The 72,089-nt window shown below is 44.5% G+C and overlaps 3 protein-coding genes across 4 annotated transcripts in view; 2 read left to right on the top strand and 1 right to left on the bottom strand.

Moving 5' to 3' along the window:
- LOC119437057 (chromosome transmission fidelity protein 18 homolog) overlaps positions 1–1,032 on the bottom strand; it is a 134,765-nt gene extending 133,733 nt beyond the window's left edge. For both annotated transcript variants that reach the window (XR_007464835.1, XM_037704129.2), the window contains exon 1: positions 744–1,032. Coding sequence is in view for 1 of the 2 variants with exons in the window: in XM_037704129.2 (XP_037560057.1) it covers positions 744–819 (76 nt within the window). In the remaining variant the exon portion in view is untranslated. The remainder of the gene's footprint in view (positions 1–743) is intronic.
- Positions 1,033–1,315: 283 nt separating this feature from the next.
- Positions 1,316–17,216, top strand: LOC119437056 (polyisoprenoid diphosphate/phosphate phosphohydrolase PLPP6). Its single transcript, XM_037704128.2, has 3 exons — positions 1,316–1,387; positions 5,429–5,681; positions 15,104–17,216. Exons 2-3 carry the CDS (start codon positions 5,447–5,449, stop codon positions 15,514–15,516), a joined length of 648 nt encoding a protein of 215 aa, XP_037560056.1. The 5' UTR covers positions 1,316–1,387; positions 5,429–5,446; the 3' UTR covers positions 15,517–17,216.
- A 19,822-nt stretch (positions 17,217–37,038) lies between these two features.
- Positions 37,039–53,448, top strand: LOC119437055 (uncharacterized). The gene is made up of 4 exons (XM_037704126.2): positions 37,039–37,594; positions 39,020–39,064; positions 39,134–39,305; positions 46,732–53,448. The coding sequence occupies exons 1-4, from the start codon at positions 37,319–37,321 to the stop codon at positions 47,907–47,909; spliced, it is 1,671 nt and encodes a 556-aa protein (XP_037560054.1). The 5' UTR covers positions 37,039–37,318; the 3' UTR covers positions 47,910–53,448.
- The last annotated feature ends 18,641 nt before the right edge of the window (positions 53,449–72,089 follow it).

Below are 72,089 nucleotides of genomic sequence, written 5' to 3'. Positions count from 1 at the left end.
GAATTTTATACACCTTGTGTCACTATAGCACATATCCATTTTGGAGGATTGGCCAAGAATTGGCACATGCCCAGTGGCACATACTCAAGGGTTCAAGAATGGGGTAGCCCAAATATAAGAAATTTAAGATAATTAAGGAAGCCATTGAATATCAAGTGCTGTTCCAGTAAGAGGTCTGTGTGGTTTAGAGATGTCTATTAGTCGACATTATGTGTACAGGTCTTATGTCGCGATTTTTTTTTTAATTAACAGAGGTACACTCACTGGTACAATTAGTGGGCAAAATTTTGTGCTACATATTAAGCCAGAGCATCCGCTGGCGCTCGGTTGGCTAAGTTTGGGCCGCACAAATACAAGAAATTTAAGAAAATCAGAGAAGTCGTTGAATATCATGAGCTATTCGATTAAAAGCTCTATGTCCTTTAGAGATACCGGTGAGCTTTACTGCTTTATATATTGCTCAGAACAGATGTGCGCTCACTGGTACTACTTTGTAGGTCAACATTCAGTGTTATATAAGCCGATTTGCTGGAGTTTGCATCAGGTGCGCAAATATCGTGTATCTATATATCTGCACATATATACGGCGAGGTACCGATTGACCCAGCAGCAGCCCGGCCAAACAAGCCCCTGAGGTCTAGGCAAAGATTTGCTTTATAATAAATAAAAGAACGAATGATGGTCATATGCGTTGAAGGCAATAACTTATGACCCATCAATCGATCAGCCAAAGTGGAACTCACTGCTGTGGAGCTCATCCGCGAGCTCCAATTCATCCGCGTAGAGGTCGTCGTACTCGTCGTAGTCACCGTAGTCCATTTCGTCTCGCTCGTCGACACGGCCGAATGAGGCTCCTTCTAAGTGCCTGTAACGTTTAGACCGTTTATGGCCATCAAATGGCAAATACTGGAGTTGAGCGTGTTGCAGAACAAAACTTCCTGTGTTCTGCTTTCTACAGCAGCTAGAGACGACTACAGAGTTTTCAACTTTCACAAAAAAGCGCGCCCTCCGCGCGCCGCTGCTACCACTACGGCTACTAAGCGCCAAACTGCTGGCTACTTCGCGCCGGAAACCATGGAAACATAATGTCAGAGATGTCAGATAAAGTTGCTGTATTTATAAACATACCATATATCACTTGGGCGGAAAAAATTATGCTTTGAGTATCATTAAAATAACTACTGCTTGTACAGAATATTAGGGTAACTAGAATGTTTATATTCTGTAAAAATTTTGTTTATCTTATGTTCAAATAATTTCTACTTAGGACAAAATTGAAAGTCGTCTAGCCACCAGGTTACCGGCTTGTTTTGTTTTTGGATGTTGCTTTATGCGCTGTTTGTTCTCCGTGTGATCTCTGTGCTGAAGGTTGTGGGAAGTATTTAAGGTAATGCTTCACCTCATGTTTTCCATACTTATTGGCATGTTTTGTAGTGTCATGTATACACCTTGTTTTCTAATATGACGCAGTTTCGTTTAGCGGCTCTGCGTCGTTTCGCCGGATTCTTTTCACCTGTTCAGGTTTCACTTGCGTGGTTATGCTAATGTGAAGGTGTTTTAACAGAAAAGCGTGCATGGTGGGCTTTGCGAAATAGTGCGGTCCGCAATGCGAGTAGGCCGAGTTGACGGCATGTTTTCATTCGTCAAGCTGTTTACCAGATAAGCGAAATTATCCGTGCAATATAACAACAAGCGAAGTCAAGGTGAAGCGTCTGCACACACGGATTCACACGGATTTTTAGTAGTTACTTGTTGCCGTGAGTTTTTTTCGTTGTGCGTAATTCACAGGTAAGAAATCCGCTATGCTTCACTGAGCATAGTGAAATAAAAAGGATCATAGGAGAAGGAACATACTTGCAAAAATAAAAGAAAATATAGGGAACGAGCGCGAACGGTGCTCAAGCTGTCATAAACGAGTTTTCGCTGTGCTCCGGTCGCGGGTTAAGTAAATTGCAATAATTCATCGTGCACATTGACTCTTAAAGAATGCATATTCCTTGGAAAAATAATGTAGGAAACTAGCATAAAGGGTGCTCTTATTTATGAGCAGTTCACAAGCTTGGTTTTGTGCGTATGACTTGCAGAGTGGCGTAATCAGAGGAGGCAAATGTAATTGAAAGCACGGAAGTTGCAGTGATGAAGTGATGTTCACCGTAAAACATTAACTTTCGTGCACAGGATAATTTGCAGCCATTCGTGCTGAGTACTGTTACCGCTTAAACTTAATTGTGATCCTATCCGTAGGCCATGTCATTGACTATTAAAAACAAATATTGAAAGTCGCCAAATAATACCCATTGCATAACTTGGTTTCAAAGCAACATCAACAGCCTAGCTTCAAGCCTGCTTTTTATAGATGCTAGTCACATTTAGGAGAGTAGCCTCAACCCTTAAACACATATACCGACCTTTTTTTAACGACCCTATTTAAAAGAACTCCACAACAAGAGCAAATGAAAGTAAGACCTTCATTTTGGTAAAAATATGCAAGGTCGTTTATACCATTACTATATGATACAGCTTGTAAAACACTTGTGTAGACCATATCAACAGTAGCGTTTCATCATGTTATGCAACCATATGCTTGGTCTATGAGAATCAAATAAATTTTTCTCTAAATGGAAGTTAACGAAGGCTGGAGCACATGTGCAGATAAATGCATGACTTGCAACTGAAGTCAAAGATGTAAAGCAAGAATCTTTTCAGACTTACTAGATTTCTGGTTAGATTGTTGTTTTTCAGGATGGTTCGCTGGCAAGTCCCTGTGGGAAATTTCATGGAGCTTCTGTTAACATGCCATCACCTATAGTCAGCGACAACCTAAGAATGCAGTGGCTTATGTACCACTGACCAACTCAAAGAGAATTTGTATAGATACACCAGCCAATTACGTTTGCTCATTTCATAAAGCCGAGTGCTTTCTGTTTTCCTGCGTGTGTAAGATGGCTAATTATCCATACAGATTTATCTTTGTGTCACTGTTCGATTAAACCTGTATGTCTCAGCAAGCTTTATGGCCGATCGTGGTATCAGCGCTCAGTCAAACGTAATATTTTATCTAGAAACAACAAGCTTTTATTTTTTAGTTAGCCTAGCGTTTACATTAGCAGAGCAATAGCACTTAAGCTATGAGCAGATTCTAGCTGGCACGGCTCTGCAGAGCAGAGTCAAAGTTGGGGGCAAGCGCTGGCTTCACCACGCTTGGGCATTATGTTTCAGAGAGTGGAAGCATGGAGGGCAGGTGCCCTGCGGTTTTGTGGGCAGAGCATGTACTGAATTTATAGGTTGTCACCAAGTATACTTGCATATCAACATCTTGATTGAAGCAGAATATCGATATCCCTTTATATTTCTTTAGAGCACACCAGTGCTTGGCTCAAGCTTTCCCTCTAACACAACAGCCTTTGCTGCCAGCTTATGTTCCACATATGAGAGTTCTTTCGATTATTATGCATGAACTGTTTCAGCAGGCTGAAGAACCACATGCTATGCAAAATTAATTTCACGCAATGTTCTGACAGCTAACTGCCCCTTCCTCTCTCTTTTTTTCATGTCTACAATGACCAAGTTGAGGACAATGCTTAGGTTCAAAGCAAATAAAATAATTTTGCAATGTCCAAGCAAGAAATGCATTCCTATCATAGAGAAACTCAAAAGTCAGCAGTTCAAAGAAAACTTATGGTTGTCTAGAGAAATTGTTGCTCGCCATAACCACAGTCCTTTATAATCATTCACATGTGCTGCACTAGACATGTAGTCTGTGCCATTGCTTGAGCTGCTACTATCAACATACCATAACCAAATGTTCTCATTTCACCAAACTGAGACTGCATTCCGTCAACAATGTCGCCATGACATTGGTAGACGGGGCTCAAATGCAATTTCTTTTACAGCATCATGTGTTAAGGTTTCATTCCAGGGTGTTATGTCTTTTTGGTGTGCTGCATGACAAGTTCAAGGTGGAGCGAGATGCCCTGTGTTTAAACAATTACTAACAATAGAATGAAACAGAGAAATTTGAGGAAAAGCAGACGGGTCAGCCTGAGCTGAAAGTCCTCTAGCCTGCTACTCTTCTCAATATATCAGGATGAAAATTGCTGTAGTTTGAGAAAAATATTTGTAGCTACTGGGGTAGATTTCGTAAGAGTTCCCTGGTTAAAATTGAAACATCATGTGGAATTCTTAAGACTCAGAAATTGTAAGAGTGCCATTTGGGGGAGCTCCAGGGGGCTTCTAAAATTTTTAATCAATCACTGTGAAAAAAAAAAAAAAACATATATATATTGCAGCTTGAAACTTTGCACAATGATGGGGTAGTCCCTCTAAACAGTCCTGGGGGTTGCAAGACCTCTGACAGACGATTAGAAAATATTTGGCAGGGTTTGAGTAGGCCGAGGCAGTGCATTGGGAGTTCGTAGTGGCAGAAGAGTGTAGATTGAGTCTGAGATGCAATTTAGGAGATAGAGCAAAGCGGACGTCATGCTTGCACCTGAGGGTGCTTCTATAGTGGCATGACGCACAATGTCATGCTCGGATGTAAAATGAAGCATGCTCTTTATGGGCTTTGATTGTCATGTATTCAATGCAGAAGCCTACACCCAAAGAGCAAAAGGCCAAAGTTCGGTGTGTGTGCGTGCGTGTGTGTGTGTGTGTGTGCATGTGTGTGTGCAGTGTCTGGAACAGCAAACACTATTAAGCATAAAATTGCTGGGATAGCCAGTTCATACTTGTTGGCTTAAACAGGTGCACACTTTGCACAAGGATGAAAAATACCATATCTGTCTCCCTTTTGTCCTTGTGCAAAGTGTGTGCTTTTTCAAACCTGTATGCTGTTAAGCAGAACCCTTGCATGTTTGCTAAAGGTAGCTATTGTTTGCCGTTGATTGTTTGTGGCTCGATAGATTGGAGGAGACTGTGGTAGGTTCTGTGCCACATAATGCATGACACTGTCTTTAGTATATGAGGTTGCATAAATCCGTTGGGGCGCTTCACCACACCCCCTCCCTCAGTCTCCTCTGCCCTTCAAAGAAGGAGCCATGTAAATTCAAGAAAATATGGTACCGAGTGCTGTGCTCTGTGTGCAGCCAAGTGATTTAACTTTAGTCTGATATTTTTTAGGTTATGTACAGCCTTTGTTGGAAGAAACACAGCCACTGAGTGCATGACCATAGCTATCCCGTTGCACCTAGTTGACCTCCTGTAACAGCTGCACTGCTAGAAAGTTCTGAAGAGTGAAAAAAACTGTTGTCCTTGCTCTATAGAGCTTCTAGCACCAGAGGTTTCACTGGTGCAATACAAAACAGCCAGGTTTCTCGCTCATGCTCCTAGTGTCTACATCTCCTTTAATAAAGGCAGTGTATGTGGTTTTAGATCCTGGTTAAGTGGTTACTGTCATGTAAGTTCGCACCTGATCTTTTGTGTCATGCAGGATAGTGGCAGCTGGGCCATGTCTGGTTGGAAACAGCACCCTCTGCTACTGCAGCTGAAGGCTGCTGATGAGCACCTCTCGAGTGGCCTGTTCCTGGCCTCAAACAATGGTTCACCTTTGGCCCACTACCGGCCCACGATGCAGATGCTTGAGTACTCAGCACATGGCATCCCCTGGCTCTTCGTGTCATGCCTACTCATTTGGTTCGTCACTGACCGAGATTTGGAGGCATTTTATGTCAACTTGCTGATAGGTGCGTGCTACAGTGCTGTTTTTAAACTGCATGTGTGGAATATTTGCTATTCCAAGTGTAACTTGAGTCAAGATTGAATTTGAAAACTTTTTTATGATGAGATTATCTAGTTGGGGACCAGTTCACTGTCATTCACAGTGACTGTGCCTAGTTCATGGCAGTTTTTGCTTTTAATAATCAAATAACTGTTAGTAGGTGTGTGTGGTTTGTTCAACTATATAGACCAATATATGCAGTGTAAAATTTTAGAGAAAATTAAGCAGTGGTAAGTGCAACATGTTTTAAGTTTGTTAGAATAACAGGTCACTGTAGAAAAACTGTACCTCATTAATGGCTTCAACTTTTTTGCTTTTGGCAGTGCTGAAAAAATTGTTGCAGTTCTTGGTGGGCATTATAGTTGGCTGCTACAAGACCTGTGCTGCGCAGTGAAGCATCTGCTCTGTGGATGTGAGGAATGACTGTGCATTGCCTATTGCACTGAATATATGTTCGTTCTAGCTCCACTTTGTTCTCAAAGCACAGGTTCCACTTCCTGTTTTCGTGCATTTTAATGCAATTAGTGTAGTGAATATCGGGGTGGAAAACATTTGTAGTGTTCCTCATAACTGAAGATCCACTCAATCAGCAGCTCTCTGAAAGCAAATTGATCCAGCTGGGGAATAGTGAAGGGACACTAAAGAGAAACACTACATCAGCTTAGACTGATCAAGAATTCTTTCAAAACTCAGTTTCCGTTAATTTGGCACCAAGAAGTTCATTACTAGAAGAGAAAACAAAGTTAAAACTTTCATTTATTGAATTTTGCAACAAAGCACCAGAGCCGCTATGCAAATGTGATGACATGGATTTCAACATATTTTCTCGTATTTGAGCCATTGTGGCACAGTAAAAGTTCACCCATGATTGCAATGCACAGTAATTGACGACACAGAAAGAGTATGACAGGACAAGCAGCTGTCCGACAACTGTCAAACAGCGCTGGTCCCGTCCTCTTTTTGTGTTGACATCTACTGTGTGCTAACTCGCTTGGTTCGCCATCCTTGTGCAGTAAAGGTTCTCAAAATGCTATGTTTATTGCAAATCATTTGATTTGCAGGATTCTGTGTCCCTGCACTTCGAGTTGTCAATTAATTCGGTCTCGCGCTGCGATCTGCCGGCTTCCTGGTTAGTTAGGTGGTAGAGCAACCACCCTGGAAAGGCGTTGGTCTCGGATTCGATAGCCGAACCAGGACAAATTTTTCTTTGACTGTGAAGTTTTTATTTTGAGAAATTTGCATGGATTTCCTTTGTAGCTTTGGCTACTGTTGGTTGGATGAAAAGGTTTCCCTTTCATAATTACTGTGCTCAGACTGTGGCTTCTTTCAAGTACAGTGTAGTCCACCTTTACCTGCTGGACTACCCGCTGCCATTCGCGTTCCTTTAAACTGCAGTGCGTCTCTAGTGAGCTCTCCCTGCTACTATCACGTCGTTTCCAACTGATGCAACCTTTGTGCGTACATTTTACCATGAAGTGACTGCACACTTCTGGAGCCACACACCATAATAACTGCTCCCCCATCCCTACACCAGCCCTTTCCTTTTCCTCCATTTCTCTCCCACCCTTTCCGTTTTGAAGGCACTGTGGGCCCCCTCAGCATGGGCATAACACCCTTCTGTAGCTGCTCCTGATCCAAATAACTACTACTACTACTACTACTACTACTACTACTACTACTACTACTACTACTACTACTACTACTACTACTACTACTACATCAAGATGGCAAGTTGGGCCAGTTGGTTAGGATTCATTGTAAGGTTTGTAACAGAGCAACACAAGACACAGACAATAGGAAGGAAAAACGACAACACGGCGCTGACTCTCAACTGATATTTTCTTGAAGAATCGTCTAACATATATAGGTGCCAAGTTCAAAGAACCATGACATGCGCGAGGCACAGAGATACATCAAGGCAGCTGTGATGAATGTACGCATAATCAAGATTGACAAAAATATCTTGTCACGAAGAGCGATAGACGGCTCGCTGATACATGCCTTGTCTTTAATCTTTATATTGTAAGCCTCAGTGATTTCTCTTGTCAATTGGCTCCCGTGTTTAAAGATGACAGTAGTTTTTTTTTAAAAAGGGGTGACAACCGCACGACTTGCAATGCTCTAGTGCTCCAATGCTCCAAATGACAGAGGTGGAAAAACTAAATCAGAGGAAAAAAGATAACGTGCAGTAGTACTGTATGTACACAAGTTGGCACATGGGCTAAAGAACGTTCCAGATACGGCATCTATGTTTGTTTTTCTGCGAAACATAAGATAGGTTGCATATGTCCGATAATTGACAATATGCTGAAGGATAAGTAAGTAAAGGGAAAGTGCACTGTCAATCATTCGAACGGGCACATCACATGTGTTAAGCAGGTTGTGTATGCCATTCCGTTATCTTGTGGTAGAGAGTATGTGGGACAAACGAAATGCTGTGTGAATGTTCGACTTGGGGAGCACTAGCTATTTCTTCAAGGGGTTGTGCCACTTCATCTTCTGGAGCATTGCAAGTCGTGGCGTCACCTCTTTTTAAAAAAAAACTGCTGTCATCTTTAAACACGCGAGCCAATGAACAAGAGAAATTGCTGAGGCTTACAATATAAAGGTTAGGGACAAGGCATGTATCAGCGAACCGTCTATCGCTCCTCATGACAAGGAATTTTGTTACTTTTGTCAATCTTGATTATGCGTACGTTCATCATAGCTGCCTTGATGTATCTCTGTGCCTCGCGCATGTCATGGTTCTTTGAACTTGGCACCTATATATGTTAGACGATTCTTCAATAAAATATCCGTTGAGAGTCAGTGCCGTGTTGTTGTTATTTATTCTTATTGTCCGTGTCTTGTGTTGCGCTGTTACGAACCTTACGATGAATACTACTACTACTACTAATAATAATAAGTAGGCCTGATTAGATTCCATCAAAATCCATGATGTCATGGCGAACTGGTGCAGAAACTTCAAAGCAGCGTTGCCACCCATCTGTTGTTTTTGCATGTTTTCTAGCTTATCAACCTTCCTTTGGCAGTACGAGTGGCATTTTTAGTATTAAAGAAGCACAATTCGCTAATAGAGTGTAACTTGTTTTTCTTATTGGTGTCCCTTTAAGCTAGCTCCGGAACTTTTAGCTGCTGTAGATTTTAGCAGTCAAGTATTAAATCTCTTCGCAAGATACTGCAGAGAGCCAGGCTAAGGTCGACACCATACTGCAGTTGTGGAAATATTGTGCCAGTTATGCCAATCAGCGCCATTTCATAAAGCTTCTAGAAGCTGCCATCAAAAGGGTCTTTAGCAGATATTATTTGAATGCTGCATCAAAATTAATGAACTTAAAAAACCAGGGGCAGGGGTGCAGCCAAACCTTGGAGGTGCAAGTTACCATCGTAGACTTGGACAGCATGTAGTGTGCATCTTTTGCACACGAAGAGGTTTTGAGAGTACCATAAAAATTCAACCATTATGAATCTTATTGGCACTGACAGCACTCGTATCTGGTCAATGTCAGCACCTCATGATCAGGTGTGCATGTATATAGACAAGTCATGTGGCACCATTGCAACTAATGCTGGACGGACCAGTTGCCACACAGTGCACTATCGTATAGACTCATGTAAGGGCCGCACTCCCAACTTGGCAGCCCAAAATTTGAAAAAAAAAATCTATCGGAGAAGCAATCGCATTCAGTGGCTCGGTGCCACGCTTGCGCATCGATGGCAAGATGGTGAGAGCTGCGCGTGTGCGTAGACCTCTAATGCAGTGGTACATCCGGGGATCCATGGTGTGCAGTAGTCGCCGACTGTGCCGGCACCATTTTGACTGAAAGGTTTTGTTCCGTCTAAGGGCCACACCTCGTCAAAATTGTGAAAGAAAAGTGCGGCCCTTACATAATAAGTCTATACGGTATTTTGACTTGAACAGGCACCATAGATACTGGGGTAGGTATTCTGTGCCTAATAATGGCACAGTTGGTTACCATTGGCACCACACCTGAGCATGGTTTTCATAATAATTTTCTGTCCACCCTCAAAAACTCAGCTCAGCCAGGAGTGGAATGCCTCAGCATGTGGCATAGGGAGTAAAACAATAAAGCTTCACCTTAATATAAGGCAATGACATCTTCCCAAAATAGCAACTGGTACAATCACTTCGAGCTGTGCAGGTGTGTAATGGGTAGGTGAAGCAAAGGCAAAGGCAGTTGTGCTGTGATGACACCACAAGACCGTGATCAAAGGCAAAGAGAGAACGGAACAGAACTAGAGTTCTACTGTAGCTGAAGGTACTACAAAACAGCAATAAAACTGCAGGGCTTGCGACAGTCTACTTGAAAGGGAAAGTTGCAAAATCTTTCTTGTTTGCTATCAACTTCGTTCACATGTTTTGTACGCAAAAGGCCATTTACATCTTCAGAAGCAGGCTTGAGGTAAAGCATGAACTTCCCAAATGGTAAGAATAAAGCAAGAACAGGTGAGGAGGTAAAGCAGTGAGATCATGTTTTAAGATGAAGCATATAGTCAAGGAGCATTAGGTGCAGCAGGTGTGTCCCCTCCGGTCCCAGCAATATCATTTGATGAAGCAAAAAATGAGCAGCCCACGAAAAAAAAATGGAGCTTGGCCATGCTGGGGCTGATGCATGCTATTTGCGTGAAAAAAATGTAGCATGCAAAGGAGCCTAATTCCAGAACCAGGAGCATTTGGCGCAGTACATTGTACACATGTTGTTGAATCCCTAATAAAGAAGAGTGAGTCACTGGGAACACAAATAAATTTGCACTTGATGTTAGAGGGTCATAAAAACCAATACACTGCTGACTCCAGAGCACCAAAGTTTGAGGTGTTGGTAATGAAGCATAGCACTCGGAACTGAAAATCATATGACCTGACTTGGTCTGCCAAGTCTTCACTACTGCTGTCATTTAAAAATTGTGTGCATTACATGCCCAGAGTAGTACCGTATTTTCTGGTGTATAACTCGCGTTTTCTTTTACTGAAATTTTCGTCAGTGTCTTGTAAATGGTGCGACTTATATAATTTTTTTTTTTGAAAAACTGTTGTCAAAATTGGATTGGATTCTATGGCCACGCAAAGTGCGCTGGGTTGACCTCGTCTGGCATTTGCTACGGGTTGTGTGCATGCTATGGAGCTACCGGGTTCTTCTCATGATCGAGTTGCCAAGCGCCGTGCGAGAAGAACAGAGCAGCAACGCAAGCGGCGGCAGGCCAACCGCAAGTCAACCGACCCCGAAGGCGTCCCATCTGCAGATCGCTTTCAAGATACGGTGTGTGCCGCTGTGCAGACTATGCAGTTGCTACCAAAGTACAAGCCACCCCCCACCCTCCCGCACTGCTTTCCCGCTTTCCTCCCTTGGGCACTGTTCGACTCACCGTAGCATGCTTTCGCTCGCACAAACAGCATACGGCGCGTGGAAATGATGTTATCACCCTTGGACTTTATAGGGAACATCGCGGTGACCATGACAGGCAGAAATGTGCCTGGCAGGGGCGTAGCCAGGGGGGGTTCAAACCCCCCCCCCCACTTACCCACCCTTTGTTCTCGTCGCTGCGTGCTGACATAATTCATGAAACCGGCGCTACTATCACAATTTCATTCCTGGGCGCTTCCGTTTGGGTTGGTAATTTACAGCGAATCATGTCTGCATATGGAAAAAACTGTCACGGTGTTTGTCAAGGCTTTGACACACTGTGAAGTTTTGGGCGAGAATGTGGCGGCCGCATTCTGAAGCAACAAATGCGCAACAAATGAAGCAACAAATGCGGCAGCCGCATTTTAGATGATGGCAAAAACGCTCGAGGCCCGTTTACTTAGATTTAGGTGCACGTTAAAGACCCCAGGTGGTCGAAATATCCGGTATACATTTCCACCGCTTCCCTTCAGGTGCCGGTTAGGCCGCGCTCGTGCCGTGCGGACTGAACTCTTGAACTCCTGAATTCTCCTGAACGATACTCGCTGTAATGCATCTGCATTTCCGGAAGAAGTTCCTTCTTCGAGATTTGCCCCGGCCCCCGAGCCACGCCGAGATCGTCTTAGGCTACGTTCACACTTGGTCTCGAAGCTGTCGGAAGCGGCAAAATCTTGCAAAAATCCGCCCGCCTATAGGCGGCAAAACAGGCTGCGAGCCAAATCGGTCTCGGGCCGATTTTTTCGCCATGGCGAAGCGGAAACGTGGCGGAAAGTCGTTCTGCTTCACTGGAAGCTACACTAGCATGTAAAAAACCGGTCGTAAAATTGAACATGGCACCAAAAGTGTAGGCTGTAATGCTGATCGACGCGATCAAGAACCAGCCCTTGCTCTACGACAAGAGTGGCACTAAAACGTACTGTCAGCAATACTCGCGATAGTATTCAACGTCGCGCGACCGGAGGTGTGGCCACGAAGCCTTGGCGTGACCCAACTTCTCGCGCTTTTGCAAAGCCAGGCGAACCCACCACCACCGTTTCCGAGGTGTCCGCGTCTTCCGTTTATTCATTGTTCATTTCTAGAAAACAGTAGGTAGAAGTATAAAACCCATTTCTTCTTCCACTTCCACGGCAGACAATAGTTAGGCAGGTTCCTCATTGGCGCTCCATAATTCTCCTCGCACGTGTACGGTATGTTGCAGAAGTCGTGGGGTACTTTTCTCGTCGCGACTATAGATTGGGAGCGTAGGTCTCACGTAGGACGGGCAGGCTTTGGCAAGCCCCAACACAAGAGCCATCCCGGGTTTTAGCTGTGGTGTTCCCGTTGCCCCTTTGGTGTCCTGGAAGCGCCGACAATACGAAATGATGAAATGTTATTACAACTTGTAAATAAAAGCTATTAAATAAATATTATCACGCCTAGGCACCAACCTGTGACGGAGCGCTACCACGCCCGTGTGAGGAGAATTACGGAACGCCAACGAGGAATTTACCGAAAGTCGCAGATGACACGCGAAGTTGCGTAAAATGATCACTTTTGATGACGGTACGTGGGTCAAAGAATAAACATACCGCTCAAAATAATGCGATAATGAACGCCATCACGCCGACAAACGTACGCAGACGAGATGGATCTGGACGAAAACGGCAGCGGCGGCCGCGGCGGTAGCAAAACAAATGTGAACAACTTGGACAGGCACGGAAAAAATTTTCCGGCCGCTTTGGCCTTTGCGCCCGCTTTGGCCTTTCCGCCCGCTTGCCGCTTCCCAAGTGTGAACATAGGCTTAGTCTGCGCTTAGTCTGCGTAGGCTAAGTCTGCGATTGCGCCTCTACGGAAGGCTTGTAATTACTGTTGTGTTGTTGAATCTCAAACCAGCAATTACGGAACGCTGGTAGTTGCTGTTTTGTTGTGGAATCCCAAACCAGCAATGTACACACGAAGGGGTTGATGACAGCAGTGAAATTCCACCGACTCGCAACAGAATGCACGAAACAGACAGCCGACAAGCATGAATTACTGCTGTGCGCAGTACAGCATAAGTAAACTCTTGTTGCAGGCGCTGACAGTTCTCGTCAGAGTTCACGCGTCCTGAGAAATCGATTATGTGCACTATGCACTGAACAAGACCGGAGTTCATTCCTGCATCACTAGTACACCAATCAGTCGAGATTCTGTGAGGTACAAGGCCGCTTCCTGTTTGCACCGGCGTAAGTGAAGCAGAAATGAGTTGCACGCACTACTTTAAATGCATACACATGCCATATCTATGCTATGCGGTGAAATATTCTGTACAATTCTGAATCTGTTGACGTAAAGGCCAATGACGGCTGCACGCTCGCACACAGCGGAAGACACAGTGGCCCATGCCCTTGCCGCAGGAAATGCAACACTCTCGTATGAGGGAGCAGGGCGACGAAAGCTTCGAGAAAAAAAAGCATTACGCGTTTTTGCGCGTATTTAAGTTTGCTAGCGCAAAGACGCAGCGAACAAGCTATTGCTATGGGAGTAGGTATAGCCTGGTCACACGTGCATTTTCACGCGTGTAGCCGTCCTTGACTTCGCCCCGACGAGGACGACGCCATCTACGCTTAACGGAAATTAACAATTAATGATGTCTTCTCCGATCGCACGAGTACTCTCAATGATGCGTTTTCGAAGACTGGTCCATTCAGTGGCGCGATGAGAGACCGTTGCTCCAAACGCCGACTGTACCTGTCGTACTTACTGTATTTACTGAGCTTACCTTACTTGTTACGTAATTTCTTCACATGCACACGCGAGGGTGGGGGGGTGGTCCCATGTCTTTGATATACATGTATAGGGTCTGCTTAAACTACCGGACATATATTAGCGATCACGTGACGTAAAGGAAAGCAGAAGCTTGCCCCCTCCCCCCCGAAAAAAATTTCTGGCTACGCCCCTGGTGCCTGGAGTGTCCATATCATTGCTATCGCAATTATACAGGAGCGGCACCCATACGCTTGCCCTTGGCCTGCGTTCCCGAAGTGAAACAGCACTGTTATTTTTTTTATAAATCGCTTGCCGGATTAAACAGGTGCATCTTATACACCAGTGTGACTTACATAAGTTTTTTTTTTCTCCGGGCCGTTTTGAGGGGGGTGCAACTTATACAAAGGTGTGACTTATGGACCAGAAAATACGGTACATGTTTTGCATTATTCATCTTGGGAATTGTCATGTAAGCGGCACCATGCTAGATGATGCTATTGCTTGAAGTTTAATTTTTCAAGATTGCCTCTGTTTGTGACTTATGTGAAAGCAATGCTGTTACCCTGCAAAAGCCAGCTGTTGCAGAGCATTCTGTAAATTTTACTGGGGTATTGTTTCAAGGCACAAATCCACTACACAGTTGGTAGCATGATGCAACCAAATAAATCTTTTCTCTGGTTATATACAGCTTTGAAGCACACACCTACGAATAAAATTTAATACTTTCAAACTTGTCAATTAAACTACTAATTGGATAACAAATACCCTAAATGTACTAGGTCACTGGGAAAAACATTGCACTGGTTTGACCTACTTAGACTTCACCTTTTCAAGCTTGGCTCAGCTTGCATGATATACTTTGTGTGTTACACACATGTAGTCAAATAAAGTGGATTTCTGGTTGTGTCATTCCATACAGTGTTTTCGAACATACATACATGGCAATAAAGCAGTAAGGGTATGCTGCTTATACTATGGTGGCGAATTTGTTGACAGGCACGTGTAGTGTTAAAGTGCCAGCATACTGAGGTTTTAGTTGATATAGAAGAGGACCGATTGTAATTTTACAAGCATCATATTACTCTGTGGTTAATCGTTGCCTGTGTGCGGCTGTTAGGAAAATGGACAGATTTAGCTATATTTTGCTAAATGCAATGTGTTGATTGTAGTGGCCTGCAGTGACTTCTGTTTAAAGCCACCGGACTCTCTCAAGTCTCACTTTTTCAACTACTTGCAGCACTCGTGTTGGACCTCATTGCTGTGGCCTGTATTAAGGCAGTAGCTCGGCGGAAACGGCCCCCAGTCAACGTGCACGACATGTTCTTCACGGTATCAATTGATAACCACTCATTCCCATCAGGTCACGCATCACGTGTCATCTTCCTGGCATGCCTGTTTATCAACTACACAACAATCAATGTGGTCTTCAAGGTTGCTTCATTGGTGTGGAGCCTTTCTGTGGTTGCATCACGGGTGTTGCTGGGACGGCACTATGTTGGTGATGTGATAGGTGGTGCCATACTTGGACTGATTGAGTATTTCATCATTATGAACATTTTTTGGATGAGCACTGACACTGCACTGAATTTCGCATCGTACTTCACAACATTTGATAACCTGCATGGTGGCATTAAAGAAGTGGAGGTTTGAACAAAGCTGGGTGGCTGCATGACACCTCTTGTTGTAGATAGTGTCATCACTTAATGCCCCTCTTTGTGGTGCTCCTGTTACAGCCCAGTGTGTTTGTTGTGATCACTTCAACATTTTAGATATGTGGACACCTCTTGGTGAGATTCGGCCTAGAATAGAGGAAATTGGTTCGATATAGTGACAGCAGCAAATACAGCAAGAGGCCCTTAAATAGTTCACTGATGCTTTTTACCTTACAGTACACTACATTTAGGATAAATTTGAAGGTACCTTCGAAGTCAGCTTGTCTCCTAAAAAGTTTGGCTCCTCACTAGGTTTTAGCATTGTAAAGAAACAAGCCCGTTGCATTGCTGACATAATGATAATTGTTTCCTCAAAAAATTACACCTATGTATGTCACAAAAACGGCTGAAAATTCAGGCGCAACTTTTTTATCAATGCAACCACTCTCCTTGCCCGCAAAGACTGTGCATGTCACCTAGCACGTCAAAAGTCTCGCCTGTACAATCTGAGATCAGTATGGGGTGCAGCACATCAAAATAGCCAGCCGAAATGGGAACATGGGGATTTCCCTGATTATCGTAGTGCATAAAACTGCTGCCAGAAATGCACCACACAGTAAGAAAGCAAGAGATCAAAAAAGAGAAAGACTGCTTGGGCATAAAAGTGGCGTGGGACCGCTATGGCAAAAGGTAAGGGAGCAATGTGGCTTGCAAAACACTAGTCCAGGCACGGGGATAAAGCTCATGTTGCGAGGAAGGTCTGCTCCCATCCTTGCCGGATTGCTTCACATTCACTTGCTTCTATCTTTGCCATTAGCAAACCGTTTTGAAAAATTATTGTGATTAATTGCTTCCTGAAAGGCACTTCACAGCTTCCAGTACATAGAAAATTTTCGGTGGTTCCTGGTGAGGTTTTTTTTTTTTTTTTTTTAAAGTGCACTGAATCAATGAAAGAATAAACAGAGGTTCCTGCATATTCAATATGAAAAATGCTGACAAGGAGTTCTTTGAGGGTCCACTTTCAGTAGTACTGCATATCCCATTGAATTTTCTTCAATATGAAATTAGGTAATGAATGCCAATCCCTTAATATAAACTGCACTGTTGTGAACTGAAACCCTGGCATCGTCGCATTCTTCCATGTGTTCATTCAATTTGTAACTTGGTGTTTGTATCATTGATTAGAGTTTATGAACATAACAGAGCAGATATCTTCAACAGCTTTTTAAAATCTTAAGACCATTTGGTTTTGAGTACGACCCTGTTTTACTTTGTTTGGGTAAAAATAGCCCAAAATATCCTCAAATCAGGGAACGGCATCTATAAAAATGATCGCTTTCTGCTCAGTTAACCCAATACAAGAAATAATGAAAGAAAATAAAGGTGCTTAACCCCAAAAAGCTCAAACACCATTCCAAATTAACGAAAATTAAAGCAACATTATCTTTTTTTAACCATAGAAAATACATTCATACCAAAAAAAAAGAAACAAAAACGGTGAAATTTTGAGTTAATAATCAGTTCATATATTCAATAATAAACTAATTAGTAACTGGGTTGATCAGCTATCCGCAACCTAAACTTTTGCTCTAACATGTCAAAAATGCCACTATGGTTCCTGCGTTGTGTTTACCACGCTTCAATCAGCATTTCGAGACATTGAAGTCAGCATATCAAAAATTATATGTTGAGCTTTCTAGGGTTTTTACTTAGTGACAGTGGTGCACCGACGGGGGGGGGGGTTCAGGGGTTGTAATCCCTCCTTGAGGCCCCCTTAACCCCTTTTCTTTCCTTGCACATTTGAGTACTGCAACTAAGATATAAGACGCGCAATCGTCTGCACACTCGCAAAAAGCGCATTTTTTGACAATTTCCCGTGAAGAAATCGAAATTACTGCTGTTTAGATGGTATTGGCAAACTGTCAACCCCCCCTGGCAAAGATCCTGGGTGCGCTACTGCTTAGTGAAATATATCAAACCCAGAAATGAATGCCTTTGTGTGTGTGTGTTGGGGGCCATATAATGATGCGTTCCCATCCAAAAATATAAATTAGCCTGTAGGTCAAATTATTAGGTGTTGGTAGCAGCTAATTATACTTTTCAACTGAAAAGTTATGGGGATTTTGAAACGTAATACTGCAACATATAAGAATTTTCATAATTTTGTGCACAGTTGACTGTGCTTGGAATGTTAAAACTGGGCCAGACATGCACAGCTGTAGTAACTGCAACTGGAGGTCCTCTAGCTTGAAAGAACTATATAATAGCAGAGTCCTTTAATACTGATAATAGAGAATGGTGTGCTTCGCCATTGTGTGGTGCATGTCTGCTACCATGACCTATTCAGACGACACACAGCATGTTGTGGCACCTCATAGGAGTGGATAAATTTAGCAGACTGCAGCTCAAATATAGCACACAGCAGAATCTGTGGTATTCACATTAGGTGCTTAGTGCTGCGTGTTACCTATATATGAGGTCTTTTAAAAAAGTATCCGACTTTTGGCTGAAGAAAAAAACCTGGCATAACTGGAGTGTTGGAAACCTAATCACCCTCAAAGTAGTCTCCTTGGGACTCCACACACTTCTTCCAGTGGTACTGCCATTGTTGGAAGCATTCCGAGGAGGCCTCTTTTGGAATGGAGTTTAGCTCAGCTGTCGTTGCAGCCATAATGTCTTCTCTAGTCTGAAATCGCGCTCCTTTCAATGGCCTCTTGATTTTGGGAAACAGCCAGAAGTCGCAGGGGGCCATATCAGGAGATTAAGAAGCTTGTTGAACTACAGGAGTCTGGTTTTTCGCCAAAAAGGTCTGAATCAAGTGCGAGGAATGTGCAGGAGCATTATCGTGATGGATGTGCCAATTTCCTGTTGACCACAACTCCGGTCTCTTGCACCGCACAGCATCACGTAGGTGACGGAGGACATCCGTGTAGTACTCTTTGATGATTGTTTGTCCCTGTGGTGCGTACTCGTGGTGTACCACACCGCGGGAGTCAAAGAAAGCAGTCAGCCTCACTTTGACGTTGCTGCGCACTTGGCGGGCCTTCCTTGGTCTTGGTGACGTGGAATTCTTCCACTGTGACGACTGGGATTTGGTTTCCGGGTCGTACCCGTACACCCAAGACTCGTCACCAGTGATTATGGTGTTCATGAACTCGGGGTCACTGTTTGTGGAATCCAGCATGTCCTGTGAGACTTCAACACGAAGTTGCTTTTTCTCCACCGTGAGCCGCTTCGGCACGAATTTCACCGCAACTCTCTTCATGGCCAAATCTTCGGTCATAATGGAATGTGCAGAAAATGTGCTGATGCCCACCTCTTCCGCAATTTCTCAGATAGTCGCACGACGGTCCCGTATCACCACAGCGTTCACTTTCGGCAATGACCTGGTCATTTCGGCATGTTGATGGCCGACCGGAGCGTGGCTCGTTCTCCACCGATGTGCGGCAGTCTTTAAACTGGTTGTACCACTCCTAAATCTGCATGCTGCTCATAGCATCGTCACCAAAAGCCATCTGAATCTTCCGAATGGTTTCCACTTGGCTGTCGCCCAGTTTCTGGCAAAATTTTATACAGTAGCGCAGCTCCAGTCACTCCGTCATTTTCCTTGCAATAAAAAACCGACGAGAGCACTGCGCACTACCTCACTCACACGCTGCATCCCAGCGACTGACGCTATCGGCAGGCGGGAAAAAATTTCCGCATGCACACGAAGGTTCAAGGTCGGCTGATGCAAGCGTGCTTGTTTCATATCCATCAGGTGTTTGCAAAAAAAAAAATAAGGCCGGATACTTTTCTAACAGACCTCGTATCTGGCTTCTTTTTGTTTTCATATCTTTAAAATGAACTTTAACATATGTTGAGGCTGTGCTCTTTGTAGCAGTTGTTTCATGTTCATCGTATATGCGGTTGCTTCCCATCTACTATGCTTCAGCTTTTTAACTAATCACCGACTAGTTTGATTAATGGTGAAACACTTTTTCAAAGATACCTGCTGCAGCTTTCATCAGTGAGAATGCTTGTAGTAGTGCATAATCAATTGCAAGGAACAGTCATAAAGCATCCTTATGCTTTATTCTTTAATTTCAAAATTTTCACAGGTGCTAGTAAAGTGTGCCTCACAGCTTCATGATACTGCTCCCACCAACTTTGATGAACTTGCATCAGGGTTCTAGTGATGCCTGAAAACCACTAAAAGATGTACTTCTTGGGCAATGAAGCCACCATTGTACAACTGCCTGTATCAAGTGCGTTGTAAGGATAATCTGTCTTGTATGTCTCGACTCCTTGAGTTGTTTTGCCTCTGGAACTTTCACTGTTGACAAAAACGCCAAGGCAACACACAATCATGCCATGTTTTACTATCTTGTCCTCGTTTTTGCACTCTCTCTTTTCCCACACACCTGAAATTGAAAACTATCCCAGTTTCTGTTTCATGGTGCATACTTCTGATGAGTGGCCATTTTGGGTGCTGCTTACTAATGCCATAATTGTTAATAGGTAACGGACCATAGTGTGAGCATCTTCCTAATGGCAGGACAGTGCACACACCTAGCAGAGTGGCAAGCAACACAACTGGCAAACCCCAAAATGAGTCCTACAGGAAAGATTTAATTTGAAGCACTCACTCTTTGTGTGGTGGGAATTAGAAGCTTCTACCATGGCTTCTTGATGGGAGCAAGGGTGTGACCTGCCATATACACTGAAAATGCCATAAGTATGTATGTCTAGCACCATTCTGTAGTGCCACTAGCTAGGGTCAGGTGTTAGGAACCGAAATGTTGGAACTTTAAATGTTTGTAGTGGCAGTTAGCAGTAAATAGTGCATTCACTTCCAGGCAGCTACAGAACTAATCAGGCATTACCAGAATATACTGATTATGCAGGCTGCATTACATCTACTGTGCAATACATGCTTTTTTCCTATATGTAGCACTAGTGTAACTGTCATTTAGGCACTGCTACTGCTGCAAATGCTGCCACAGCCATATCACTTTGTAGAGCAGTGACTCAAATGGCACATTAAATTGAGCTAGCTGACATTGTTGCCCAATTGTCTGACTGGCCCCGTGAGATAATACAGCTGCTTTAAAGAATGTGCGATGTCTGCTGAATATTGCTTGTGCACAATGAGGTGGACGCTGCATAAGCATTCGTGTAAGCAAGACATCGCTGTATACACATACCGGCTTGGGTTTTCATGTCCAGAGAGACAACAAGTTCACTCACACGATTGGCTGCTGCAATCACTGCAGCTTTGCAGGTTGTATCATAAGTGTTCTCATCAAACAGCCATGCCAGTATGTATGCACCAAACTGATATGCTAGTATAACAAAGCATTTGGTACTATTTAGCAATACTGTAAGTCTCAGAGTGAAGAACGTGCATGAAATTATTGTCATCCACCTTCCAGGTTTCCACATAACTTATTTAAATTTAAAAGCTATGGTTCAAGGAGGTTAAGACACACATTGCAGGTGATCCAAGGTGGCCTCACTGTCAAATAATATTCTCCTTACAAAACCTGAGTGCAATGAAAATGCCAAAGTACACGGAGTGAACTTGACAAAAAAAAAAAAAAAAATACTAACAGCTCATGATGTTTCCTCAGACTGGTTCTTTAAACAAGGGCATTTTCTTTCACTCTGCCTCATGAAATGAAGAGTTGAAACTTCATTCATGCTTTGTCAGATAACAGGTTTTCTTTTTACTTTTCTGATACATGCAGGGTGCCAATATGGGCATTTACATCAGTTGTGGGCCACAAATCTTGAAACTGGTGACTGCATGTGCCCTGTTTTACAATATCTGTAGGACTGATACTGTGACAGTAAAACAAGTATCGGGGAGTAAAAGTCTGGCATTTGAATGCTGAAGATACTTAACAAATAAAACGTTTTAACCAGTTGGTTTTTTGAAGTTTTCTTTAGTTTTAGACCTATTGTTTGTGAAATTGTTATTGTGGGAACCCCCCCCCCCCCCTTTTTTTTCTTAAAAGACTATACGTGATTGCACATATGCAGCATAGGCAGTCATAAGAACTGCAAACTAATCATTGTGCTATATGTTTGTTTCAGTCTTTGTGATCATTGCTGCAGTCATGGTATGTGATAAGGAAGTCTTAATTTTTCAAAGCTATCGAACAATCCAGGCTAGAATCTGGCCTAGAGATTCAGGCACAGTTGAAGTTTCTTTTCTTTCTTACTCTTTGAGAAATTTTGTTACAACTTTAGCCTCATGGCTAAACGATTGTTATGGTATCCGCCATATCATTGTTGTTTTAGTTGCTGATAGCTCTTGCATACACTTGAAGTGGAATATTTCAATATTATATTTATCTCCCATAGTGGTGTGCCTTGATCTTAATGACTTTAATAATGGTGCCAAAAAAACCTCTTGTACTGGAAAAAAAAGTTTTACATATATATAAGAAGGATTCAGTATATGTCAGACTGTTTTTTCTAACCAGACAGCTTGGAGAGCAAGAGTGCTATGCAATGTCTTGCATGTGTGTGCCTGCGGCTGCTCTTAGTTACAATGCAAGGATGTTATCACAGAAGCTTGTTGACAGTTCTACATACTACTCAAACATAATATGTTGTCTGCCCAATTTAGGCACGCTTTTCTGATATCGCTAAAACAGAGAATGCCTGAATTTACGCCAGACCTGGTTGCTTCTGAAGTAACCAGTCGCCGTTATTGTGCTTGCACAATGTTTTCTTAGAGACTCGTGTGTGACTTCTTGAAGTGTGAACCAAGTTGGCTGATGCATGACCATGCTGCAATGTGAATTCTAATGAGTACAACAACATGAAAAGTGTGGGTAGCGAACAGGTTCAACATACATTTTGCAGTGGCATGTGTGCACTACGATGTTTTTGGGACTTAGTGGTCATGGAAGAGCAAGGTTGACTTTTCTTGCTTTTAGTTGAATTACTTATCATATTCTACAGGGTGCACCATAATTACTGTCACACACTTGGATCAATAATTGTGCCTCTGATTTTTTTCACATTTCTCCACATTGTTTATTCAAACATTTCTTCTGTATTTCGACTGTGTTTCATGCCGGTTTGTTTATTTTTAAAAATTGGCATGCCCTAGCTCACATCAACCCGCAATCTTGTACCTGAGTCAGGCCGGACATTTTCTTTTCGAGGTCGCCAAAATCCTAAAATAACTGCAAGGTTGTCCACTGGGCTCTCAAATGTGACAAATTTAATGACCTAAACTACAGTGGTCATCTTGTCTCTGTGGTCACTTCTCAGTTTAAGAAAAATGTTAGGAAGAAAATCCAATGCCAGCCATGGAAAAGCATCAGAAGGTTAGCCTTGGAGCTGAATGTGTTAGCGACAACAGTGAGAAGAGCTGTACGAAAGGACTTCAAGATATGCCCCTACAAGAACCAAATAAGGCATGGACTGACAGAAATGCAGAGAAAGGGAAGATAAGAAAAAATGCCAGCCGCTGTTGGCATGGGCCAGGAATGGGAAACACTTGGGAACTGTCTTCACCGATGAGAAAATGTTCGTGGTTGATACTGTCAACACTGAGTACTCTCTTGTGCTTGCTCCGAAATCAGAGCTTGCTGATGCCACCAGTTGGACATTTTTTCTAAACTCTCATGCGGCGTCTGTCATGCATTGAGCTGGGGTAACCACCAGTGGCCGTCTTGCTCTTGTTCTTGTGACAAAAGTCACAAAGATTGATACTCACATACATTAGAGATATTCTAGAGCCTCATTCGCTGGCCCTGGTTCAACTTCAACGAGTAATCTTGGATTTCGCACCAGGACGGCACCCCAGCACAACAATCTAAGAGCAATCAACACAACAGCAGTTGCGCTCACACCCGATTTTATTCCAGCTACCCTGACCCAAACCCAATAGGTCAGGGTAGCCCACACACACAATATTTGTGTGTGTGGGCTATTCTTGAAAAGAAGGCCCACCCACACCCATCAGCACACCAGCTTAGTGGCTCTAATAGCATTGCTGGAGTGAGCATGGAGAAAAATTTCTCTGGGAATACCTTGCAGGCTGCGATTTAGGCATACACAGCATGTTTAAAGGACATGATCAAGGCCAAGATCAGAGACATTCAATGAAATGTCTTGTGTTGCATTCCTAATATATTGGGTAAATGCCCTACAAAAGATTTACTGGGAGTTTTTTTTTTTTTATTCTCAACCGCAATACTAGGCATAAACCTTGTGACGGTATTTATGGCACACCCTGTAATGCAATTTGCAAGTGCTACTGGATTGTACTAAAATACGAACATGTTTCATGTCTGTGCAACTAGTTGCTGTGAGCATGACCTCCCACACTGACACGTGAATTGCACTGCTTGTTAACATGGTTGGATGTAGAAGTGCGAGTGTGTATTCCTGGTTTATATGTATAGCATGTGTTTCATTGCAGCTGTATAGTACAGTATATGCATACGCATATACTGTACTATTATATACTGTACAGTGTAAACTGTGGTAGTACAGCTGCAAATTTTTATTTTGCAGCTGTGCTGTTACCAAAGGATATTGGGAATACATAGGATAATCTTGAATTGAACTGAACATTTAACACAAGTTTCATATGCTTTGTGCTTTAGTCATTGCATGAAATTTTGTGTAAAAGCATACATGTGCACCTTGTATTGAATGTCTATGAGATAAGTTGCTGTAACAAGTGCAATACCACAGGGTTTGGTCTGGCTAAGGGTGAGCGTAAACTGAAACTGTGATTAAAGAGGAATTAAAAATTCTCTTTGTAGTGTTGTAGGTACAAATTAAGAGCATCATTGCATGTAATTTTTCTTTGAAAAGAACTCTGTTATGCAATTTATATCCTGTCTGCATCATGAACTTTCAGTAAAGCCACCCAATGCCTGGGTCACACGTGTGCATTAAACTGAGATTCACGCAACTGTGATAAGGATGTTGTTCAGAGAACCTCGGCTTTTATAGTTGAATATTTCTGGATGGCTGTATTTCTTCTTTATTATTGTATGCTTGCATGTAAATAGGTTCTTATTGTTGTCTCAGTACGCCAAACTGAAGAGCACAGAAATTTCATCTATGTATATTTAATGTGTAATAATGTTCCTACCTGTAACAGTCATTGTGCAAAGTGAAAAGGTCGTCTGGTGCAGTGGTAGCAAGTGATGAATTGTGGTGGGTAAGCACTGCAAGACAATGTTGTCGTCCCTGTTGTGTTGTGTGTGAGTAGATGTGTAATACAGAGGCATGGTTGTTTTACAAGTTGATCGAAGGGAGTTGAGCGCAGAGAAACATGAGAAGAAAAGAAGGCATGTTAGACACACAAGCCCCTGTGTGTCCGAAGTGCCTTCCTTTGTGTTTCTCTGCACTCAGCTTCCTTTAGTCAAGATGTACCAACAAGCTTAGTGCATATTGCCACCCTTGTTTTTCAAAGTTGTGTAGGTATCGAACTCTCTTGTGTAAAGCATTTCTTTAGAATGTTGAGATCTATTGTGTGATCTTTTAAACTCAAAGTATGAAAGTGACAGGGGTGTGCCACTTTCTTCCTTCGAAGCACCTACTTTAAGAACAATAAAAAGGGCAATTTTGTCCTGTTTTTGGTTTGCCATGTGGTAACCTTTTTTCTTCTTTTTTTAAGCTACACTCATACAAGTATTACACGAGGTGCGACATTTGAGGGCCAAAAAATGAATTACTACAGTTTTGTGCAATTTTTAGGAAACTATGGAACTTGCACAGCATTTGCATGAGGATATGTAGATATGGCATAATTTACTGCACAGCATGGAAAAGACTTGTCAAGGCATAGGAGACAACACACAATCCCGACTTCCAACAATTTTATTCGATGATGTGTGTGACAATATATGCAAGAGACCCTTCTCATCACCGCAAGCGAACTGTCCTATGCAATAAATAGCTTTGCAAAATAAAAAAAAGATGGCTACCTACGCCCATGCCTAGGAAATCGCAACTCCTTCTGTGATAGAGCAATTGAAAGGGTTCTGACACAGACATTTCCTGAGCACTCCATCTTTCCAGCCTAACTTCTTTCTCGCATTGAACAATTATGTAACGTTTTCCACACTCTCAAAGAAGAAGAAGAACTAGATTGAAAGTCTGGCGAGTTATTCGGGGATTTGGGCGAATATCCCTGCCTAGGCGTCGGCCACGAGCCCTTGTTCAGAATGGTGCATTCTTTTAGCAGAGGCAGGCACCCACAGGTCTGACAGCCAGCCTTCATGTGTACACTTTACATGACTCTCCATCATTACGATAGCAGCCAGCAGTCTGCCCAACATAGTGTTTACAGTATGTAAGAGGTATTAGCTGTGGCAACGTTTTCCACACACTCTTAGAATTTTAAAATTTTTTGTGCCTCTGGTATTCTGTTCTTGACATGTTTTTAGGCTCCATTAGCTTACTGGGCTTGTTGAGTTTGTTAGGAGCAGAAAACACCACTTTCACACTGGCATGTTGCACAACCCTCTGAAGGTGGTTGCACTAAAGCTTTGGAATATAGGGGATTATGGCTACTTTTCACTGGTCCTGAGCTGTTGCTTATGGGTTTTCATAGCACCTGTTGATATGCGTTTTCCAAAGGCTTTCTGAAACAACTAGCACATAAAAGGGGTAACTGGCATTTGTTAGCCATCATGAATTGTTGAAAGGCCCCAGTCTGCACACTAAAAGCTCAGTAAACATGGCTTAGTAAGTAAAGTTATGCTTCATCACTGCCCTTGAAGAGTCTTGCCAGCATAAAATGACTGAGGCCTTTGACTTGAAGTCACATATACTTCATGGAAGAAGGCCTTCATCATCTGCCTCGACACTCTCAAGCCTAAACAAATTGGCTGCAGGTATGCTTAAGCTCCTCTCTGTCCAGGTTCATCGTCATCTGCTTTACGGATGCTTTTAGGGCATTCTTCATGTTGACCAAGAACCAAGGGCATTGACTTTTGCCTCAACGACACCCCACTATCCGAAGTCGAGCGGGTTGCAGTTGGGACTGGATGGGGAGCCCACAAGTCTGGGGACCATTTGTTGGGCATGTTGTCACAAAGCCATGATCGTGTCTTCCTTGCCTTGTGTGCCGGAGCTGAGTCCTGCTGGAACACATACTTCCTTCCAGCTGCTACCTTGTGCATCCAGGGCTTAACAACCGTCTCCAGCACATTGACATAGCTGTCAAATGTTGCCCTCAGACCATCCTCAAAGAAATGGGGTGCCATGATGTCATTCTCACTGCACACCACATCCAGCACCTTCACAGAGGTGGGAAACTTGGTGTGCGTGTCTCTGGGTCCATCAGTCGCAGTCTGGCATATCCAGCGGTCATTTTGGCAGTTCACTGTCCTGTCTTGAATGAAGTTCTTGTCTGAGAAGAACCTCGGGAAGCCAGTGCTGGCGTGCTTCAGGTCATTCAGGCGAGCCTGGGCCTTCACCTTTCGGTCAAGCTTGTTCTTCTCAATTAACAGTTGGCAGTTTCTCAATACAAAGGATGTGTACTGCAAGTCTTCACGCTCTGTCAGGCTGACTGTTGACCTCGCCTGCTTTTTCGAGGTCGTTCAAGCTAAAGCACAGACTCTTGGTTAACTTTTTACGTCAGTTGCCAGCAGAACTCTGGTGTTATTTTGCGATCTTATTTGCTTTCTGCGCTTGTCTCGGCCAGCAGTGACAGCATCCTGTACGTTGTATTCCCTAAATGTCACGGCATTGTGGTACAGTTGCATTTTCTTGTAGTCAATACCTGCAATAATTTCCTGGGGCATCTTCCTGACGCTGACCAATTCATGTATCACTACCCTTCTGTCATATTCATGGCTCATCATTGAGCAAGTCGCAACTTGCTCATTGTTCCGTGGTTCGTTGTCGATCGATGTTACAGCAGAGGCAAATGTCATTTATCTCCGCTGCGTTGTTGCCAGGCAGAATGTTAAAAAGCGCCACATCTATCTCAACAACCCTGTACATTGTTATACTTGGCACAACATGAGCCACATGAAGTAGAGTGAGTTGAGACATACTTTCTGTTTCATGTTGCTTTCTTTGAGCCAAGCAGAACAATGTGTTATAAAGCTTGCCTAAAAACAAGTTCTTTTGGTTTTATGCGGAATTTTATGTCGCACTGCACAACAAATGAACGTACTACAGTTGACTTCCTTTAATTTGACCTAAATGGGACCGACAAATTGTTTGTATTATCCGGCAGGTCAACTTAAACAAGGCAGAAAAAATGATGGAACACACCGCTTATTCATTTGGCAATAGTATTTGCCCAATTCTAACACACCTCCAAATCGAACATTCACCCACTTTTTATGGTTCAATGTAGAAAACTCACAAAGGAATGACATTAGAGCTCCTAAACAAAATAGAAATTTAAGTGCACCCGATTTTTCCGCAAGAAAAATGTAGCATGCCTCTCATTTTGGCAATAAGAAAAAGGTCAAACCAGAAGACTTTACTTTTACACAATACAAATTCACACCTAAGCATAACTCTCAGACAGCACTTAATCGCTTTCTATAAACCATAACATGCCCTTCGTATGGCCCATTGCTTGTTTGATATTCTGCATTTATCAAACGGCTCTTCAATAATTGTGGCCCATGTCTCGCGATACACGCAATTCCCTGGAACAGCAAACGCGCATAACAGTACTGTTGCCATTACTTTAGCATGTAAAGTAACTTATCTTTCAAATTAGCTTTCGTAATTGAAGACTGAAAGCAGCACGTCATTGTTGTCATGCTATACAAGAACTATTTCTGTCGCAATGGTGCGATGCTGGCTGGGCTGGCAGTGACAATAGGCTTTTGTGAATGCAGTTTTGGTTTCCCATCCAACCGGCATGGCACAGGCAACTTTTGGACCAATTTTCATGGTGAAGATGACATGCGTTATAATTGGGTAAATTCTGTAACTGTTCATTGTGAGCCACCGTTATTGCTTAAAAATGTTCTTAGGGCAGGCAAGAAATAAAGATTTTTTGACACATTTGATTGTAACGAATGACATGCAATTTATTACTTGTAATCAATTGTTTTTTATAATCTTGTAATTTAACAATTAACTGTGTTTACTTGGTAACGCTCACTGCGATGCAATTACTTTTTTCAGTAATCAATTACATGTAACCAGTTACGCATTTCAACTTTGAGCACTTAAGTTTGGTTGCAACAGTACAGTGTTCAAAGGGATGAAAACATGTATACATGGGTTACCTCCTTCCCGCAGTCAGCTTCCTGCAGTTACACCTCAATCACCTGAGGAAGTCAGGCTTTCAGATATGCACACCTCTCTTGGAAGTCCGACCTCTTGACCTTTCTCAAGTAAATTTCTCTCTCTCTTCAAAGAAAAGAAACAGCGCTTCCAGAAGAGAGAGAGAAGACCCCTCTCTCTCCTGGTCTCTCTTGGGAATGCAAAAAGAAGCCTTGAAGCTTTTTGCAGGCTAAAACTAACCCTTCTGGGAACGCAAGGTGTTGCAGGCACACATGCAGAAGGTCTTTTTTGCAGTTTCTTAAACGGAGCGTCCTTTTCGCCTTAGTATTTTGGGAAAGACCACAGAAAAGTGTTCAATTGGTCTCCTGTCTGTTTGCATGCAGTACAGTTGGAAGAATTAAATAACCATGCTCATGTATTCGCAGATCCTAGCTTATTTTTTGCGAGCAAGGTGTTCATTAAAACACGGCCCTTCTCTCCGGCGCACTTTGAGCGAGTTTTCAGTGTCGCTGCAAATGTCTTCACAAGAAAATGAGGGAAGATTACCGAAGAAAATTTCGAAGAACAATTTGTGAAAATAAACATGTGAAGGGCTGCAGAGAACGCATTGAAACATTCAGTCCAGCTTGTCCTATTGACTGTATTTGTGCAATGTTAATAAAATTGGGGTGGAAAGTAACATTAAAGTAATCGATTACATTTTAGTACTTGCTCAGTTACTTTCTTGGGGCTATAATTAGTAACCTTAACAAATTACATTTTTGAAATATTTGTAATCGGTTACTTTTTTTGTGTAGCGTGTGCAAGTATGGTTTTTGGTGGGGGATGACGTTGGTTCTACGATGCACAGTGTCACTAAAGGCGTCGCTATTGGATTCGCTATTAGGGTCACCATTGGAGTTTGGCACATTTATGCTGACCATTGAAGTTCCAGTTATCTGATGAAGGCTAATTTTAGGATCAAAGTAACGAAAGTTAGAGCCCATAGAAATGTATGTGTGCTGGCCAGGACCTATGGTTGGGATCGAATTAAACAAAAAAATAAAATTAACTGGGGTCAAATGAATGGAAGTCTACTATAATTGGTTAGCAAGTTTGATTGCGGTGATTCACACTGACCCAGGTTTTTGATCAGAATCATGCAGCATCCCATTAAAATATCAATACAAAGTAGTAGGAGAGAGGATGCACAAGAGGAAATCAAGCATAGAGGAAATTCGTCTGTTCAGTTCTGGTTGTGAGCTGCGAGTTCATATTCATTTCTGGAGCAGTGAACAAACAAGTGGGGAGTGCAAATAGTAATATTTGAGAATGAATTCAGTACGAATGGAATAGTACCAAAGGTGAATCAATATTTTTCGAATAGCTTTCAAATAATGAACAGCCTTTTTCACCATTAATATAAAACAATGTTGACATCCCAGTATTCACTAAATTAGCAAGTCTGTCATCACACTGCCCATAATGAAGTACACTCTTGAAAGCTTGAATGGAGCACTCACAGAATAAAGAACTACCTTTTGAGAAGGGGAACTGTACCTTAGACAGTGGTACTAAGATAAGCAGCCGAAACGCATAGAACTTATTGCAGAAATCAACAGATGGCGTGACTTACACAGAAAGTAGAAACATTGCTTATTTCTCTTCTCTCTTTCTTTTTTTACTTCTTGACGACGGGCAATATGGCAGGCACCTTGCAGCTGGCTGCAGCGGCCTGGCCCGGCCGTATCGCTCGCTGGTTGCCAATTCTTGTGCCACGTTCGCCTTTAGAAATATTCGTCTCTTATCAAGCCAGGTGACCCAGAGGCCTCGACTGGCACTAGAAACAACACAACATTCATGGGATCACTTCATTTATTGGCAGCATCAAAGCAACAGCAAGTTAAAGGTGCTCATTCCAGCTGGCACTTCGCAGCCTCCATTACAGCATGTGGCAATATGGTAACGCATGTCTTGGAATGCATTGCAAGCTGAAATCGCTCAAGACTTTTTCGGGCCGACATAAGTATTTTCTAAACTCTTGATTGCATATTTGTGAATGTAATCATAGTTAAGACATGGTGAGCAGTACACTCTTGCAAAACTTCAAATACAACTTTTTTAAACGATAAAAAAAAAAAACGTGTTGCAATTTACAGTGCCTCCTGCCGTTTCATTTAGGACCAACCTCCCGTAGCATGAAGTTATTCAAATACTTGTTTACAGCTTTGTTGCTAACTGTTCACGATTTTGGCTAGGCCATCTGAACAATGAAACAGGATTACCACACAGAGCAGTATGCAAAATAAACATGGAAATTGGCTCGAATTACAGCTTCATCTGATATCTTTTATATTTAAAACAGCGCCAAAAAACATGGACAAGAGAGAACACGGGATGAGTGCTGACTGCCAACAACACCTTTATTGAAGCCTGTGCAAATATATACAATTCGCAACGGGCAGAAAGAGAAAAAAAATCGCCTTGCCTTTCCTCTTTTTTTTCTCTTTCTGCTCGTTGCGAATTGTATATATTTGTGCAGGCTTCAATAAAGGTGTTGGCAGTCAGCGCTCATCTTTTTTTTTCTCTTTCTGCCCGTTGCGAATTGTATATATTTGCGCAGGCTTCAATTAAGGTGGTGTTGGCAGTCAGCGCTCGTCCTGTGTTCTCTCTTGTCCGTGTTTTTTGGCGCTGTTTTAAATATGAATGATCCGTACCAACTAGCTCGCACCCAGACCCTTCTGATATCTTTACAATGCCATTCGTGCTAATTTTGACAATGCATACTAAAAGGCTAAATATCCTTGCATCAGTAGTTCCAGAGTGCATGCAAAAAACATTGGTAATAAAACAAACGCTAAAGATTACACATGATTTTGTACTAATCCTGCTGCTAGCTGGTCTACTGACCCTTGCAGAGTATTGCTGAACACCTGTTGAACAGGCGGATCAAATGTGCACAATAGAATTGACCAGGATGAAATCTTGCACAAGTTGATTCAACATACGCGATGGTAAAGCAGCACGAAAACATAGACTACAAAAAAACAAAAAAGCGCTGTGCATCTTACAGTAGCGCACCCAGGATCTCTGCCAGGGGGGGGTTGACAGTTTGCCAATACCATCTAAACAGCACTAATTTCGATTTCCTCACGGGAAATTGTTAAAAAAATGCGCTTTTTGCGAGTGTGCAGACGATTGCGCGTCTTACATCTTAGTTGCAGTACTCAAATGCGTAAGGAAAAAAAGGGGTTAAACAAAAGGAGGGGTTAAGTCGGCCTCAGGGGGGGGTTCCAACCCCCGAATCCCCCCCCGTCGGTGCGCCACTGGCATCTTACATCTTCCTTTCGTTCATGTCTTTCAGGTTGGTTTAGCATTTGTTACCCTAGTCTGCATTTTTGCAGCCTCTCTAACCATTCCACTGGCTTCTTCTACACTTCTTTACCACACTGTTCAAGCACCTGCCAAGGCATTGTCCTGCAGTAAAAGCTCTTCATCCCATCCCAGATATTGCAACATTGCTGTGTTGGAATAGTGTCTCATCTATTCATGACAATTTTGCTGTTAAAAGATAGAAAGGAACTGTGGTATGTAAACAAGTTGTGAAAACGTAAAATGCTTTCTCAAGTCTCGTTTAACAACCATTCTATGAAGTTATAACCGTTAGCCAGTACATTACCATGAAGGTATGAGTACCGTAACGTCTTCACCTCACAGAAGTCTAGTTAAATGTGAATGCTCGTTTAGGAATGTGTCTACCAAAAATTTGGTTTTCTGTCTTGATCTAGTTTCTGCATGTAACTGCTTTTTGTGTGCACATGTGATGCGAACCAAGATTTAGTACTGATCTACTGGAATTGTGAATAAAAATTTCACCAACGATTACAATACTCCCTAATTCAAACTTCAAGTGCAGCTGTTTAGGTTTTGAATTCACGATATATTATGGCAAAGAATTTGATTCTGAACAACAGGGTGCTCTCGGTGGCGGTGCTGAGCCTCTGCTCGGGCAGGTCGTTTAGCAGCAGCGGCAGACGAAGCATTTTCACCGGTTGTGTTGCTCATTGTTCAGGAAGAAAGTGTGAACACAGGAACACGTGGCTCACGCAGAGTGCATTCTTTAGCAACGGCGGCGCCGCAGGCGAAGTAGCACATGTGCAGTAGGTCCGAAGCCCAAGCCAGTGCTTTGTTTCCGCGTGGGCCACTTGTCTGGTCACCGCCGGCACTCCACATTCTTCCTCACCCTTTTCGCCATACCCTCCTCCGCTTTCTGCTTCCTAGTTGCGCTGCACCCTCCTCTTCACTTTCCTCCTCGCGTTTTTCATCCCCCTGCTGCGCTCCGCGTTCATCTTTCGCTGTGCTCGTTCGCTCGGTTACGCCGCCGCTCGCCGCAGGAACAGGTGCTTAAGAGCTGCGCTCTAATAATCAGAGTTGTGTCACGCAGCAAGTGCCGGCAGACAAAAATTGGGTGTGAGGCACTAATTCATGTGTTGGCAAATGTTATGGCTTTTTATTTAATGCCTCAGCATGTTCCTACAGCAGAGGGCAACTAGTAATGAAACTGAAATTGACTGTTGACGTTACATGACACCTAACTTATGATGCATTATGGTTCTATAGGCTGTTTTGAATACATTTTTTTTCTTGGGCAAATAGTTGATTCCCAAAATTTTGTCAGTAGTTTTCACTATATGTTTTCTACATGAAGGGTTACTAATGTTCTCTGCTGGCTAATAACAATTCATCCGTTGTGTTTTGAGTCTTGACCAGCGATTTATTTTATAACTTAAAATGCACAAGAAACACGGCAATTCATTGCTATCACATGCAATGTGAAAGCACATTATACACCAGCCATAAAACTAAGTGTATGTTACTGTACATTCAGAGATGAGCAGTCTCACACAGCAAAAAGTTAATCGCAGTTATGGGTACTAACGCTTGAGAAGCTATACTAGGCACATAAAAATGTGCTACCTTTTGGTAAAATGATTGGCCCCACGCTAGCCTTGAAAGTTAAATAACCCATAATTTCACTCCATTTTGTCCCCAGCATGAACACTTTGTGACAATAGCAAACACACGTGTGACTTTTACGAAGGAGAACTCGTTGTAGCACATAAAGGCACAGAGACAGAAGAAGAACCAGCGAGACACATGCAGCACTGCCTGTGTGTCTCCCATGTTCTTCTGTACCTGTGCCTTTTTTGCGCTACAGCTGTAATAATGTAATGTAATACATTACATACATGTAATGTAATCATGTAATACCAACAAGCCCACATTGCTGTGCTAGCGAATTTCATGCTTCATTTGCCAACCTATTGCCATTTTAAATGCACATTGCTCCCATGAGATAAGCTTAAGTTAGCACAACTCGTGACCTTGTTTTGCTGCTGCGCACAATGTTGCGCACAAAAACCTTTTTCAGTTCAATCTGAATTTTAGAAAAAATTACGCAAACGTTCCCAGTTATTTCGAGCTGAATATTTCTAACACTATATAGAAACAAGTACTTATAGCTTTAACTATCAACACCTGACATGCCTGAGATATGATGCACGCTCGAGGTGTATGTATGTCAAGCATCTTTAAATTATAAAAGCAAATGCTGTTGCCTTGGGTTCGCAGCCGAGCCGGAGTACAGATGGTGACCCTGTGGCAACAGCCAAGCTTCTTTTTCATGCTTGCAGTCTAGCTTTACATTGATCATGCCCTCATTAGGTTTGTGCCTGAAAGAGAAGCAGAGTATGTATCCGAAATGCAGAAAACACATTCAAATGTAAAACAACGCTAACATAAAACACAATTCACAAACCCAGACAACGCACAACATGCCGTGGATGTTCGAAAAAAAAAAAAAAACCTGACATCACACGTCCTATGAAAGACGTCCCATGGGCATCCATGGGGCGTAAAATTCAGTGAAGTATCGGGATGTGTTGGCAGAGTTTGCCGGCGGCAGGTTTGAAACGCACACAAAACAACCCAATAGGCCATGCATTTCGTTTTTATTTTCGCGACTAAACCAAAAACGCTGACGGGCCATATATCAGTAGCATATGGAGTTTATGCACACCCCAATGGGCAATGAAAGTCCGGTGGACATCCACTGGTCCACCAGTTTTGGACACATGGATGTCCGTCAGAGATCCACAGAAATGCACCGGATTTACTACGTATGTCCATAGGACGCTTATGCACAAGAAAATTGGCAGTCCGTCGAACATCCGATGGCTGCCAGAACCGTACATACGGACGCTGCAGGGACATGCACTTGGGCCTTTTCTATATATCCATCGGAAATCCACAGGAACACAGTTATTGAAACTTCTGCAGCGACTAGGTTGCGAATTCGGGGCGCGTGAACTGTGGGCATTGTTATTCTGTTTTTCTTGTGGAATTAAGCATGCAATTTTGCCACGAAACATCTGTGAATTCACGATCAAGACTTTATGTGATGTCTATTGCAGATGTTGCTTTCACCATACGTAGTGCAGAAACTGTTGAGAAATAATCAAATAGATGATGTCCCATGGATGTCCCTCTGTTGGCTGAAGCATGACGTCCACATAAAATCCAGTGCAGATGTCCTTATTAGGACGTTCGAGATTAAAAACAAAACGGACGTTCAAAATAACCGGAACACAACGTCCCTGGGTAATCCTGGGGAGAATCGGCTCTGACGTGGACGTCCGGATATCATTCGGATGTCCACCGGATTTTCATGGCCCATTGGAACCTTGCAGTCGAGCTTCTAGGCCAATTATTCCTGTACAAATTATAAATATTGCGTTTCCTCCCTGTCAGTATAATGTAACATGCAAATTTCGCCGGATTGTATCGATTATTTCCCCATTCTGGCCATAGAATATTCTGGCCTTACTAGCACTTCCAGTAGTGGTGCGGTGGTGGTCATGGTACAATGTTTACCATAATGTTTGAAAAGAAAGTATGAACATGTTACCACAATGTACCACCGTTAATTGCCACCGAAGCATACTAAAGCGACGTACACGATCATGTTAGGCACTCTATGGTAATTAAATAAATAATGCTTGGAATAGCTAGTGTCCAAAACTGACCACCTATGACGTATCTGCAGCAGATCACTTTCGCCGCAGGCAACAGGCAAAAGCATCGCCAAAGGCATCGCCAAAGGCATCGCAAAGGCAGCGCCGTTCGGCCCACTCGACCATTATCTAGAGTACACTCTATTTCTGGGATGCGGCTCGATCGCTTCTTGTACGGCAGGCGTCGCACGTTTACCTAGGCTACAATGAGTGGAAGTATCAGTTGAAAGCAGCTAGTGCATCTTGCATTCAATCTTTACGTTAGCTTCTGACCTAAAACCATCTCAAGTAAATCCTATATGCTTCCAAGAACATATCAAGAGATGTACGATCCCCACTGCAACCTTCGCGGTGGCATCGCAGACCTCGATCTTCCACATAGTTTGGCAATATGTCCCCCCAAAAAGTATAAGCATTAAATATCAAGAACGAAAACGACTGGGAGACCACCATGGCTATAGCTAAGACCTGCAAATCCAATTGAATATTATCAACGCTGCTCTGGAGGCCGCCTCCGTTAACGGGACCGAGGTCACCTCCAGCGCATGAGCGAAGGGGTGTAGCCAACCCCCGCTTAGATCTTTCCAAATGTTGGAAATAAAAGTTGTAGTACTCTCTCTTAATTCCAAGCTGTCGGGATGTCGGGCCGTTGAAAGAGACAAATAATTAACTAATGCAAAAGTACGGGATAAGCCACCAACGGTAATACAGTTATTTTTCTGCGGCACAACTTAAGTTGGGCGAATGTTATTTTGAAAAGTATTTCGTGTGTACCTATGGCTCCCATGCTCGCAATGCAAATTTGACGCTGCCGGCGGATGAATTCAGGAAATGCCACGAAGTGAAAATAAATGTATGGTACATGTTGTTAATCATAAGACACGTACGTATAAAAATTTGATGCACGTATAGCTGCATTTCCGGCACACCAAATAACACAAGGGCAGCGCATCACCTTTTCTAGAAACTGCATGCCTTGATTCATTTTTTTCACGCACGTGCGTAAACCGGGAACTCAATATAAAGCTTATGCCAGGCGTCTTACTTTGTCGTGATTTACATAGAGGCACACATTGTTAATTTTGCCCATTTTCTTTGTCGTACAAAGTGCGTACCCACGCAAACATCGCGGCTTGGCGCGAGCAGACGACAGCAATAGTGCGGCGCATGTGGGGTAACTGGTAGCGCCATAAGGCTCGCAGCGGCACAAATATGAGCTAGAACAGGTGCGCCACGGCCGCCTGGATCGGCTGTGCGATCCAGGCGACCGTGGGTGCGCGGGCGTTCTGCTCAGGTCAGAATGTGCGTACTACTTCACAAGAGTATACTAGTATATTCTAGTTCACTATAGTCGTGAGCAAGTGTTTCACCTGCAGTGTTCCCGCGTCTTTTAGTCGCGTGCGCCGAGAACATTCTCCTTTTCTACCGTGTTTCAGCGCGCGATTATGGTCTTTCATACGCTCGGGTCTACCTCGGTGTTCATGTTGCACTGACTTTTATACCGCAAGTCTCGTGCCCGTAAAGATGTCGTACCATCCTTCGTGCTCTGTTATCGGTTGCAAGCCCAGTGATCGGCCAGGGCGTATTCGGCATAGGCTACCTGGAGATGAAGCGCTGCGCCTTGCCTGGTTGCAATGCATTGGCCTTCCGGCCACGAAGAAGTTTGCGCTCGTTTGTAGTCGGCACTTCGCGCCGGAGGATTATACCCACGACCCGCGGATGCAACAGGAAATGGGCATAGCGTTTAAACCTGCGCTGCGCCCGGGCACACTACCAACGCTCTTCGTTCCGAACACGGCGGTAAGTGCCGCATTTTCGTGCTCAATTTGTGATCTATGCCGGCTTTAGTAGTGATTGTGTTAACCGAGTACCATTTACTATTGCATATATCGGTTGCCTCGTGCGCGCAGTGTGATTTTAATGTAAGTAAGACGCGTTGTTACTAGTAAAGAAAAAAAAAAAAAAAAAAAAAACTGGCTCCAATCTACACTGTGAAGGTGGTTGGACAGCGAAGCTGTAAATGACCCCCACAACGATTACCCATTCTGACGTCACTTGAATTCACACACGTGGCTCTACAAAGAGTGAAACCAGAGACAAGTGAAATGTACTTGACCACACCCTTTATTACTTCACAACGACATTATATTCACGCTGTTCTTCTGGCGTCTTTACTTTCCGTGGTCTACCCATGGTAGCCTGGAATGAACTGAATGAGTTCCTAGACCATGGTGACGTCACTTCGTGATTTCTATGCTGTTGGGTACTTTCCCACTCGGAGTAGCTTACACAACCGTAATCTTTACCGGGAAGCTCGTGCGAGAGAATGAACGTGCTTCACATTATTCGTAGACTTCATTAGCATACATTATACGGTTTGCACTTCACATGAGGGTTTTGAATGACATCAAACCCTTTCCAAGCAGCTGCAAATGTAATCTTTACCGGAATGCGTTGGAGGGTGTTCCCATTGTTCACACGCACCTTATCATCGATCATGTGGTTTTGATGCTTGTTTTGTGGTTTTTCTTTTGAAAACAAGTGCTGAGCTTTATGCTGTATGCCTGATTTCAAAGGAGGTATGCTGTTTGTATTCAATTTTTAGCCTGGAGTTTTTTGCTTACGCTGGCAGGAAACTTTCCTTGGCTGGTGAGGTATACAACTTTGCTGTAAAACCATTAACGAAATATAATCATGTCCAGACACCAACTTGTGATGCTATAGGTTCCGCGCTACAGCACCACGCGACTTTGTGCCACCAGTCAGAGTCTTGCTGTAAAGATATGTAGATTCAAACCAAATGCAACTGTACTGCCGTGCACTGTACTTCAGGAACCATTATGCCCTTTGTATTAGTAAATGATCGAGCTAACCGAATAACTTTTTGCTACTGCCCTAAGCCGTATTGTGCGCGCAGCGATTTTAAAAAAATGTTTTATTTATTAAACCGGGCAGCAGTAAATGTATGTTGATTGAACCAAAATGAAACTGTACAGCCGTGCAATGAATGCCAGCTACCAAAGGCATACCCATACGTCCAAAAAACTGATTACTGAAGTAATCGTTTTTTTTTTTTTCAATATTTTTTTTTCTGTGACACATATGGGGAATAACAAAGATTTAAAAAAAACTTGTAGATTATCCAGGAACTGCAGCAATGTCTCTATAATGCAGTAATAAGTGGTTGTACAGTGCACTTCATGCACCACTAATTTTCACTTCCAGCCTTTGCCTGCGCCATGGAGTAGTCCGCCTAAAGCATCGCAAACAGTAAGTGTCACGTCATATCTGAATGCAGTGAGTCCAGTACTGATTTTCGTGGTGTTGACACCTTTGCAGGGTGAGACGTGCAGATGCAGCCGGGCACCACTGCTGTGCACAACCAGCACGCAGACGACACAGGATGATTGCAGCCTTCCTGCGACATCTGAGGCTGACACACAAACCCTTGGAATCCTGCGCACAGCTGCTACCCAGACACCACAGCAGCCGAGTTCTAGAAGAAATGCTGGTAAGCATGGGCTGTTACACTGCTGCATTGGATGGCCTTTCATGTTGAAATAAATACTACTTATACATAGCCTTGTTAACACACATGTATAGAAAAAAATTCCATTATAAGTAACGTTGGGTTATATCTTTGTAATCATCCATCTGCATAAGATGTCTTATAGTAATGCACACATATATACAGATATTACGTATTTACATATGTGCATGTTTATTGTTATCAAAAATATTTGTTGTTGCCTCAACCCATGACTCATACACACGATAGCTTTCGTTAAATCTCCATGCTTTCTTCTTTCTTCCGTGTATCCAGCCCTGTTAATATTGCATGCAGAACCAACACATATGTTCAAATCAATTTCAAGCAATGTTTTTTTTATTAGTGATGCCTATGTGAGGCTATATAAAAATAGTTTGATTTGGTCATTTTTATGTACTAGGGCGTGTTCAGATAAGAAGACTGAGGGGTGTCCCAAAGATTTTGAGTTTTCAGCGAAATCTTTATATGGAGGTGGGAAAATGTCTCTGTAAAAAGGAATCAACTTTTGTTTTTGAAACTTAGCCTGGATTTCTTGAAAGAAATTCTTATTTTGCTAAAGGTGAAAAAAAGCGTTTTAACGACTTGCACATTCTTCGAATTTGTTGGGGCCCCCCTTCTCCAGTTCATGCACGACTTGGGCCATTTGCCCGTGCGATTGTTGGGGACACGCTGTTCCAGCCTTATTGTGGACAGCATACATTCCCCACTGGCGCCGGCTCGATGTGGAGCCTGCTGCTTGCGCGCCCGGCTCACGTTATGCTGTGCATCGCGCTTACGAACAGTGCATGACGCCACTGCAGTGGATGAGCCAGCTGGGTATGTTCAGATGGGGACAGTCTCAAAACAGGCCCCGAATATTTTTCATTTTCTCTTAAATATTTACATTAGGCATAAAAAGCCTTCCACGTGGCGAAACTGCAACTACTTTTCCAACACATTTTTTTTCACACACAAGAAATCTTTACTGAAAAAAGTGCAAAAATCTCGTTATCGAGTCTCAAAACGTTGCAAACTTTAAAGGCGTGTGGTATAAGAACACAGTTTTCTACGTGTTAATCCTTTTACTCCACATCTATATCACCTCTCACGCAGAATTAAGGCAAATTGAATTTAATTAGTCTTAGCACTGTGCAGAAAAAAAATAGCGAATGTTCATTTTTTAAAGACAAGGCGGAGAACTGTGGGTTTTAAAACCAATTTTGATTGGTTTGGTAGGTTAAAAAAAACATACGACTCTAAGTATTTTACATGCTTGTATGGAATGCATCTTGCAATGTGGCTTCTTTGGACAGGACTGTAATATTCAAAAGCATAGCCTTTGGTGATCCCAGCAGCACAAATACAAACTGCGCCGTGTAGCTAAAGACCAACAAGTAAACAATGATCCTTGCTTTTTGTGCACCTTGTTTCGGTTAAGATTTCTTCTGTGTGAAAAAAATTGTGTGTTGGAAAAGTAGTTCTGTGGGGTGGGCGGATTTTTAACCTTGTATAACAATTAAGTGAAAATGAAAAATATTCAGGACTTGTTTTGCGACTGCCCTCATCTGAACATACCCGGCTGGCTCATCCACTGCAGTAGTGTCATCGCGCTTTCCCACTAGGCTGGGGCATCGTTCATGTACAGAGGGAGCATTTCAGATAGCAGATGCAATTATCAATGCCAGAAATAGGTTCTTTCTACTAGTCTTAAAGAACTTGTACGAGCTCTCGCGTGCTTGTTACCTCAACTTACTGTAGTAGGAATACGGATGCAGGAGGCCTGAAAACACGAGCTCAACTCATTTCATGTCTAAAAAGAGCAGGGAAGGAAGTGCTGCACCAAAACACAAATTGATGAAGACGCCCAATTTAACAGGGTTTGCATGTTCATTGGCAACCACACGTGCGTTGCTAGCGCTTAGCCCTGCAATCCAAGCCTAAGCAATCCGTTTCAGCGTCGGCATCTTAGTGTAGGTGTTAGTGTGGGTCGGCGTCTTAGTGTGTAACTAGGTTGCAAGAAAATGAAAATCTGAAAGTGTTATTCATTTGTGCATGCGCAGACCAGGTAAAGATAATTTGAACTGGCGCTTATTTTATGGGGCAGTCGGGAAGAAAAGCCACGCTGAATGAATAAGGTACAGTTTTCTCAGCGTTTATCTCATCAGTTTTGTTATTCATTTTAGCACTGGCTTTCGCGCTCTATGGGTACATTCTACGTTCTAAATCTATTTTGCACGTGTACCACGTCTGGTTACCGGGATGATAGTGTGGCAGACCGAGAAACGACCTGCTTGCTTTCATGAAACCTCTTGGTCACAAATATCCTGTGGCAACCGTAATCGTCACTCAAGTTTTCACTCAGGCTACGCTAATTTCTGCACCACACAAAATCACTCGTTTGCTGCCGCAGAACGCAAGCCAAAAGTGTAAAGTTTTATATTTAGTCAACATTAGTGGCCAACACTGATCTCTACATTAGGGAGCTGGATAGTGCATCGAGTGCCATCAAGTGAAGCCACCAGGGGAAGTAAGCTCCTTTGTCCTGTAAGTCGGCAATTGGATACTTTGTAGCGATACTTCGCCTGCATGGTGGCTCGACATCTTTTTTCTTCCCCTAAGATACCTGCTCATTGGGGCGTAAACTACCCAAGAATGCAGGAGATGTCTTTTGGATACACATCAAAAATTGGTCATTGCCGTGCCAATAACGTCGCGTGAGCTGGAAACACTGACGATTGAGAAAACGCATTATGAAAGAAAAAACATATCGCATAGGGGTTCATATTATCATAATAGCCCTTACCAGACATAAAGCGACAACAATACCCCCTAAAACGTGGTAAACTAGCGAGAAAAATTTATACGGACGCAATATTATCCGGCCAAGCACACTAGTAAGTGAAGCATGCGCCCTACTTCCGGAACAAGCCGCTGCACAATGCCGCATTTCCGATGGCTTCACTTGCAGCCGGCTTGGCGAGTGGCATCCAGCAAAACATAGTACAGGTCAGTAGTGGCCAAATGGCGGTCGTAAATAAAAGTTCAGCGCAAATGCGAACCTCCGATATTGCGTTCGCGGCAACGATGTTCATGATGCGGCTTCCGCAGATTGAGTTCGATACATTTAATATACCATCGCTCGGCATACAAAATATTGGTTGCCTTTTTACATTGGCTTTATGGCGCCTGTGGCAGAACCGCGAATAAGCCCGAATAATCGTGCTTATTCAAAATATTGGTTGACGAAGCAGATCGAAAAGCCATTACATTTCTAACCCTTTATTGTTTTAAAAAATATCTTGCGCAGCTCTTAGGCGTCTGTTCCTGCATCGAGCAGCCGCAGCGTAACTGAGCGAACGAGCACAGCAAAAGATGAAAGCGGATCGCAGCAGGGGATGAAAGACGGGAGGAGGAAAGCGGAGAGGAGAGTGCAGCAGAACCATGAGGTGAAAAGGGGAGGAGGGTATGGCGAAAGCATGAGAATAGCGTAGTGCGGCGACGATGGCTACGAAATGGTGCCAGAGTAGTGCACGTCGTCAGGTAGATTTGTCGGCGGCGGCTGCCATGAATCGCATCCACGCGTCACCCACTCGGTGGCTCTCGCGATCTCCAGATTAGCAAGGCAGTTGCGCCACACTTTGCTCCATTTGCAATGTGCTGTACGAGACCGATTGTCCGCGCCAGCCAAAATATCGCGATATGAAAACACGTATACAACTTCGCTCAAATTTCACACTAGGGAATATCGTAATCGTCGGCGAATTTTTTTCACGGCAAGCGATGGGAAATACTGGCTAACATGCAATGAAGAGTATATCACTTCACATTTATACTGCGGTATTCTGCAATCTTAACTGAAGGTCACCAAGAATTTAAAAATTAAGAGGTTACCCGAACGGCGTTCACTGTACCTTGGTGAGTGTTGTTCATGGCAGCCAAATGTGAATATTTCTCGTTAATTGTGCACAAAAATGTTTAATTACCTAAATTGATCAATTTAGCTAATCAATGAGATGTCAATGAAAAGGTTGTGGGTGACGAGAAATAATGGAAAACCGCACTTAAAGCAACCTAGGATTCGTGAAGACCTTTTCTTTTTTTTAACGAAAAACAAAGCTCATGCAATAAATTAAAAAATTTAATTAGAAATAAAGAATGGAATGTGGACCGTGAAAACACTTCTGCGCACCAAAGATTGCATCAACCTGTAGGGAAGCCTTTTCAAATAGAGGCACTGGGAACGAGCGTCTGTGCTGGTTGCTCGACGCGTTATATGTTTTTGGCACGATCTTGTAACGGTTCGCTTTCAGAACTGTTGCAGACAGCAGTGCAGGTTTGCATGTTCGTAATATACACAGTGTACTAGATAAAAATAAAATAACGACGTTTACCTCTGAGCGCTTTTATTACTGGTGCTGAAACGCATTGTCACGGGATTTTTTTTTACAGGCTTTCTTGCTTTTTTGAAAAGGAAGGAAAGACTGGAGAAGGAAAGGCAGGGAGGTTAACCAGTTCAGCTTTTTTGAAAAAAGGACCTATATTGCTATATATGCTGTTATCTGTCATTCCTCAATGTATTCCACAACCTTTGCATTGACATCTTATTGAATAAGTAATGTAATAAATGTAAGCTAATTAAACTTAAATGTTTCATGTTCACAATAAAAAAAAATAAAATTCAACTAGCATTAGCAGAAGCCTATCAACATAGAGTGGGCACTGTTCGCAGAAAGCCCTCGGTTATTTTTTTCTTGGCCACATTTAGTTGGCACATCTGGTATGTAAGTTAATGATTGTTTCTGTGAAACCCATGTGGGTTTGCTTTGTTGCTTCGTGCTACAGTTGGGTGTACGACAATTTTTCTCTGTCATGAATTTTGCTCGCCTAGTGGACTTCCGTAGAACTGATGTGCCGTAACCTAATAGTGTTTGGCAAAGTGAAATTAAGAACTCCTTTTCTTCATCTGCCTGTATTTCAAACATACTGACCTTTAACAAGCTGCTACAAGACGCGTATTTACTGCTCCAAAACGGACAATTCATGCTCTAAACCTGCTACAATGTGCAAAGTTTGCAGCTCCCTGAGCTGCTCCAAAACTTCCTTGGCGGCTTCCATCCCTGAAAGAGACAAAATCTGAGTCACTCTTCTTTACTACAATAAAAAGAATGAGTTCAGAATTCAATCAGTGGGATATTTATTTTATTATTAGAACAAGACACATCGTTGGGATGACCATAGATGGTTCTTAAAATAGGCTCAATTTTCTCACTTAAAATAATGCAACATGTCTTTGCAGTACTAGATTTGCCAGTTCTGGGTGGGTATTATCTTAAAATGTCTCTAAATATGTGGTGTTGTTCCATACTTCTTTTTTAGTTTGTGAGAAACCTTTTGAAGATGTGTCAGAAATATTTTTCAGCTTTATCGCCTGAGCTAAAGTGCCCCCAAAAAGAACCTTGATTTTGGAATCAGTCAGGTGCAGTTGCTCAAAAACCAAAGTTTGGCAATTTTCCAAGAATATACTGTGGATGACATAAATTTAACTTCCCGTGGGCCAATAGTACTAGTGGTGTAGATTTACCGAAAACATTTTGGCGAGCTACAATGCATTAATTTTAGAGTGATAGACCTTCAAATTTGTTAAACCTGCTAGTCGTCAATACTATTTTCCACCTTCAGTGAAATAAGAATTTTTTTCGTGAAATTCATGCTAAGTTTCATAAAACGAAAATTGATTCCTTTCTACAGAGACGTTCTTTAACCTCAAAAATTTCGCTCAAAGTAAACATAGTCGGGATCCCTCTTAGTCTGTTCTTTTCTGAACACACCCAGTACTCGTAGTGGGACATCCCCACTCTAGAAGATTGACCAATGATGGGCATATACAGTATAGACCACTTATAACGTAACCGCTTATAGTGCAGGACCGGATATATATGGTCTTTTCAGACTCCCGTTAATTTTCCCATAGCACTCCATGTATACCATACTGCTTACAGTGCAGCCGTGTGAGATGAAATACCGGTTATAATGCGGCTTCCGCAGAAAAATCTCACCGACAAGGGCGGTAACGAGCACGCTTCTCATTGAGGTGCTCCCATCGATGGGAGAGGAGATCAACGAGGGCGATGCGGAGGACGAGCATGAGACGTGGAGTATGAGTCCAAGGGCGATAAAATCATCGCCGCGCGGCATATCTGCAAGTGAAAGCGCATGGGGGACGCGCGCTTTCATGCAGAGCGAACGCACAGCAGAGAGCAAACGCAACTTCCGTCGCGCGAAAAGGCCGTGGGGGTATGGGAGGGAGGCGGGGCGACGCCGTGCTGCGACACCGAATGCGTATCTTGCAACCGGGTGCAAGAGGAACTGGCCACTCAATCTCCCACGCGAAAGGAGGAAAGCGGGAAAGCAGCGCGGGAGGGGGAGGGGGGCGGCTTCTACTCTGCCAACAAATGCGTTCGCGTTCATGCCTGTGCCGGCTGTCGGTGTTGTCGCGCGCACCGTATCTTGAAAGCGATCTCTACACGGCTCCGACCGTTGTATGCGCTGTGCTTATGCCGCTCAGGTTCCGTTGAAGCGATAGACCGCATGAACCTTCACTTGCTGCAGCGGTCGCGTTTCCCCACGCCCGCGTTTTGACAGTGGTTGTCTGCAATCATCGAGTCTCTTCATGTTTGCTTGTGCGCGTTTACACCACGCTTGTTAATTGAGTTAGTAAGCGAATGTGTCAAGTTTATGCAGCCGATAAAACTACTATCCCTACTCCTTATAGCTCTCTACTAATTTGCTATCGCAATTGATGCTTCGCCTTTTGGGCGAAACTGAGACATTTTTAAAAATTATTTTGTCTGCTTCATGCGAAGATCGTGGGTACTTGGACATTAACCTTTCAACGTTCGTAAATTTAAGTGGATGCAAAACTCCCAGTCGCACATTTTGATTCACGGATACGCGCGGCTGCTTGGTCTACATGTTTTGCATACGTGCATGGCTTGAAAATCGTTTTGGTTATAGTGCGGCACCGCTTATAGCACAGATATTCACGACTCCGGCGACTTACGTTATAAGCGGTCTACACTGTACCTACTGGCTCATGATGAGTGCCTAAATTAAAGAAAATAAATGAAATCAAACAATGTGTTAAATATATATTTATTTCACCATTCCATTAACAGATCCGTGTGCTTTAGAGATACCGCTGAGCCGACATATGTATGGATCGTGTGTACCAAGCCATTTTTTTTGTTACACAGAACAGATGTGGGCATACTTGGTCAGCATACAAGGGTTGTATATCACCCATTTTGCTGGTACTTTCATGAATGCTTTCTTGTAAATTCAACATCATGTATACAATGTAATGATTCATTATGTGTAACTGCTGACATCCCTGCGTGTTCCACATTAGGGACGTCCACCTCTCACGCCATGGCGCCTACAGTGTCGTGGACTCCCTCAAAGGCCCAAGTCTTCGATGTTGTTGTCCCTGCGGGGAATGGCCCCGAGACCGTCGTCGATGCGACGGCCTCATTAGTTGGCCTCTCTGAGGTCTACTGTGTTCAGCACATGGGAGGCCTCAACTTCCAAGTTACTGTCAAGAGCATGGCTTCCATGACTCAAATCGTCGATGCTGGCTGCCTTCTCATCGATGGCAAGCATTGTCCTGTTGTTCCCGTTGACCTGCAGGTCACCAACATAGCCTGCCTCTTCTTGCCGTCCTTCGTTCCAAACGAAGTCCTCGTCCAGGCACTGTCACCGTACGGCAAGGTTCTCTCTGTCAACGCTGGTCTTATGAGCGGACGATGTGGCGTGCTCACAGGTACGCGCTTCGTCCGGATGGAGATGAGCACCACGAACCCTGTCCCCAATTACCTGCAAGTCTCTGGTCACCGAGTGACGTTTGACTACCAGGATTTACAAAGTGTGCGTCATCGATCCGGTTTGAGCGACCACTGCCATGCACAGTGCACCGTACCGTTCTGTGGCCGTTGTGGTCTCAACGGCCACGAAAGTGAAGGATGCGACCGTCCATGTCAGTGCTACGCAGATGGTCATCCTGCAGTTGTGTGCCCTGTGCGGCACTCATACTTGGACACTGCTGCTGGAGCCTTTCCCCCCCTGTCGCCGGCGTCAGCTGCGGTCCCATTTGCGCGTGACGCCGTGACTGAAGAAATTGTTATCAATCAACCAGTGTCAGCAAATGACGAAGAAGCAAGCAACTTGGGCAATTACAACATGCCATGTTCGCCGGCCTCCCAAACAACAAAGGGTGATGGTGGCTCCACTTCGGCTGCCATCATTAGTGTTCCTGATTGCACAGAATTTTTAAACATCGTGAAAACACCTCACCCTATGAGTTCTACACTGGGTACATCAATGAAACCTGCTGTGGCTTCACCCGCCACAATTGTGTCGCTTCCAACGCCGTGCCCGATTCCTGGCTCTTCTGCAAAAGCCATTGTACCATTGCGTCTGAATGAGCCTCTGACTACCGAAGTTGTTGGCAGTGATGACATCGGATCCCGCATCCCAACCACTACTCACACCATCATCAGAAAACAGCTTCAGCCTTGGAGTTCAAAGTAGCGTTAGACTCTCGCCAAGCATGGATGGATTCAACGTAGAAATGGTGCTCCCACGAGAAGTAAAGCGTGCCCATATGTCAGCCACTGGCTCGGACAGCACCCCGGATCGCCACACCGAGTTACAGCGATGAAAGAAACCTCGACCTTCTTTGGCAGGGTCGAAGTGTGCCTTGTAACGTGTGGAGTGCATTTTCCTTGGACTTGTTCCCGGGGCACCGACTTGAACAAATGGACCAGGTCAGTTTGGCGAAACTTTCGTAAGTTAATATGGCTGACACATTGAATATTATTTCATTAAACGTACAGGGGTTCCGAAGTCTTATGAAACAAGCCAAAACGATCAGTGTGGCCCGCGCTTAAAATTGCGACATTCTGTGTTTGCAAGAAAATTTTTTTTTACCATTGGACATGTTCTCTCTATCAAACGCACATTCAACCTAGATTGTTTTTTTCTTTCATGAGATCACATTCTAGTGGGGTCGGTATCATTATTTTCAAAAAAAGCTCTCTTGCTCTCATGTTTTTTGTGATGGGACAAGGCAGATAATGGCATTTGATTGCACTATCTTCATTTAGGTTACAAATTTTGTGCATCCATGAGCCAGCAAAGCAAGCCACTAAATGTAATGTTTTTTTTCGTGACCTGGACGTGTATTTCCTTGGCGGTCGTCACACGGTGCTTGTTGGGGATTTTAATTGTTTTAGACATGCAAGCTGATGTACAAGGCCCGGGTTGGGGTCGATCTGACTGGAACGCACGGGAGTTGTGTCCTCTAATCCAGCACTTTTCGTTGCTGGATGCATACCGACTCTTAAATGGATCTTCATTTGTCTGGACGCAGCGTGTCGTCTAGCAGGTTAGATCGCACCTATGTGGCAAGCACTTTAGCTCTGTATGTCTCACAATCTGATGTGATAACTTTACCCTCACCTCCTGTTTATATTTCTGATCATATACCATTTCTGCTTGAAGTTTGCTTCCCTCCTTCCTCATCAGTAAAACCTTGGTGCCTCGACATCCACGTTCTACATGATGCATGCTCGCACTCTAGTTTGTCTTGCGCGCCTCTGTTTCTGGATCTCACCCAGAGTCATGGGAGGCGCTCAAGGTGCAGTGGCACCTACATTGTTCAATTGAAGAATGTGCCCTCAGATGACATATGTCAGAAGAACTAGCGGATACTGCCACGAAGCTCCGTATTGCCCTTAGAGTCAATCGATTGACTCCGCTGATGTGCGCATGACAGTGTGAACTATGGCGACGATTTCAAGCCTCATCGCAGCATTGTCTGTCAGATGCTGCTTGGTGGTGCAGACGTAATCTGTGTGCGCACCCTGAAGTTTTGCGCATCGCAAGGAACTCGCTTTTTGGACAGCCGAATCCATTGGGTTCTGCGATCACAAGAGCACTTCCTGTTATGTTGCCTCCCGCACGCAATTCTTCACTCCTTGTAATGCATTTTGAAAACATGGCGCATACTACTATGCAAATTGATCATGGTACTCTAGGATCTCGTATAATGCTTAGTGGGCTGCCTCAGGTTTCACCTGAGGTGGCCATCTTTGTGCACGGTCGTCAGGTGATGAGTTGAAGGCAGTATTATCTTCCATGATGCGTGGCTCGGCCCCAGGGCCAGACAGGTTGCCCGTTGAGTTTTATTTAACCTTCTGGGGAAATATTGATGCTACTTTCACATCTGTTATTTGCTGCTGTTAGGAGAACTGTGAATTCCTGGTTATTTATCATGGCGGTCGCATAGTGCTGATAATCAAGCAAGATCAATCTTCAGTTCGTCCAAAGGATTGGAGGCCAATCACGGTTCTCAATGTTGATGACAAAATTTTTACAGTTGTTGTTACTCGATGTTGGGAAGCCTGATGCCTTCCTTAATAGGATTGTTACATCTCTACAGCCATGGTTGGCTGCCGACGATTTATTAAAGTCAAGGAACCAAGAACATAGTAGCAGACAGTAGTCCAGGCGTAGGAGCAAGCACTGGCAAGGCGTTCTTTCCGTGAGGCGTGCCCGTGCCAGAGCACCAGTACCTTTGCGTGCATACTTCATTGTTGTCGTCTTCTGGTGACATATCAATTCTTCCTCCCTTAGACGAAGTCTCCATACCGGTCTGGAGGCCGCCTAACCTCTGGTGGTCACAGTTGCCATGTGGTTCCTGCTTGTGACATCGAGGTCGATTGTTGAGAGGAAGTGTTGTCTTGCATATCGAGTGAGCCCAGCACCAGCAGAACGGCAGCACTTGTTTCTTGTGGCATTGTGTTCGAGAATTTGTCTGCTGCACTCCAATCTGTCGGTGCTTGGGTTGCTTCCCTGGTCTGACTCTCTTTGATGTGGTTGAGGTGACGCCGAACCTTTCCGAGGACACTTTTTATACGCCAGGGTCATGGTCTGACACGGCACTGTATTTCCCCTTCAATCCAGTTTGGCTTTCTTATAAACTGTCGGATAAACACTTTTTCTCCTACGGAGAAGCGACATGATTGCTTCAGTGTCTCCTGGCACTGAAGTTCCAGAACGTGAGACCGTGCTGAGCTTGGTATGATCACCCGTGATCCCATCGTGAGTCACTTATGATGAGCTGTCATTGCTGTTGCTCTTTGTTGGTAAGGAGTGAACTCATCTTCAGGGAGTTTCTCCACTGTGCCATCCTGCACTGACTTGTACAGCCTTTGCAGGGTCTTGTCTTGCTGTGTCAGACGTGCTATCTCTGTAGCTGTAAACAGAGGTCTCGACAATGCTTCAAACAATAGTACGTCGCCTGCTAGCCATGGCTCGTCGGTTTGTTCTGGTAATGCAATCGGCTCAATGCGTCTGCGTTTTAATGGTTCTTACCTTGCCTGTAGACAATAGTGTAGTCATATGCAAGTAACTTGATGCACCATCTGGTCATTCATGGAGAGAGGACTTGAGCCGTTGGTTTCTCTGGGCCCAGTATGCTGAGCAGCAGTTGATGGTCAGTGACGAAAGTTACCTTTCTTCCCGCAATATACTTGTGAAACTTATGAGCTGCAAACACTACAGCAAGGCCTTCTCTATCAAACTGTGCATAGTTTCATTTCGCTGGCCCCAGTGTCCTAGACGCCAAAGAGATCGGTTCTCTATTCTGATCATCACCTTGAGGCAGAACAGCTCCTATGCCATATGGTGAAGTGTCAAATCAGAGAAGAAGCTTCTTCAGTTCGTCATAGTGTGCTAGTACGGTCTGAATGAGAAGCAATCCCTTACGTTTGTCAAAAGCTTCTTGATGCTGGGTTTCCTACCTCCACGTGGCGTCCTTCTGAAGGAGCGGGTAGAGACAGCTGGAAATTGTTGCCCTGTTCTTCAAGAATCTGCCGTAGAAAGCCAGCATCCAAAAAGCCAGCAGAAAGCCAGAATCTGTTGCAGAAAGCCGGGGGGGGGGGGGGGAACTGCTGTCAAAATTGGATTGGGTGCTATGCCCACACGAAGCGCACTGGGTTGACCTCCTCTGCCACTTAACTGCTATGGGTTCTGTGCGCGCATTGAGGTACCGGCTACTTGTGATCGAGTTCCCGAGTGCCGTGCGAGACAGACTGAGCAGCAACGCGAGAGCCAGCAGGCCGACCCCGAAGTCGCATCTGCAGATCGCTTGCAAGATGCAGCGTGCGCTGCTTCGCAAACTATGCAATTGCTACCAGAACACAAGCCGCACCCCCTACCTCCTGCACTGCCTTCCCGCTTTCCTCCCTTGCGCGCGATTGGGTTCACCGTCGCACGCTTTCACTCGCTCATACAGCATACGGCGCGCGGGGACGATGTTACCGCTCTTGGACTTTAATCGGAATTCATCGCAGTGGACAGAACATTGCGATGACCACGACAGCAGAAATGCGCCTGTAGTGTCCATATCATTGGTATCGCAATGGCACCCATACGCTTGCGCGTGACCTGCGTTCACGAAGTGAAACGTCGCTGTAATTTTTTCTAAATCGCTAACCGAACGAACAGGTATGTCTTATACACCAGGGCGGCTTATATATGTTTTTTCCCCGAGAAACTGCTGCTTTGAGGGGGGGTGCAACTTATACAAAGGTGCGACTTATAGACCGGAAAATACGGTATTAAAAAGAAGGTATTTAGCACAGTCTGTATTTTGCGGCCGTGTGTGGTACGTTTGTCACATTGTACAGCTACCATTATGGTTTACTAGGTTTTTGCAGTCTCCTCTTGGTTCCTTCTTCTGGTCGGGCAGTACAGAACTGGTCTATCACGCGGCGCTTGGGCAAGCACGCTCTCACTGTAGGTTCGCATTTCCATCCGTGTCTGTTTGCTGCCGGCTGCTTGCTCTGCGATTTCTGCTCTGCCTGTTACACAATGATCAGCAGTCCCGCACGTGAACTCGCCTGCTATTTTCTTGGCACAAAAATTTGTTACCCATTCCGGCATACGCTTAAATTGTGGGTCGCAATTAATAAATGCACCTTCATTTTACTCTACAGCTGTGGCATTTTATTGCCGCGTATAAAGGTATGTCCTGATGTAGCCGTCCTCAAAAACCGTGTTGTGATTACAATGTCAGCCTTACTGCTTCCTCTGGCTACCCCAGCGAGCCGCATACATTCCGATAATGTGTCGTGGGGTGCAATAATGGCATCCTTTCTGCCTGACCATCTACTCGACTTAGTGTGGCGTCTAGGGTGGCAAGTGCTCCCAACGCATGGAAAGCTAGAGTGGTGAAGCATGGTCCCATCTTTGCTGTGTCCCAATTGAACCCTTTCATGAATCCAATAAACATGTTCTGCAGCAATGCGTCATTGCTAGGATATTTTGGAGGACGTGCCTTCTGGTTTTCATGACCTTGGAGTTAACCGCTTTATCACAGCTAGTTGTTGCTGGCGTGGCCGCTTCGCTCGACTTTTAATTGCTGTGGTGGCCTTTTGTGTACGACATAACCGGTGCGAGGCAGTTGCCGCAAAACATCGTTCCTGCGTTGTGTTTCCACTTCTGAAGAGGCTCTACTCTGAGCTACTGTCGTTTCTGTCCGAAGAGTTCTTCCTTGGGCAAGGGGAGTTCCTTCGACAGTGATCATGTGGTTGCCTGTCGGTGGCTGATGGATTTGTATGGCTTAATTTTAAACTAGCCTGGTTCTTGTAGCCAGGCCATCAAAAGCATTCATTGAGTGTACATGGTGTGTAGGTGCTCGTGATTTCTGTGTATGTGGTCTCTCGTGTGCTTGGGAATTTTTGTATATACACATCTCATATCATCACTACATAATTATGTAAAGTGCCTCTGTCACATCATCATTTATACATAACCATCGTGTACATTGTACATATTCAACATCATTTTATATAATGTCACAATTAGTTTATTTATAACTGCATTTCTGTGGGTCTATGTGGTTATATATTAGTGAGGCCATGAGGAGTCTGACATTTCTTTGAAAACATGTTGCGTATACAATGTTCAGTACTTTGTATGTGTGATCGTCCTGGTGGAATTGTGCCCTCATTGTGACTAATGTTTGTATCGTCTTTTCTTAAAATAAACTTTTCCTAAACAACTGTGTGTTTCAATTTTTCAAAGTAGTAATATGTTAGCAAGTTGTGTTGACTTGTACATTTCTCTGTAAACATGCCATGTATACAGGGTGTCCCAGCTATCACGCAGCATGATTTAAAAAAGAGGAATGGCGTTACGCGAAGCCAATCTAGTGCGTATTGTTTCCAGTACAGTGGAGTAGCTGCCAGTAATTTTTTCGTTACTGAGATTTAATTAATTACAATTAATTAATTATATCTCAGTAAGGAAAAAAATACTGGCAGCTACTACTTCACTGTACTGGAAATAATACGCACTAGGTTTGCTTAGCGTAACGCTGTTACTCTATTTAAAATAGTGCTGCGTGATAGTTGGGACACCCTGTATAGTCCTCAGTTCTGTGTAAATTATCTCGCCCTGCTGGTATCATGCCGCCCTCATGACTCGCAATGTTAGTGATGTCTTTCGTAAGAATAAACTTTTTCTCTGGCATGGGAGAACGTAAGGAAGGAATTTTGCTTACAGAGGCTAGACGGGGTTAGTGGCGAGGGTGTCTTATGTTGGCAATAAAGTTCGTCTTCTGGAATCATGGGTTCACGACACTTCAAATATTGCTTTCTATGCTAATAATGAAACAATTTGAAAAATTCTTGTGGCAGAACACTCCCTAAACAAAATTTGCGCGAAAGGCAAAGCACTGACTACGATAGCAACTCCTCATACAGTGTTGGTCCGACTAATGTGGACGTGACATATGCGAGTGCACCAAAATTTCTGGCACCCTTAAAAGCTCTAGCACGCTGTGTAGGGCCTGTAATGGCATTGCACAGGCACCACTACATTGCCTGTAAAGAGCTGTGGCAGTAAAATTGCATCACTTTTAGGTTGGAGCACTGATATTTTTTGTTCACTTTTATTGTTTAATAGTCGGAAAAGAGAAGATCAAGGTCATGCTTTGTGAATGTTAGGTTTCATGACTTTTGTTTGTGGGCCGCCATTCACAAAATTCTGAGGAATAATTTAGTCAAGAACGTAAGCCCTGGTGGATGTATAAACATATAGCATTCATATACCTAAATATATGCGGAGCTGCACGGCAACGACGACAGCGAAAATTCGCTTGGAGTGACTAAATGATGTAGCAATAAAATTGCTTATGGATGAAGAAGAGTTCACATTCCAAAATTTGTGCCCTTGATAATCCGCCGAGCGGTTGCTTGCATACATGACTAACTACTGCGTTTTGCAAAGCAACAGCAAATGTTTTGGGATGCCTGAGTGGCGCGTGCCGTAAGTGATGAATGTGCTTTAGTATACGTCACCTTAATATAAAGAAGTATTAAGGTGAAGACGAACTTGACACGAAAAGTTCCTGCCAACAACGGTTCAAAACGTCATCTCGAACAGAAAATCAACCCAACCATGCAAACTGCTTCGGCGCGGACAAGAGCCTTTGCATTGTCGTTGATCCTGCTTCTTGGGCAGTAAAACTTGAAACTGTGTTTTGTATTTTTCCCCTTTGAAAAGCAGCACTTCCTCATCGTCGGCAGGATTAGGTAATGTGATTTAGTTTGAAAGGTTCGTTTTTGTAAGGAGCACATCTTGTAATGGGCGGTATCCCCCCAAACCTAAAGCACCTTCAAAGAACGGTATAATAGTAGTCTTCTGGCCATCAAGCCGTTCTAGCTTTCACTAATCTTCAAAAGCCTGATATGCCTTCCATGGTGAAGACTTCACGCACAACACTGACTTGTGCACAAGTTCGACATATTCTCGCGAATGTGCAGAGCAAGAGCCGCAGTGTGTTTACACTTTCCCCGCAACACTGGTGCGGCAGTCGTTTGAATTCTTCGATTGCTAACCTGAAAACAAAAACCCGATGTGCATGCTGCTGCAGGTAAGTTGTACAATAAATTTCCGCTTTGTTGCTGCGTTGATTCTAGTTTGAAGAACACGTGTCCCGGTGATTTTGAAACCACCTGAAACGGCTGCAACCGCCACCACCTCGACTTGGTAGATGTGGCATGCTCTGAACATCAGCTTCACCTTGACGAATCCGCTAGCCGACGGTTGCATCACCTGGTAATGCACAATGTGTCTAATTCCAAGGGGGATATAGCCTTCTGCCAATTAATTTCTCCGTTACTAGATGCCTGCTGCGTCACTCGTTTTCCCATTGGAGCGGAGGTTCCCGTGGTTCATGGTAGTCAAAGAAAGACTGTGCTCGCAGCCGACAATACTTCCTGTTGCGGAGTAAGTGACGGAGTAAGTGGCGCGCGCTCGACCAATGGCTTGGCGAGAGACCGCGGGTCTTCCCTCCGGGATTGCAAGAGATGCCGCCATGATCTCGGAGGCAGGGGCACGTGATTCAAGTTTGGCGCAGCCGCCGCAACTAGCGCTTGCAGCCGACAATGGTGGAGAGGAGGAAAGAGGAGACGGGCCGAAATCAACTCTGATAACGCGGCGGGCGTCTTTTACAGATGCAAAAATTACTAGGGTCCTCTTATGCTACAACTAATACGGATTGAAGGCGGAAGTCTGAGCGCCGCTAACTCAATGACACGACGACCACTTTTTTTGCAGCGAAGCTGTTAAGGGCTAGGTCCCCGAGGATAGTGTCCGCATGTACAAAAAACTATCATCATCAGCATTCGCTCGAACGTCGTTTTTTTGAGCGCATGGCCTCTCCCTCCCGGCCCGCTGAGCCCCCGCTCTCTTGCGCCAGTCGACCTTTTTTAAGCCGGCTTTATTAAAGAAAGGATAATTGAATGCGCTATAGGATATTTATTGCGTTCCCTTTTTGCAGAAGCAAGAACGCACGTGCGCCATTTTCAGTTAGTGTGACGTAGTGACGGTAACGGAAGGTGCGCCAGCCTAAAGCCCCTATATTTATAAAAGTAGCGCCATCCACGTCCCTCCTCCTCCGTTCCACTATCGCGCTCGGCGCGACCAGCGCGATCGAGGCGCGATATCGACAGTGGCGCCGCCTGCGTCGGGCCTGCCGTGGCAGACGACAGCTAACGCGCTACCAGAGGAAATCCGAGGAAAACTTCGATCGCGCCCAGCGGAGACGTTCTTGAGGCGCGATTTTGCTTCGTCAGTCAGTAACTGGTCTTAATAATACCGTTTTGGAAGTAGCAACGCGACGATGCGAGACGGCGCAAATATCAAGTGTGCAGCAAGCGTTTGCGCACGCCGGATGGTAAAAAAAAAAAAAAAAAAAAAAAAAAACCTTTTGCCCTCGCCTTGTCGGTTGCGGCAACTTAAGGCGCAGCAGCATGCCATCACAACGAAGTTCTTGTCCCTAACACGTTTGATCCGTTTGTGCGTACAGCACTTTCGTCGCACAGGCCCGAGAATGGCAGTCTGAGCTCGCTGGAAAGAAAAAAAATGTACAAAAGCGCGACGCGAACTTCCACGTGACACGGATTGGCCAATGGGGGAGCGGAGGAGGCTGGGGCAACAGGAGGCGGCTAAGAGAGGGCGAGGAGGAAGCGCCGGGGTAAGCGCGGTGGCGGCAAGATCTAAGAATGGCGCTACTTTTATAAATATAGGGGTTTTACGCCAGCCTGGTCGAACCGAGTGTGTTCGCGAAGAACGAGTTATCAGAGTACGCGGGCTCGTTTCCTTTGTCTGCCCCGGCGGGCTGACCACCCGTAAAATGAGTATTTTTGGAACGTGAGAATGCTTTCACCAGTGATGCTTTCAAAAGTGGTTGTCTCTGACAAAATAACAGGTAACTAAGCAAGAGGTATTTCCTCTGATTGCGATAGCAATTATATGGGCACTCCAAGCGCATTTCTACCGTGGTCGTCGCTGCAGTGAGGTTGCGTCTAAAGTTCAAACACGGTAACATCGTCGCCGCGCTCGTATGTGTTCCCTAGTGGAATTACATTTCTTTGTTTTTGCAATTCACACTGAAGGTAAGGTACACAGCCCCCCTCGGAAATATCGCAACACACGCATTCGTGCCTGCATTCACAGAAACTTACGCTTCAGATCGCACGAAATTTGCTAGGGACTTCCTGTTAAAAAATTGCGCAGTTCAACGCTTCGATACTAATACCATCTGGGTTATTGCCAGCCCGTAATCCAGGTGGCAATTGAAACTGTAAACTTTAATTCTCCTCTTCTTCTATGGGCCAGCAGGTCGTTCCGTTTTTGCACTAATGCAGTCACAAATGTCCCTTCTTCGCACGAAGAAAATGCGAGAAGGTTTCAAGTTTTCTCCAGAGTCCAGTGTGCCTCTAAGCGGCAGCATTTGCTAACTCAGCGTCAAGCTGCTTTCGAGAAAAAAAAAATACAAAATAGAGAAAGACAGAACGGGATAGAAACGACATGCTTATTTTATTAATCAAGCTTAGGAAAGGCATCACTATTCTAAAATGCATTGAGCTCGGGCCGCCTCTTGGGCATTCGATCGCGACCAGCCGAAGCTGATCCTAGAGGCTGGAGCTGGCAGTACTTTGCCCGACACTTATAGAAAAATGCCTCGAGTAAAGCGAGGCGTGAACCAAAGTTAGCTCAGAACGTGACTCAGTAAATACTGATAGCGTCATGAATCAATCGGAAACGAAATCCTTCGGCTCTTTGTAACAATAAGTGGTGTCCAAATCCACGTCTGAGTGGCAGCTCTCACTAGAATTCTTTACGCAGATCTTGAGGCCACTGTTGTGCTGGTTGCATGAGGCGGAAATAATTTTGGAGCCGGAAATACGCGGTGGACCATCTGTACTATCTATAAGACACCTGCAGAACATCATCAAACTTTTTGCTATGTTTTTGGCTACTTTTGGGTCACAAAAAATTTGGGTCTGGCTATCTTTGGGCTACATTTTGGGATCATTTGACTATTTTTTGTTGGGGCCATCTGGCAACCCTAGTCACAGCATGACTGTGCTTGTGTGTACCCGCTCTCCGACTGCGGTGCAGGCGCGCAGTCCTGCCGGCCTCGGCCCCCTGTGCCGCCGGCTCTCTCCGGGCTCCCGCCTGTCTACGAACAAAGCAGGTCAACGGAGGAGTGGGGTGTGAGAGGAGTTCCGTTGGTTGTATGCGCGATGTAAGAATAAGGAGAGATGCTGACACTCTTCCCCCAACGCGCGCGAAAGCGACGCTCGCGTCCAGATTATGTTCGGCTTGGTTGCAGCTGGTTCGGCGCCGTCGTAGAGGGCGCTGCGGTATGCGGTCCCAGTCTCGGCGGGAAGGCGCGTGCTTCGCTGTCTTTGTGCGCTTTGTGCTTGCATGTGCGGCCGTGCTGTTTGGAACGCACACTTTTTGTTCACGCGCCTTTCATCATCTTGTGCTTGTGTATTGTCGCCACGGGCCCTCGACCAAGGTGGAAGCGGCCTTCTGAGAGTTTGAAATGGGTAGAAAGTGCTTCGTCACGAACTGCAATTCTGGATACCGAACCTGTGCGGAGCGTGTGCCTCTATTCAAAGTGCCGTCCGACAGCGGTCGTCTAGAGCAGTGGCGCCGTGTAAATCTGAGGGCAGACCGAACTCTAATGCCTACCGACCATGTTTGCGCCAGGCATTTTTCAGAGGATATGATATCGACGGCATATTACGCGGAGCTCGATAAAATGGTGCTACTTGACGCGCCAAAGAGCCCTGTTCTGTCTGCAAATACAGTTTCCCACCTTATTTCCGAACTGTCCAAAGAACCTCACACGGTCAAATAAACCTCGAAAGCCGGGAAGCCTCCTGTGTGCCACAAAAACTGCTGTGTGCCACAGCAGTCTGTGCAAATTTTGCTGCATGTATAAGATATATACTGGGTGTCTTAACTATCATGCACCAAGATTTAAAAATATGAAAATGTCGCATAGCTGGACAGAACCAAGGCAATGTTGTCTGTCGTCTCTTGGAAATACTCAGATTATTTTTTGCATTCCGCCTTATTACATAATTATTTTCATAACTGATTAATCAACTTTTCTAGTGCTATAATTGATAAAAAAGTGTGAACGAGAGAATTGCACAGCAACATGAAAGATTCCCGATACAGCTTTTTGTTGCTCAATACGTGATACATAAAAGTGTTTTCCAAGCGTGAAAGAAACCCGCGAATAGACTCAAAATTGCCTCGAGGCACTTTGCGTGTATTCGTGGGCTTCTTTCACGCTCGGAAAAATACTTCTACGTAGCGTGTATTGAGTAATAGAAAGCTGTATCGGGAGTCTTTCATGTTGCTCTCCAATTTTCTCCTTGAAACTTTTAATATAATTATAATATTTGAGAAGTTCATTAATTAGGACTAATCATGTAATTAGGCCAAATGTAAAAGTAATCTCAGCATCTCTAAGGGACGGAAAACAACATTACCTTGGTTCTGTTCAGCTACGTGACATTTACATGTTTTTAAATCTTTGTGCACCCTGTATAATACTGCTGTTTTCTGTGCAGATGTGTGCCTGATTTTCAAATTTGTGCCATCCTGGATACTGAATGTTTTTTTACAATGCGCGTGCGGTGTATATTACACGCTTGCATGTTTTTATTCAACATTTTTGCATTGTGGGAGTGTATGAGAGCGTAAGCTTCTGGGAAGGCTATCCTCTATTAAAATGATCGAGCTGCTTCATGCACATTTTTTTAATTATTCTGTCTTTGCAAAATAAAAAAAAAAAGTCTGACATTATTGTGTGGTGGGTGTAAGTGTATTTGTGGACAGGCTGTAGCATGCATTGTCAAATACGCTTACATTCTCACATGCTCATATATACTTAAAAAAAAAGTCACCTCTCAGATCCTGCAAGAGTCACTCGCTCCCCAAATGACGAAAGCCAAAGGAATAATATACACAGTCTATGTTAAGTGGAACTGAAATAAAAAAAGATTTTCACAAATAAACTGTATTAGTGATATTGTAATCCAATATAAAACGCCTGCCTTCGTCCCGCCTGATAAATTATCTTTTGAAATATTTCTTTACATAGCTGTGGTGCTTTCTCATCATAAGTTCTAGCCATGAACACCCACTTTGCTCTAGTGCGTTGCATATCGCAAGCTTGCGCCGTTTCATTTCTTAAATTATATCGCGCCCACACTGAATTCGCGTGACGATGCTTGAACGGTTTTCTGAGTTTGGATTTTCCGATGCAGTCACTATTTTCTTCTGATCGAGGGGTAGCACGCGGGCTTACGCTTTCATTTTTTTATGCTTGTATGCATGACTAGATCGGCCGCAACGAAATGTGCGCGCGAGCGGAATGTGAGTGGGCGTTGAGTGCTGCCCGATCGATCCGTGTTCACGTCATCACGCCCTGCACAATATACGTTCATGTTAGCAAAGCATTCAGCCTGGTACACTTATCACCTTAATCTGAAATAACGAATTTCCTTCGCGCTTTGAGTATTACTGGCGCCACTATGAACGAAAATTTAGCGGAGGCAGAGGAATGCCAAGCCGCCGGCGCCGCTAAGCTGGGACCACTGGCCGCGGCGCCATCTATCTGCTCGCAGCAGAGCTACTCGGTGCGCCCGCGCGCGGCCGAACATAATCTGGACGCTCGCTCGCGCGCAGTGTCAACACCTAAATATTCTTCCACCGTGGTTGTATGTAAGGCTCATTCACACTAGGCAGACACGACACCGATTTTGGTCTGCCGACTGTTGGCAACAGAAGTTTACTGGACGGCCAATACTGTAGCCAACTATTTAAAGAAATGAAAACGCTGTCTTACGTGAAGTCCTTACGTTATGTACGAGCGTTCTGCAAAAGCTGTATTTCCTTATTACAAAAATTTTTTGAGCTTGTGCAACGTATCACTTTTGTCCGCTTTAGATGTACTATTAGATGCAATTCACTGAATGGTGATATCATTTTTTATTGCTAAGTTACAGGGTTGTAAACTTCATAGTTTTGTTTCCTGAAAATTGCGATTTTTGCAAAAAAAAAATAAAAAAAATGAACGACCTAAATAAAAAATATGAGCGCAGCTTGCACTAGTGGTGCAAGGCTGGAGCAAACAGCGCAGCTTGTGATCGACCGAGCTACAGCCAGGTTTTTTTTATTGCGATAAAGACTTGCCGTTAAGGCATAATTCTTGATATGTATATGTGTATTATATGTGTGCTGTGAGGCCTGTGTAGTGTATGAATTCATGCAGTGTTTTGTGGAATTTGTTATCATGCATCCAGCGGTCATAGCTGGTTGTCACACTGTAGCGGAGGCCGGCTTGCAGTAGGAGACGCGAGCGTTCCGATTGTAAACCAGTACATGTCTATATTAGGTGGTATGCATCTGCTTCCATCACAGGGACGGAGCAGTATGGACACGTAGCACCCAGTGGTAAATTCGACCAGTTACACCTTGATATCACAGCCGGTGTAAGGGCCACCCCGGCCCGAAGCCTCCTAAGCACAACTTCCTCCGCCCTAGTTAGGTGAAGGGGGAGGGAGCAGATACACGGGGGGATAAGAGCGCGTGTGTCCTGCCGGAGAAAATTTTTACGGGCTCGGAGCGAGTTACGGGGTTGAGGGGGGAGGGGAATAGACGGAAGATCTGGATTAGGAGGGCAATGTGCCTGCTGGCCAGCAGCAATGTTGTGAGGGTTCGCTGCATGGCCTTGAATCCAGTGTACCTTGACGCAAGTAGCTGTTTTTCTATTCATAGTGTGTATTGTCTCGCAGATTTCCATCGCCTTGTCAACCTTCTTCAGTTCCTGAATAGCCGCTAAAGAATCAGTGAATATATCTAGTTGTTTAATGGTAGGCAGCTTAGATGTCGCATCTTGCACAGCGTCGTGGATGGCTTGCAGTTCCATTACTAGAGCGCTGGCTTCCGTGGATAAATAGCGCTGGTGGCCGCTGATCAAATTATGCGTAGTACTGAGGAATGATGTCCTCCCGCCGTCTGGGAGAATAGCAGCATCCGTATAGACTTTGCAGGTGTTAGCGCATGATGCATCGATGATATTGTGGTTGTCAATAATACCTGTTGTATCGCTGCGTCGTAACTTGGTTGGCTTATTAGTTGTGATGCTGGTGAATTCCCAGGGAGGCATTGGATAGGACTGATTGTCAATCCGAGAGCCGCGTTGAAAATGAGCATGCAACGCAGCGACAGCCGGAACAAGCTGCTTTTTTATTTCACGTGCTTTTTCACGTTGCAAAATTAGCTCTGCAATTGTGTTGAGCTGGGCATGTTCCTGTAAGGTTGGTATCGGAGTGATGCGTGGTAGTGCTGTGATTGTGCGCATAGCATCGCGATTAATCGTCTCTAACTGTGCCAACTGTGCCAAAGTTAGCCGTTGAAATTGTGCCTGATGTAAAATTTGTGGCTGCAAGACTGCACGTACCAGCCGTCGAGCTACGTCAGTACGAGCTCCAGCTGCTTTTGCTGCAATGCGCCGAATAAGGTGAAGTGTTTTTGTAGAAGTCTGTCTGATTTTACGGAGCCAGTGTGCATCACTGCCGGACTGGTGAATATCGAGACCCAGTATGCGGACCTCAGAAGCCTCAGGGATTGTCACTGCGCCGAGTTTAAATGTAAAGGGGTGCTGCATGATTCTTGTGCGTCCTTTCTTGTTGGCCACCACAACATAGCTTGATTTTTGGGCGGAAATGTCCAGCCCTGCTTTCCGAGCGTAGTTGTGCAGAACATCAAGGGCTTCTTGAAGCTGTTGAATTTGTCGAGGTATATCTTCATGCACGGGCCACAAAGTGACGTCATCCTCATAGATTAAAAACTTCACGTCTGGAATCTGGACAGCCAGGGTTGCTATCCCGACGACGCTGGATACTCAAACGCAGACTCTCGCGTTCTCGTTCTCGAAACTCGGGATCTTCGACTCGACGACGCCTCTTCTCGGCTTTAGCTTCGGCACGGTATTCCGGATCGGCTCGCCGCCGACGCGCAGATTCTCGCTTGGCCGCACGACGCGCTTCAAGACGCGGCCTGGCGAAGCGTTGACATGTCTAGGCGAAGCGAAGCATATGTGGTTGCTAGGCGACGCGGTGACGTCATGGCTAGACGGAGCAGGTGCGCGGTCGTAGCAGCTCGGTGAAGCGAGGCGCAGCTGTGCCAAGTGGTTGCTAGGCAACGCGCGGTGACGTCTCTAGGCGCAGTTTCTGGTCTACTCTATACGGGCCAACCTCCGGCTTAAACAGCTCCGCTGTTAAAATTCGAAACCAACAGTCACTATATTTTAAGTTTTTCTTTTAAATGCAACAAACCTCGTCCGATTTGGTGCAGTGGTTGCCGAGAAAAACGAATTCTCCTTTTACATTATTTAGATAGCAGCATCCGAGCTAAAGCTTCCTCTCAATAAAATAGAGAAAGAGCGACGGTAACGATGCAAAGCGACGCAACAACATCGAGCGGCCGCGCAACAACGATGGCGCGTCGAGCAGACGACTGCTACTCAGCTCGTGAGCTCGCCTTAGCCGAACAGGCGAAACAGCCGGAGCTTCTGGATAAGGCGACGGCAGCTGTCGCCGCACTTTTCAGCGTTTGAACAGTTTTAACGCTGATAGCGTCGCAGAAAATTCGGTGTCGGCGGCGCGTCAGGACAAAATTTGGAGGACGCTTCAGCTTCGCCTTTAAGAGTGGAACGCGCTGGTATTGAAAGATCCCTGGCTGCTTATCAGGCTTTGTCCTCGTATATTGAAATTAGAATCTGACGCTATCACGTCTGTATGTTGAGTCGTACTTTACGATTTTTCTGACGGATTTTTATTTGAGAAATTCCATTTTTGTTCACTAACGCCTTGCGCCACGCGAAGGTCCAGCCCGGTCAGGGTGGTTCGGGATGATGTGGTTCGGGGTGATTATTTCCGCCAACGATGCCGGCGAGCCCACGCCGACGACGTATTTTCTGGGACATGGGGCCCTTAACGCTATCGCGTTAAAAACAGCCCGAAAGACGAATCTCGAACCACGCAGGCCCTCCGCGTGGCGCTTATGCGTTACTGAATTAAGTGAATGTCTCAAAGTACAATGCGTCAGAAAATGCGTAAAGTACGACTTACATACAACCTAAAGGCGTGATAGCTTCGGATTGTAATTTGAATATACAGAGAAAACATAATTCTGTTACGCGGAAACTCGAACACAAAACCCTTTTCCAGCTGCCGTTTGAGGTCTGTCTTAGAGGCAGCGAGGGCATAAAGCGCCGGAGCGCGCGCTCGCTCTTGAGACGCGAGTGATGGATTCGGATCAATGACACTATCGCGTTTCACTCTTAAAGGCGAAGCATAAGCGTCCTCCAATTTTTTTAAGCGAAGCTTTATAGGCTTTATAGGTGGTAGTGGTGGTGGTGTCACGATGAAAAGTGGGCCGAGAAAGGGTCCGAGCGCAATGGCACATACCCCTGTCATGTGGGCCGATCCTGGTGATAGTGCAGAAAGGGTCCAAGCTCAATGGCACATACCTCTGTGGGCTCGGGGACCTGTAACGCGCCCTTGAACAACCCTTGTCACACGTGGGACCCAAAGAAACTATCACCAGCCCTTCCCCTGTCGAGAAAATGGGGATGGGGGTAAGCGAAGCTTGTCCGATTCTAGCGTGAGTGCTTCCGAAGGCCAAGCGAAACGTCGGCGAAGAGCCGCGGACCCTGAGTTGCGGGAGCGCGATGCTGAGGCCAAACGTCAGCGAAGAGCCGCCGACACCAAGTTTAGGGCAAACGAAGCGGAACGCCTGCGACTGTGTCGTCTTGCCACAAGCTTCGCTTACTCCCATTTTTTCTATAGGGGAAGGGCTCTGAATTTTTCGCATCAATTGCCAAGGCGTCCGCTGGAGCCACTTTCCCATTCTAGTACACTCTACCCATGCTGGCTCAACCACCTCGCTTGCAGCTCCCGTAGACACTATAGCCGGAGTTGCCTCTACTAATTATTGTATCAAACTCTATGCTTCGAGGGACTGCGGGTCGCGCATGCGGCAAGTATACGCATATCCTAATCGGTACCCCTCTCGCTCGTTCGCCTGTTTCTACAGTCCACAGAAAAAGATGGCTGCCATCTACAAGCGCTGAATAAGGCGCTGGCGTAGTGAGTGGCCTCGAGACGTTTAGGAGAAATTAGGTGTATACGACAGGTACAACCGGGCCGTTTAAAGAAACTACAACACACTCAGAGCATGATGTCTTTTAGAGAATAAAACAACTGGTACAACCTATTAAAAAAAAAGAAAACTGCATGTTGACTCTTGTTACTTCTGCCGTGGCAGGAATCCGGTGAAGTGCACATTGTAGCGCCTCATTTCCCGCAGCTGCGCCTGCCGGTGCAATCCTAAAGGACATGGTGGAATCGCCTGAGTCATCGTCGATGACTGTTCGTCTTCGCTTTGGCGAAGAGGTGTGAGTGGCCTTGCCCTTGCAGAAGTGCTCGGTTCATTCGTCAGGTCTCTGGGAGGAGGGGCTAGTGGCACGGGCGTTGCAGAAGTGCTGGGGGAGGACATTATGTTTATGGGCACCCCGCCTTCAATCGTGGTGGAATTTAAGGGCCCATGTACTGGAGAACCGTAATGTGGTGCCACGGATACGCTAGGAGGAGAGTCGGAAATGATGGAGCCCGCCGTAGTTGCCACGCTGGAGCTGCCCTCGAAGGGCGTCCGGCATCGCATGATCTCAATGTCACCATCACTGCTTAGTGACAATACCTGAGTAGGTGAGTCAGAGTTCATGGAGCCCGCCGTGGGTTCCACACTGGAACTGCCCTCGAAGGGCGTCGAGCATCGCACGGTTTCAATATCCTCTTCATCCCTGGACGACAGGTAGCGACCTGAATCATCGCTGTAGCTCAACGACATGAGTTCCGGCTCTTCGTCGCTGGACAACGATATCGGCACGGTGTCCGCCATCTCCGTAGACTCCGTGGAAGCTTCCGCTTCGGGGTAGCAATGAGGTGCACCTGGAGCCGGAGTGGATGCTGCCGGTTCATGCCTGCTTCGTAGTTGGCTTGTTCGACTTCCACGGCTCCGCTTCTGATCTTTAGAAGCCGACACATCGGGGTAAGTACGCTTCGGTGGCATGGCGTCCAAACCAGACTGGTGGTGTGGTGATGTGGAAGCAGCTCACGCGCACATACTGATGATGATGATCCCAATCAATGGCACGTGCCCACATCTGGGGATTGGCCATGAAACAATGAAGCGGTACAACAATTAGAGGATAGGGCGTTTTTCTTTGTAAAATATCCAGTTATCGTTTTTTTTTGGTACGTGTTCTACGTTTGTTTTTTCGACTCAATCTTGGCCCACCTTCCAAAGTCGTGCTTTTGGCATCTTTAAGGATATCATCATCGTTTTCATTCAGGTTACTGAGTTAGCGCGGCAAAAATGTACCCATTCGCGCAATACGTCGCGTGTGTACTAGCATATTCTATATTCTATAGTCTATCTCAGTAGTTCCTTGCAGCGTTGGGGAAGCTACAGGACATTTACTCAATAGAAAGGCCGAACGCGCCTCAAAATACGTTCATCCGCGCCGCGTCGCCTGCTCAGCGTCTGCTCTGGCGTCCTCCACGGTGGTGGATTGACGCAACAAATGTTTTGGTGGCGTAACCATAAGCTGCGTTTACTGAAATGTGTCAGGGGGGCTCCGCTTCATCTATAGGCTTGTTCAGCAATTCCTTGCAGCCTTCTTAGCCAGTAGTAATGGCGAATGACCGTATAAATGCCACGTCGTATGCTCGGCGTCTGTTTGGCTTTTGCTTGCTCCCGTCATCACGTAACATCATGGAGGCAGGAAAAAGTTACGAGAGAGCATGACGTCACGCAGCCAACCTTTCCAAGCGAACGCTGTGTGATGCCAGCCCTTTACGCCTTTGCTTCAGTGTCGGCCCAACACGTGACCTCTTGGGTCGAGATCACGGAGCAAGAATCGATATTAGCCGATACGCTTGGTGCCCAGTGGTCTGTTAACCCATTAGGGCCCAGCGTACTTTTAAAAGCACAGTACCATTTTCATTTGTACATAATTAAAGAAGAAACATACTGTGTTCTTTAGTACGCCGTCTTGCTAAGGAGGGTCCTGTCAAGACGACCACATTGTAGTTTTTTGTCAGCTGCATGATGTACTTGATCTATTCATCGCCAAACTTGGAGAAGTGCTGAACATAGTAGGTGTTGCTGTACATGCTCCTTCTTTATTTGTCTTCAAGTATAGCATGTGCTTTTTAAAGCTGAGGTTTGTGTGGAAGTTTTAGGAAAGAATGGCGCAAACGATGAATGCATGACATTCTATATGCAATAATTATTTATAGCGTCGCAAGAAAATGAATGCAGGTGCAAAAGTACTCTGGGCCTATGTGTATGCTAGAGGGGTGTGCTTGTTCTCGAAGCGCACTCGGTGGTTTTTTCAAGCGAAGCTTGTATTGGCCTAACAAGTGTCGGCGGTGATGGTGGTGGTCTCGCGCTAAAAAACCCGACTACTCCCAGAGTAGAGCACGTGCGGGGAAAGCTGCGCCGGCGCCGGATCACGTAACGGGCTCGACCAATCAGTGTCGTTTGGTGCGTCGCGGAGAGGGAAAGGGAAGCAAAGGGGGTTGGCGCGTGCTCCGCCGGGCTTCCCTCGCTTCACACAAGTTTCCGCGACCGGATGGAAAGGCCCCGCGTGGTGCGTTCCGTCGAGAAGGAGGCTGCGTTTAAGCAACGGCGCCGCGAACTCGCTCGGGAAAGGGCTCGTGGTGGACGTGCCGATTCTAGCGTGAGCGCATGCGAAGCCCAGGCGAAACGTCAGCGAAAAGCCGCGGACCCCGAGTTGCGGGAGCGCGTTGACCTTGAAAAAGTGGAGCCAGAAATTGGTAAATATATGTAAAAAATCGATAACTCAATAAGATTATTACAAACCCCATAACATTATATATAAATCGATGGGTAATTGCATGAGGAATATAAATATCGATAAATGGTGGTAGTCATTAACTTAATTATGATAATTAGCATGAGCGTGGTAATTAACATGGGTAAAAACCCCGAAAAGTGGCCAAGAACCGAGAATTAATGATAGTAATGGGTAATGATGATAAAAATGGGTATACAGAGAGGTAAATTAAGAGTGAATTGATGGTAAATTAAAGGGGTTTGGTTGGGTGATAGGAGTCAAACGAAAGGTAATGATGAGATAGTGTGGGCTAAGATAATGAAGAGTAAAAGAGAGTGAATGAAGGTGAATCAAGTGGTGATAGGGTGAATCAAAAGTGGTGAAAATTGGTAATTTGAAGTCGTAGAGCAAAACAAGTGTGATGGAAGTAAAACCGAGATGGATAGTGTGAATCAAAGTGAACCAAGCAGTGATAGCGTGAATCAAGTGTTAATTAAGAGTGAATTAAGGGCTTATGGAGTGGGGGAGTGATTGCAAAAATATGTGAGATTTGAGGGTCCAAGTGAGAGTGACTGAACAAAAAATAGCTGAGTCACGGTTCCAGTTTGGTGAATCATAGGAAGGGTGACTTGCAAAAGTGACTAAATTGTGGTTTCAGAGTGATGATGACTCAGCAAAAAAGTGATGAGTCACGGTCCGAGCTTGGTGAATTAAGGAGCACTTGCAAACATGACTGCATAATATGGGTTCGGAATGAAGATGACTCGGTAAAAAGTGGTCGTCACGTCATTAGGTTAGTGGCGCTCAGGCTTTCGCCTTCAAGTCGTCTTAGTTGTAGCATAAGGGATCCCTGGTAGTTTCTTTTTATTCCTCATGGTTACTTTCTTGCTGCCGACAAAGATGACGACGATCTTATCTTCTCAGTCAATGAAATAGCGAACAGTGTTACAGTAAATTTAGATAAATAAAAAACATTTAGTTATCATATAAACATTATTTTAAAAGACGGATAATTAATGCAGGATTTTATTACAAAATTGGAAAATAGGCAAGAGGAAACAAAACAACAAAGACGATCTATGTATATTCCTTTGCCAATCGAGATTAGTATGCAATGAAAGTAGGGCAATCCACATTGCGGAACCAGACGTAGACCCCATCTCTTGAACGGTCAGAAAATTCTAACGAAAATGTCGCCGAGCAAATCAGACAACAGGATTGTAATGTAAGAACCGTCTGTCATTAGAGGAGATGCCACCAGTCTGCTGAATGTTTCAACTGCCATCGAACCAAATGCTGAATGCTTTAGTCTTGAACGCCTGAATTCTTCGTAGTAAAATTGTGGTGAATGGTTGGATCGGTCGGGCATCTGGCTGGCATTGAAAAAATAGAGGTGGGGCTGCTAGAGCAGAGTAATAAATGACGTAATGACAAAAAAAAAAAGCTCTTTATGGAGTACCGCATCATCAGCGCATCACCAATGCTGATGCTGTGGAGCCATCTGCTAACTGGAAATGAAACCACCTTTACGGCTTGGCTCTACCTCTGCAGTACTAGCAACACAAAAACAAGCATCTGATCTCAATATAACGACAAAACATTGCCGATGCTTTGCCCTCAGCGTGCGATTACACTAAGCGATTACACTAAGGGGTATTACATAAGGGATGGGTACATACATAAAAAAATTGAAAGCCATATTTTATTACAATGCAAGGCAATTTGTTACGGTGTTCAAAAGTGTGGACGGACAAGTTATGATTGCGATTTCATTAGAAAGGCCGTTCCAGTCTGTTGCTGCACGAAAAAAGAATGAAGACGAAAAACTGATGGTGCGGGTACGCGGGCGCGCAACTTGTTGCGGGTGACCGGTGCGACTGGAGATATGTGCCGGGGGTGGAATATATGGTGGCTTGCCGAGCGAGCTGTAAAAAAACTTGTGAAAAATACAAAGACTAGCAATGCGGCGACGAGATGCAAGCAATGATAAACCGGATTCTGTTTTCAGTGCCGATATGCTCACTTCCTAAGAGTACTTAGAATGAATAAGTCTTGCAGCTCGATTTTGAAGCGATTCAAGTTGATTGATGAGTTATACTTGATGCGGGTTACAAATGGGGGATGCGTATTCTAGTTTCGTCCTGACGAGAGACTGATAGGCTAGTAATTTTACATTTTGAGGGGCGTGGCACAAGTGGCGTTTTAAGAAACCGAGCGTTTTGTTAACAGATGAAATGATGTTCGCAATGTGCGTTGCCCAGGTTAAATCACTACAAAGGGTTACTCCGAGATATTTGTAGGAAGGAACTAGTTCAAGGTAGGCGCCAGCAATTTGGTACGAGAAAACGAGTGGATTTTTACGGCGGTGGAAGGAGACAGTTTTTATTAGGGTTTAGTTCGATTAGCCAAATATTGCACCATTCTTGCACACTTCCCAGGTCGTTCTGGAGAGACGTGTTATCGGAAACGCTGTTAATTTTACGATAAATTAGGCAATCATTTGCAAACATACGGATTTTAGAAGATACATGCATTGGTAAGTCATTAATGTAAATTAGAAATAGAAGTGGACCAAGGACGGACCCTTGAGGGACGCCTGAGGTTACGGGTATAGAATTAGATATTTGATTGTTGACATAGACTGGTTGTTAACGGTTACTTAAGAATTCTTTAATCCATGCTAAGATATCGGCATTAAGATGTAACGCGGCAAGTTTTAGTAGTAGACGCTCATGATGAACTTTGTCAAAAGCTTTTGCGAAATCTAGGAAGATGGCGTCAGTCTGGAAGTTTGAGTCAAGGTTAACATGTAGGTCGTGAACAAACATAGCTAGCTGCGTTTCGCAGGAAAAACCTTTCTTGAAGCCATGCTGCGCAGGGTGAAAAAAAATGGTTAGCATCAAGGAAGTCCATGATATGTGTGTAGATGATATGTTCAAGTATTTTGCAGGGTACACTGGTTAATGAGATGGGGCGATAATTTAATGGGGAGCGTTTGTTACCCGATTTGTGGACTGGAACGACCTTTCCATGTTTCCAATCTGGAGGCAGCATGCCTGTTGAAATTGACTGTGAAAATAGTAGACAGATATGCTGCACAAATGTGTTTAGTGTTTTTCAGAAGTTTTGACGCAATGTTGTCCACACCGGCTGATGAAGAAAGCTTGATCTTGTCTATTAGGGATATAAGTAACTCTATATCGGCTACTTGTACCTCTGCGCTGCAGAAGTTATGGTTTCTCAAAAGGAAACTGAAAACCGCACCTCCTAGAGTTAAGCTTCTAGCATATAACACAATCATCAGAACTAAATTAGAATATGCTTCAATTGTATGGGACTCCCACAACAAAAGTGATGTGAAAGAACTAGAACGTGTCCAAAGAAACGCAGTGCGCTTCATATTTAATAAATATAGGATGACTGACTCACCTTCCTTACTAATGAAGCAACATAACATCCCATCGTTAGAATCGCGTAGAAAGATCAGTAGGCTGATTTTTCTTCAAAAGTGTCTTACCGGAAATACAAAAGTAATTATTCCTGATTGTGTACGTCCCCACTCAACTAGGAAAACTAGACACACCCACAGTAGGTCACTTGCCCCAATTTTCGCGAAAACAAAATCGTATAAATACAGCTTTTTTTCCTTGAACTGTGTCCGAATGGAATGCCTTACCCTCCACTGTTGTTGATGCCAATGACTTTGTACGCGAACTGGAAAATTTGTATTGTGTGCCGTCATTGTAATCGATGTTTCTCTTGCGTTCCCTTTTTCTTATTGTTCTTATTTTTGCTTTCTCGCTGTGTTTTCGATGTTTTTTTTCTATGATTCTGTAATCACTGTATAGCCCCTCCTGCATGGACCACACGGGGGTCTGCAGTATTGCGAAAAAAAA

Source organism: Dermacentor silvarum, chromosome 1, assembly GCF_013339745.2.
Source record: "Dermacentor silvarum isolate Dsil-2018 chromosome 1, BIME_Dsil_1.4, whole genome shotgun sequence".
Classification (NCBI taxonomy): domain Eukaryota; kingdom Metazoa; phylum Arthropoda; class Arachnida; order Ixodida; family Ixodidae; genus Dermacentor; species Dermacentor silvarum.
The sequence above is the reverse complement of the archived record's forward strand: the minus strand, read 5'-3'. Positions and strand labels throughout refer to the sequence as shown.

Coding starts and splice junctions, on each gene's coding strand:
- LOC119437056 (XM_037704128.2), top strand. CDS start 5,447: ATGTCTGGTTGGAAACAGCACCCTCTGCTACTGCAGCTGAAGGCTGCT. Junction 5,682..15,103: donor TTATGTCAACTTGCTGATAG/GTGCGTGCTACA, acceptor AACTACTTGCAG/CACTCGTGTTGGACCTCATT.
- LOC119437055 (XM_037704126.2), top strand. CDS start 37,319: ATGTCGTACCATCCTTCGTGCTCTGTTATCGGTTGCAAGCCCAGTGAT. Junction 37,595..39,019: donor TCTTCGTTCCGAACACGGCG/GTAAGTGCCGCA, acceptor TTTCACTTCCAG/CCTTTGCCTGCGCCATGGAG. Junction 39,306..46,731: donor GAGTTCTAGAAGAAATGCTG/GTAAGCATGGGC, acceptor GTTCCACATTAG/GGACGTCCACCTCTCACGCC.